The 57,816-nt window shown below is 29.9% G+C and overlaps 2 protein-coding genes across 6 annotated transcripts; one reads left to right on the top strand and one right to left on the bottom strand.

Annotated features, from left to right (window-relative positions):
- Window positions 1–5,176: 5,176 nt before the first annotated feature.
- On the bottom strand, window positions 5,177–5,905 carry LOC129613881 (uncharacterized). The gene is made up of 2 exons (XM_055528191.1): window positions 5,351–5,905; window positions 5,177–5,263 (listed from the first exon to the last, which is right to left on the bottom strand). Exons 1-2 carry the CDS (start codon window positions 5,903–5,905, stop codon window positions 5,177–5,179), a joined length of 642 nt encoding a protein of 213 aa, XP_055384166.1.
- Window positions 5,906–21,037: 15,132 nt separating this feature from the next.
- LOC129613875 (transcription initiation factor TFIID subunit 4) lies at window positions 21,038–32,227 on the top strand. 5 transcript variants are annotated; one of them, XM_055528182.1, is made up of 12 exons: window positions 21,038–21,246; window positions 22,531–23,076; window positions 23,850–24,017; window positions 24,080–24,334; window positions 25,078–25,515; window positions 25,576–25,791; window positions 26,131–26,253; window positions 26,318–26,602; window positions 26,660–27,490; window positions 27,573–27,746; window positions 31,205–31,333; window positions 31,393–32,227. In XM_055528182.1, the coding sequence occupies exons 2-12, from the start codon at window positions 22,633–22,635 to the stop codon at window positions 31,546–31,548; spliced, it is 3,219 nt and encodes a 1,072-aa protein (XP_055384157.1). In that variant the 5' UTR covers window positions 21,038–21,246; window positions 22,531–22,632; the 3' UTR covers window positions 31,549–32,227. The 5 variants fall into 5 exon arrangements, with proteins under 5 accessions (XP_055384157.1, XP_055384156.1, XP_055384155.1 ...); XM_055528181.1 differs by having other exon boundaries at window positions 21,038–21,707; XM_055528180.1 differs by having other exon boundaries at window positions 21,038–22,117.
- Window positions 32,228–57,816: the final 25,589 nt, after the last annotated feature.

Genomic DNA, 57,816 nt, shown 5'->3' with positions numbered 1-57,816 from the left:
AAATGTGCAAGGTATTTATAATATTTATAATATAATAGAAAATCTCACCATTGATGCAGTGGTTATGGCACCGGTCCTTTAACCGAAGGGTCTCGGGTTCAAACCCCGGTCAGGTCACTATAAAAATTATATTCAATATTATTATAACTTAATATACAATACTAATAAATATTATACAAGTAATTTTCAAATATTCGTAATATTCCATATTAAAAAAAACTAAGAAAAATAAACAGTAAATATTAATAACCTCAAATAATTAATATAAATAAAACTACGGCAGGTTAGTCACCTACCTAGTTAAACTCTATGACGCTATGAAACTAGTGCATGAGAAATCATGCACTAGCCCTATGCTCCTTCTAGGAGTGAATAAGGAAAAAAAAAAAAAAAAAAATAATATAATAGAAAAAGGAGAGAAAAAAAAATAATGTTTATAATTTATCTCTCTGTTTTATTAAAATTTAAGTTAAAATTTATTTTACAACCTATTAAAAACTTATTTTTTTTTTTAAAAAACTAATATTCAAAATTTACTAAAAGAAAATATTCTTTTTTAAAATTGATAATATAAATTATTTTCTTTGTTAAAATTGCTATTTATATTAAATAGTTATTAATTGTTTACTTAATTTTTAGAGAAAAAACAAAGAATACTTATTATTTATTTGTTCAATTTTAGAGAAAAAAAAAACTCAATTCTTTCTTTATTTACTTTTTTTTTTTGCAAATTTTTTTTTTAAACAAAAAGAATCTGTATTTTAGCAAATATAACGTACTGTGAAGTCTTTCTTTTACTTTCCTGTTCTTAATTTTTTTTTGCGTGTTGGACAATGCCGGCGGCGAACACCTTTCTGTTGGTAGTGATGATGACGATCTTTTATTATGAGATGATTTTTATGATGAGTTGTAGCTTATATAAACCTCCTTATTTAACTTGATGTTTTTTTTGTATTTATTTTTTTTTATACAACATACATATGTACGAGTATACTCGTAGTTATTTTTTATACCACATATGAGCGATGGTACAATTACCATATAATATGTTATGTGCAAGATATATTTTGTATTATATATTCGAAAAATATTTATTTTTTTATGAACATATGAGGAGTCAAAAATAATTTTGTAAATTATGCATGATAGGTACTAGGGTATATTTAATATTAGACTAGATTTAAGCATTTTAATTTGTAATCATGTACACGTGTATATAATTATTTGTGTTGTTTTAGGTTAATTATATTTTTATGTCGTTTATTGTAAATAAAAATTAATTTTTAGTTTTATTATTTTTTGTTTTTAATTTTTTATATTTGTTATTCTTTTTTTTTTATTTGTGCTTGAATTTTAACTTAAGATTTTTTTTTTATTTTTAAGCTTATTAAAAATGTTCCATATACATGTATATGCACTTAATGTATCATATGTGTACATGAATGCACATTAGCGTGATGTATTTAAAAAGGCACGTGTAATTTTTAATCCAAATTTATATTTTATTTAAGAGATCATTTTTTGTTTTTAACTTTTTTAAATTTACGTAAATTCTTAAGTAATTTACGTACTAAATGATTTTAAATTTTGCTATACGAATTTTAAAGTCGTGATCACTAATGTAGTCGTCGTCGGCACCTATTATTTTATTTTATTGAAACACTTTATTTGATTTTTTATTTTACTTCCTTTTTGTTTTATTTTAATTCTTTTATTATATCATTATCACTTTTATTATATTTAATTATTTTTCGTTTATTATTATAACAATTATTATTTATTACATTTATATGATTTATTTATTTGAGAAAATTACAACCCAAATTACAAAAATTACTTTTAAATTACAACCTTGCTACCTTGTCTGTTCAAAAACTAATAATGACGAAATTCTCTTGGAAATACAAGAAGAATTTCTTGTTATACAATACAGATTATTGAGAATCAATTCTCGAATAACTGCACTTCATATTAAATTAAAATGTAGTTGTTAAGTGACGAACGTATGTATGTACATGCATGCATACCATAATACAAATAAATGTAGCATAACTTTAGAGACCAATAATTACATACAGAGTGTTTCACCTGCTTAATATTTTTCTTCGCGACGATACACTCTCAGTCAAAGTTTATACTTACATTTCCTACCCATTTCATAGCTCCTAAGTTTTCTGAAAATAATTGGTAACGAGCCAAGTGAAAATATTTTATTGTGTTCCTTACCATCATATATATACAAAACTGTAATTTCCTGTTTTTTAATTTCTAATTGCTGTAAATCTTTTAACATTTCTTAAAATAAGATATATTTATGTAGGTACGAGGTATTCAGTATTTTATAATTAAAAATTAGATGGCCAATCATTTTTATAGTATGTATATTCATTTGAAGTATAAATGAGCAAGTTTTCTTGACTTTGATCGATCGCCAAAAACATAATGAACTCGTAAAAATTAAAAGAAGAAAGTGCATCAATTTTCATTTCAGTGATATAATGAAAACAATTAACGTAGTTAAAAACAAAAATATTTTTATTTAGATATTAACGTTAATAGTTAATAAATTTTAAAAAGAAAATGCTTTCATAAATAAAATAAATTTCCCGTATTAATGACGTACGTAGTTATGTACATATATAGATTATCAAAATACTTTAAAATTTCGAAAAAAAGTTTAAAATGTTTACTTAAGAAACTTGAAAATATTTTGCTAGTTGCTAATACTAGTGACTTGTGAATCTTGCTAATCTTGAGTGTGCCGAAAAACTTTCGTCTATATCAGCATCGTCATCATCATTAGCATTGTCTACCATTAATTTTATTACGAAGCTGAATTTGCTCATACTCGTATCTGTAATTCTTTTTGTTCTATAAAATACAAAGACAACAATTATTATCAATATAAAACTAGTAAAGTAAAATTTTTACGGTAAAAAAATTAAATAATTTTTGTAACTACTAACTTCGCCGTTTTTTTCTATTTTATTTATTAGAAAACATAATATACTAGGGGCCCCTGTGGTTTGCTTATAAGCAGCAAATAATGGAAATATTTTTAATTTAATAAATTTTAAGATGTAATATGTGTCACTGTTAATTACATAGATATGATTAAAATTCAATTTAAGAATTAGTTAACTATTAAGAACGAAAAATTTCCTTATAAACAACGTTATCTGTTAAAATATTTCCATCATTTGTTTGTTATCCATTTTTTAAAAAGAAAAGAATTCGCAATTGAAAATAGTACCTTTCACGTTAAACTTTAAAACCAAAGTGAATGTGAATTAATAAAAAATCAATGCCTCTTTTCTTTATACAGACCTGGCTTGGCTACTTACTCAATTGAAATTTCGCAAGCACACGAAGAATAATTGCCTTAGTACGTAACGTAACGTTATTCGTGTTCTTATATCTCTCACAATTTTTAGTTTTATTTTTTTTAATTCCATTCCATGTTAAATACAACAACAAAAAATTATTTTACTCTTACTTAACTCATTTAAAATATTTCGCTTCCTTTTGCTTTTTATTTTTGTTTATGGTAGTAAAGCAAAAAAACAAAAAAAATATTACTACTCTTTTTTTATTCTCTTTCGCTTTTCGCTTTTCGCTTTTAATTTTTTGTTTTTGTTTTACAGTATGTATAATCAATTGAGTATTCTCTTTTGCTATTTTCATTTTTTTGTTTTTGTTATTTATTAGATTATATGTATACCTGTTCATGAACTGGAAAAATCTTGTAAAATATAATATAGAATAACAAATATTAATCCATTTCCATTTTATTAAGGAAAACCCTGACGCGATGGTCCATCGAGTTCAAGTATTGAGGTGATACAAGAATGACTATCACGTCGTATGAAAAGTTTTACAGAAAAAGCAAACGTGATGATTTTTACACCTGCTATCACGTGAAGTTTGGTACCACTTTTAATTATCATGTCTACGAATACTAGAACAATACATAATTGTGATAGTATTACTTCATGTAATATTTGCATGCAATACGACTACCAGAATATGGGTGATTATAAAAATTTGAAATTGAAGCTAAGAATATACAACGCTAATTGATTATGAAAAGCAATTTTGAGTTCACAACATTAAAATTATGTTAATTAACTATTAATTGCTATTAACATTAATAGTTAATAAACTTTAAAAAGGAAATGCTTTTATAACTAAAATAACTTTCCAAAATTTTTAAAGTATGTAAGTAGTTGTACACATATACTTACATTTGTCTTTCAAATCTACTTTTTTAAACAAAATTTTTGAAAACTTATTATTTAAGTACATATACGTATTTAACTTTGCTAGTACTATCTAAATTCAAAGCTACGCTGGAAATTTTATGAATCTATGTCACTGATAATAATTTTTCAAAGCATTCAAAATCTCATGAATAAACCAAATTAAAAACTTGTATTGTTTTAGTTAATTATATTCAGTTAAAAACGAAAATATTTTTGATGTTTAGACTTTTTTACAATTCAATTTTGTAATTAAAAGATTGATTAATGTAAAAGATCAAACTGTGCTTTGTATTTAAATTACTTAAAGCTTATTGTGCGTTTTACAAATTATATTAAAAAATATTACTTAATGTATTAAAAATAGTAAAATTTTAGGCAGAAGTACTAAAACTTTTTAAGTTAACGTATTTGAAATTATGTATATGCTATATATAAGTATATATATTATTATAATATATTGTTGAGTAAAAATTTAATATATGTATGAAAGTAGTAGCAAGTAGATACTCAAAACTTTTTTCTTAGTTTTAAAACATTGAATTGTAATTAATTTATCGACCATGTTTTGTGCTTTTTATATTGTTCTATTAACAAGCACTACTCGTTACTATATTAACCATTTGTTGAAAAAACATATGAACTAGAAAGTTTGTGTGTTTTCGAAAATTTAATATTTGTTTTTATATGTTTTAATTATTTCCTTTTTTAATGATTTGATTTATAAATATTTGCAAGTACGAAAAATTTTTTTTATGTAATCAAGAAACCTAATTCTTTTAAACAATAACCAATTTTTTCATGTTGTATTTTTTTCCATTGCAAGTAATAATTTTTACATTTCTATTTTATTTAATGCGTTATTGTTTTTTTTTGTAGAATTTCCTTAATTTTCATAAAAAAAAATTTTCTCTTTTCTATTTGTTGGGATCTTTTGGAGCATCTTCGGGTGAAGCATTTAAGCTATTTTCTTCTTCATTATCAAGTTGTTCTAAGGAAGATTGCTGTTGATGTCTTTTTTTTAATTGTTGTTTTTCTCTTTTTTTATTTAAATGAAATGAGAGTGAAGAATGTAAATTTAATTTTTTTACTTTAAAATTTTTAACCGATCTGTTTGATTCAGATTGTGTCTTAGGAAATTCGTATTTGCTGTCAATTGCATAGGAAGATGCATGTTTAGATATATAGCCATCATAATCTTCTTTCTCAACATCACTATCTTGGTTTTTGCATTGTTGTTCGGATTTTAACATATTTAATTCATCAATATTACTTAAAGTTGATATTCCAGAATTTTTTTTTGAGTTTTGTGCTTTAATTGAATCAATGCTATCGCTTTGCATAGCATCATTAAAGTTAAAAGTTTTACTACAAGTTTCTAAAGTTGTGGCTGATTGTAACTCATATTGTTGCTGAAGTTTTTTATTTTCTTTGATTGGCTCAGAAAATTTCCTCGAACGAGAATTACGCCTTTGTTGGTACTGTTGTTGTTCTGCCCATTCCTCTTCGCTTGGCAATGATAAAGATGGAACACGATGGTAATGACGATGTGGATAAAATCCTAAACCAAAATCATCTAAATATGAGCGGGTTGTTAAATTGTCTAGTTCATCTGCAAGACTCATTAACAACGGGAAAGTTGACATTTTTGTGTTAAACTTTTTAAACTCTTTTTTAATAAAATAAAAAATCCTTTTTTTTCAAGTTTTCCAAATAAATTATTCAATATAGAACCACAAAATGAATAAGATAAGCGCATGCACCAAAAATATTCTTTACTGTTATATGTTTTTATGCAAAAGCTATTTTTTTTGATAATATATTAAAACAAAAAATAAACTAAAGCTTTTCATAACATAGATGGTTAAGCGTCCTGTCTTTGAAATTGAAATTTTGATACATAAATACATTTGTATTTTATGATGTAATAGCAATAAAAACTTGAGGAGGAATCGTTAGTTTCATCGTTGTTTATTTAACATTATCACTGGAATTTTTTCGGTTCAGAAACTTTTTGTTTTTACTAGTTACCTAACATAGCGTAACGTAACGTAAGCAAAACTACAATGAATTTACAGCTGCTTATCAGTAAAGGGATTGTTTTTTCTGCAAATTTCCAAAAAATGTAAAATGAAATCCGTATGCATAAAAAAGAAAATAATTTTAAATGATTGGGTATACCATGACAAAACTGAAGAACAAAAATAAAGAAAAACCAAAACAAATTTTAAAATTCGTATAGACTATTTACACATATTAAATCACAATTATATAAATTTAAAGTTTTAAATAGAAAACTTACACTAATTAAACAAGTTCTAATATCTTGCAAACCACAACTCCTACTGGCTTCTTCCGAAAAACGTACTTCTCGATCCTATAAAACAAGCTGAAAGAGCCGAAGAGTCCCTAAATGTAGCATGGTTTTTTGGGAACTCAGAAAAACTTTTGTCTAAATTAGATATTTCTTTAAACAAAACAGATACAAACTAAATGCGAAATCACACTTTATAGCTAATTTTCACATAAATATATTACCTACTCCTTTATTTTTATTTTGAATATAATCTAAAACAGCTTTAGAAATATATTAGTTCTGTTAGTAGAACCGTTTATGAAAACAATAAATAGAATAAAAAAAATTGTGCATGGGATACAATAATTTTGCATATATTTTGTAACCATTTTAGTATTTTTAGAATATTTATTCAAAATTAAAATAAAAACTAAGAACTATATCCGAAATCAAAACAACAATGTAGCTAATTTTGAAATAAATATGTTTCCTAGAACTTTATTTTTATTTTGAATATCATTCAAAGTAGAAATATGTTTTCAAATTGGTTGTACTTTTGAACAGTTAATGAAAATAATAAAAAATATTTCTGAATAGGGTACAATAATATCGTTATTATCTAATAGGTTATTATAATGTCGTAATATCTCAAAAATTTACACTTTATTTCATATTTTAATATTACTTTATATAAATTCTCACATTGATATTACTTTATATTATTAATGTGACATATATTGAAGCATAAAAAGGAATATGTATATGGATAGCTCTTTGCAATATTTATAGTTATATTTATATTTCAGCTGCTTTTCAAGTCGGCGGGTTCGGCCGGTATAGTGTCGGTGGAATTGCAAAATTCGGCCGAAGTCATCCTGCCCTGGCTAAAAATCATCTACGAATTTCATAGAGATCTAACTTTCATTCCAACATCAAGTAATGTTGCAAGGGTGGTTTTTTTGTGGTTGATTTGGCTCCTCCCGTGCTTTCATTCAACTTTGGGGCTGCGAGAAACTGCAAGGCGGATGAACTTGCGTTACATGGAACAACCCTCTAAGCACCCACAGGCTGCTGCTACGCAATGCAGCGCTGGAACGTAAAAAACTCAGATGGGTGAATGGAACAACATGTAACGCGAGAAGGAAGTTGTGGCAAAAGTTGGTCTTGCGTCGCACAAGGGATCTGATATCTTTCCGGCGGGAGGACATTAACCGGGTGATAGGGGTTTTAACTGGACACTGTCTGATTGGCGGTCATACCTCCCTGCTATGCTCGTGACGGGTGTTGGCGAACTCCAGGCAGATATTTCTTGTATCCTACTTTTTTCGAACTACGGAGTGTAAATGCTAGGGACCTTGGCCGGTTTCTGAGGAACTTCGGCTGATTATGAAGGAAGAAGAGAGATCCAGTGACACCATAACGGGTCTAGGTGGTCTAAGTGTACAGTTCGGGGGGCCGTACAACTTAACGTAACCTAACCTATGTTCCTTTTAAGTTTATTTTATCAATATAATTAAAATAATTTTAGTACGATCTACTTCAGCTCCGCTTATGAAAAATAAATTAGAACCAATTGCAACAACAATTATGTTTTCTAATTTTAATGAGAAGAAAGAACAAAAGGTGAGAGAATGGAAAAATGATCAAGCAAAACAAATTTTAATAATTTTTTTGTGTGAAAATGGCTTTATTTTAGAAAATGGTCGAGCTTTGGAATATTGAATGATGTTATATTTTCAATATTTCTTGAATAAAATGTTGATTTTCAACTATTGCTATGGAAATTATGATTAAATTGTGTGCAATAATCGTTGTATTTGAACAATATTTTTGGAAAAAAGCTAATATTTCTGGAAATTTTTCTATCAACTTATCGACCAAACACAGACTAAGTGTCCATGACTCATATATTGCTATACACATCATTAGTTAGATCGCATTTTGAATACGAATAGGACAACTATTTTGATACCTTACTATAAAAACCACATTGACAGAGTCGAATTCGTTTAAAAAAATATGATTAGATTTTGTCTCCGTAATTTTGATTGGCAAATCAACGTTACCAATTATGCATCTAAATGTCAACTTATCGATATCTCAACATTGAAAGTAGAAGGAGTTTTGCGGTTAAAATAAATTGTCCTGAAATCATTTAAATTTTAACATATATGCCTCGGTGCGAAATATTCGTACTAGAAGATATCTATATCTTGATGCACACAGAATAAATTAAGGTTTTCCGAATCACTAGTAAGGTCTCAAAAATTATTTAATATGTGCTTCTCTGAAGTTGACTGTAATCATACAAGGGATTATATTGAAAGGAAACTCATCATATTTTTGAAAAATTGCAATTATTTCCAATTTTTAATATAATTTTTTCTTTTTAATAACCTTTTTTAAATTCTCATAGCATTAAAATTAATCGTTGAAATTATTTTAGTATTACAAATAAATTATTAAGTGTTTCATTTTAAAATGTAAATAGGAAAGTTTTGCACATGCACACATATGTACTTGCGTGTATTTGTGTAATACAATATCTTATTTATGTATGTAGGTACTATTCTGTTATCTTTTATTTTTTTTCTTTACCATTTTGCTGAATTTTTATTTTGCATAATGCTTAGGTTTAAGTTAATATCTGTAAGGGTTTATCCCGGTAGATAAAAATTAAATGAACGGATTATTCTACGGAGTCGAATAAAAATTTGCAACGAATTACTGACAGAATTGAAATATAGTGTGACGTACCTAAACATTCAAAGCTTACGTGATAAACTATATGAGGATAAGCTCTTAGCAATTCATATGACTGTGTGCTTATTTTATTATTCTAACAGAAATATGATTAAGTAAAAATGAAAATAAAGACTATAATTTTTCAGCATATATATTTTATTTTTCTAATAGGACAACATATTACGGGGGTGTTGCAATTTTTGTAAAGGAATGTATTAGTAGTAATTTTGCATTTGAAGAAGAATATAGTTTTTCAAATGTTTTGCTGGTTCGGGCAATAAAACATAATTTAAATAGTATTGATGCTTATAGATCTCACCAAATTAGTATAGATGATTTCATTAGTAAGCATCAAAGATAATGGTACGCTCAGGTTTAGGCATTCAAATATACGAGTACTAGGTGATTTTATTATGAGTCTTTTATATATAATCATATTAGGAATTATCACAGTATTCCCGCAAATAATGGCTATTTCATTTATTATAAAGGTTATTTAATTTATATCTAACGAATTTGTGACTAGGGTGCGTTTCAACACTATTGTAGATGAATTCATATTCGATATAAGTAAATAAAAATATTTCACGTACTTGATACATTATTCGGAATACACTCTTTCGGAATATGTTACAAAAAATATGACTGTACTACATTACAAGGGGCTGTCGGATGATGATTTTCGCGTAGGCTTAGATCAATATGGGTTGCTGAATTCTCCGACTAATGCGACAGGCTGTTTAATACGGAGGCATACCAGGACTTAAACTATCATTTTTCGACCTGGTCCGCTTAAAAGTACCATTACGGATTTGAGCGGCAGTTTAATACTTAATGAGGCATGTTTGGCACTTACTGATCATATTGCCAAAAGCACGGATGGTGGTACACATGTTACCTTTTCATTAATTTGAAAAAGACGTTTGATAGTGTAGATTTTCAGACTCTTTTGGGAAAGTTGGTTAGTTTTAATTTTTCACAGGGTCTAATATAATTTTTTAGATCATATATTAACCAATAGGAAGCAGCTTGTTAGAATTGAGGACACTGTGGGGGATTGGCTTGAGGTCAGAAAGAGTTTCCACAAAGTTCTATTTTGGGGCTTGATTTGTTTAAATATATTAACAGTTTTTACCAGGTTTCCTTAAAAGTTTCCGTGCAACTATATTTGAATTACATTTATTTTACTTTTTCGTAATAAAAAAAATAAAACACAACAAACAAATTTAAATTTTGAAATTTATTATTGTTCCCTTACTTTATTCTTCGGAATAACAGCAGGACTTAACTTAACTATTCTAAGACAGACTTAATAATAATTCATATTGATTAAAAGTTTTTTCTTTTTAAATCGTTTAGCCAGCAGTAATTATTTTAAGTGGATTACTTTTTATAAAGAAATTTGATACTTTAAATTTTATGTGAAAATAATTTAACATGAGAATAATTTTTGTTGGTTATGAGCTTTTTTTTTACATATTAGCTCTTAAGATAGTAAATAATAGAATAAAACACAATTTCGTTTTCTGCAGAGATACGGAAATACATGGCCATAGTACTCGAAACAAGGGTATATTAACTTTGGTATAGAGTTTGTACCCACTTGAACGAGTCGTCTCTGGTATGGATATGTATGTATATTCCTGCGCAGCGTAAAATTTTGCGTCAATTTGGATGTGTCCGTCCGTCCGTCCAATCGTACGATAACTCAAAAACGAATAAGGCAAATATGACAAACCTTTCACAACTCGCTTCTTTTGTGCTAAGGACGAACTCTATTGTATTGGACCAGTTCGGTCAATGAGTTCAGGTAGCTGTCATTCAACTTTAAGAGTTTATTTTAGATATTTGAAGAACTAATAAAGTTATAAATACGAAATTTTGTATACGTGTGTCCAATTATATTTTACAAGTGCTCTAAAAATTTCAATGAAAAATAAAAAAGTTGGGTTGGTGAGATTGGGCAGTCATGTGTCCATTGTTAGCCTATATATATTCTCCAAGTTCTTATGGAATGGCTTTACACGTTGGGGCAGCTACCATATAAATCCAAAGCCTAATTTTATATATTTGGAAAAATTATAAAGCTTCGCAGTCGTATGTCCAATTATGGGTCTGAAATATCGTCGAAGTTTTTATACAATGGCTTGACAGGTGCTGGTAGCTGCCATATAACTGCAAAAGTTAATTTTAAATATTCGAAATAATAAGGTTAGATTCATGAGACTTGACTATCATTGGTCCAGTTATAGGTCAGTCAGGTTCAAATAACTGTCATACAACCGTAAAAGTTAACACGTTGGCGGACGCGAATGCTATAGCATTAATTTTCATAGTGATGCATAATGACGTGAATGCCATAGCATTAAAATTTTAAAGCCAATTTTTATTTTTTTAATGTTATACAAGCTTGTTTTTGTAATTTATACATTTCAAAATAATGACCAACTAATTCATTAGGTATTTTCATATTATTTTATTTTTTCTCCATATATATACATGGAGAAAAAAATAATTGTGTAATTTCAAAAATAATTGCCTGTATATTTTTGCAGCTACCTGAAATTTTTAGCGTCCACGAACGTGTAAATTCTAAATATTTCAAAAACAAGTCTTCATACTTAGATTTTCAAGGTGTAGGGTATAATTCAGTCGATTTAGACCGACTGACACGTTTTTACTTGTTTTTATCTTTCACTCTTAAAAACAGATTTGCAAAGAAACAATGTTTATATTTGTTATATTTTTGGAAAATTGCTCAATTTCCAAAAATGAAAAACCTGATGTGATTAGCACAAAAAAACCAAATACATTTTCAAATACAAAAAAAAACCTGATGTGATTAGCATATAAATGACCACAATGTATATTGCCTAGTTTAGTGAAAGTGTTGCAGAAAATTATGAAAATGCATTTTAAACACTTCCTTTCAATTTTAAGGAAGTTAGCAAACTTTTAGCTAACATTCCTAGAAAAGTGTAAACTTGGCTCTTCATTTTGTGCCACCCGAAATCTCTGAAAAGTTTAGAGAAAAATAGTTTTGGTAACAAACAGAACTCAAATATAAAATTTCAGCTAAAAAATGTAAAATAGGCCCTCAGTTTGGTTTCCGAGCCCCGAACTTTTCAAAAAATTTATAAATTCATTGTCTTAGCACCCCAAATTTAAATAATAAATTTCAAGGAAATCACTTGATTATTTCACTTTATACACACAAAAATGTCATATTGTGAGTGCAGTTCTCGAGGTCTGATATATCCCAAAACTTGATCAATCCGTGCCATAGCCGAAAATAAGCTCATAAATAAAATTTCGTCAAAATCGGCTCAGCCGAACTTGAGATACAAGCGGCTGCGCACAGACCGACAGTCCTACAGATCGACATTTCTCCAAAAATAGTCTATTTACATTTCCTCGCTATGGAGAACTGCGTTAATACCGAAAACTCGACGCCCAAAATGTGGTGCCACATTACCTACCTTATTGTATACAATGCGGTCGCTAGAAAAGAATAATTTCAAACCTCAAAAGTAGATATATATGCATATAATATTGTATATATGTATGTACATACATATATCATAATATATGTATATGTATAATGTAAAATAGGATGGTTTTTGAAGAGTTATACGAAATATGAATAAAATAAAGAATTAGAAAAATATAAATTGGAGGTATTGTATAGCTAATGGGTAGCGTGGTATTCTGATAACCGAAACGTTGTTAGATCGATGCTGGCCGGAATTTTATCGTATCTTTCCTTTTTTTATTTTAATTTAATTTGGATTATTTCTAAATTTTTTTAATTTTATTTTGTTTACATTTTTTGTTTTATTTTTTTTATTATATAACAGATATATTGCTATAAAAGTTTAAGAAAAATTTCCAAAAAAATATTGTTAATAGTTTGAAAAAATTCCCAAAAATTTTAAACACATATGTATGTATATACATAAGCATGTATGTATATTTCTTTAAAGCTTCCTATATGAATTGAATAATATTCAAAACCAACGAATTAGAAATACTAAAGGAAGAAGCATCTTTGTTTCTATTTCGCTTACACTCCCTAAAAAATCGTATTTTGAAAAAAAAACATAGTAAAGCCAAAAACTTCAGATAAGTCTCTTTCTTCGAGTATTGCCAAACTGAAATTAACATTAAATACCAAATGTTATTGTTTTTTTTTCTTAGAAAACTACGCGCCGCTTAATAAAAAGTAAGCAAAGAACATTTTGTCATATTGTTTATAAAATTAGAGCATGTTTGTAGATAAAAAACTATAAAATATTTAATAACAAGTGTTAAAAAAAGAATACTATTTTATAAAAGCTTCTAAAAATATATAACAAGTGAAAAAAAGAAAAAAATCTGTTGAAAAGAAAAAGGTACATAGTTCTAAATTGTTATTCCCATTTGTAAAAACAAATAGTGTTTTTACACCATATACATGTGAATATTATTTATTTCAATAATTGAAAGAAATATTTATTCAACAGTGCTTTGATTAATTCATATTTGTAATTTTATTACAATTAATTAATTTGTAATTTTATTAGGTTTCTAATTTTGCAAAGAAAACATCTGTTTTTGTTTTGTTTTAAATTAAAATTACTTCGAAGTGACATAGTTTCACCAGGACCGAATTTTTTTCTAAGGAAAATTAGTTTATGTTTGACAAAATATAGCATATAAACAATATTTTAATTTGGTCTTTTTTTATATAATTACTGTTTTCCTAGAAGTAATGAAATGAAAAGAAAGTGGATTGGAACTATTAATAAAGAAGTTTGCATTTCAAATTTTACCAAAATTTATAATTTTGTAATTCATAAAATAAATTTATTCAAAGAAGAAAAAAAATATTGAGCTTGATATTAGAAAATAATTGTTTAAATTTGATTTTTTTTTTACAGATATTTGATAATGAAAAATATTTTGAAATATTTTTTAGTTTTTACTTTTAAAAAATTTAACTTATTCCTCTTGCAAAGTACACATATTTAATAGTAGAGATAAGAAAAGATAAGAAAATAAAATAAATACGCTCCTGTTACGACTTTGACAATGCTCGGAGCAAAGAAAGAGACAACTAGAAAAACTTTAGCTTCATTGCCTTTTCAGGATGTTCCTTCCTTTAGTATTTCTAATTCGTTGGTGTTAACCTTATTATTTTCAGTAGGTTTTCTGATATCTTGTGGTACCAACTTTTTGGATATGCTTTGAATGAAAGCAGTCGCCGATCGTATTCATTCGCTTATTCGTATTCATTCAAAGCGTGGACATTCGCTTCGTCGATCATAATAAGAGTAATAATATTCAGAACAATAACAAATGAAGCATTAGTATTCAGATGCCACAAAACATCTGATGTCTTTGAAAAAAGCTGAACTTGGCCGTTCAACTAACCTAAACGCTTTAAAATTATTAGCCGATATTAAGTGATTTAAAAATTTTGAAGCAAAAAAAAAATATGCTTCATTATGGAGCTGTTTAACGTTGACATTTAGATGTCGTATATGTTTACGTAAGACTCTAAAAATATAGTTAACATTTTTACAAATACAGTTTATTTAAATTATAACTTGTATTATCATAAAATTATAAATATTATTTATATAAATTATTATTAAAAGTACTTTTTATTACTTACCATTATCATTAATCATTATCCATTCTCTTTGTCTTTCTAAAAATTCAAAACTAAAGAAATATAAAACTTACAGCCGTCATTCATACCAACTGTCATATATTTTTAAAGCAAAAATAAAGTGTGCAAACCGTTCAGTGGAGCCCTGCAGCAATTAGCTAATAATCAATTAAGCTATTAATTAAAAGATTCAGTTATTAATTTTCAAATCATTCTTAACATTTCAAATCAAGTAAGCAAAATTTTTTTGTTGACTCAAGTGAAGCCGGCTGCAAGTCAAGTAACGTTGATGTAGACATAAAATAGACTCATAGTATGTACGCCTCAAGCAGGCATATGTATAAATTGGGTATTCACACAGCCATATACTGTTTATCTACTGTTATAAGCCAAAGTGTATCTGCCCAAGAGGCAGTTCAACTCTCCATTTACATCACACTTAGCAATCACTCACCAATATTTGTATACAAAAAATTCCCTTAGCTAAAAGAGTTAAGCAGTATACCTTCTTATTTAAGTAAAGTGGAAGAATGCATCAATTGTACCATGGCAAATAAAAAACTTAACTTTAAGCTTAACGAAAATCTTGAAACTGTGAGCAAACTTTTTCCAGTTTATCTTAATAAACTTAATGCTATCAAAAAGAAAATAGATTATTAGCAATTACAGCAACCGAGTGTGAATAAATATATGACTGCTGTTTCTAAAAGAAACGAATCCAACAACAACTTAACTAATGTCATAATGAAAGAACAACGTCCAACTTCAAGTCAACTTAAAGCTGATCATCAACCTTAACTAATCTCAACGAGAAGCAATCAAATATCACAGTAGGAAAAAAAGGAAATGGCAAAAATTGAGAAAATACCTTTCGAAAATATGGAACAAACGAGAGTTAATCATAATAAACTTGGGTCAAACCAATGGTTAGTATTGTAGCACTTTTCCTTTCAACAAGTGAAAATACTGCTTTTAAATACAGTCTTTGTATACTTACCACACTATTAAAACTATTTTCATTCATACGCAAAATTATTTCTAGGATTGCATATATTTAGGATGAACGATTTATGCAGTCTTTGATATAAAGCAAAAATTAATATAAAGTGGGGTTAACATAATGCTCGATTTTAAGGGTTAATTGTGTGAGTTAAGAAAAATAATTATATTTTTTAATTATATGGAATTTACCGTTAGCTTTCTGTGTTTATAGAAAATGAAAAAGCTTAAGCTTGCGGTTTCAGATATATAAGGTGTCAAAAATTCAAATTTTACAAATTTCAAGAGACGATAACTTGAGAAGGGGTGGAAATGGAAAAAAATTTCTTCTAACGAAATGAACTATTTGTTAATGTCTAAAAGCCCCTAATTTCAAGCTTCTACAGGCTTGGGTTTAAAAGAAAAAAACGAAATCAAAAATTTGGAAAAAAAGGACTTTAGATAACGGTAAATTTAAACGGCTATTTTGTTTTTCTAAAGGTTAACTATAGTATACTGCGCTAGGGGAAGCAACGCACTCCCTTTCTGCGTTTGAAAAATTTCAAAAATGCTTATAGTTTCATTGCAACAAATAGTTAAAAAAGGCCGTTTTTAAGGTTTTGGGGGGGTATAACTTTTAGAGGGGGGGGGATAAGTAATTTGTAAACAGACACACGGACAGACAGACGGACGGACGGACAGAGTGAAACTAATAAGCACCTTTTCAAAATTTTTCTGGAAAAGTGCTAAAAAATAATAATAAAAATAATACCGAAAAGAAGACCACCATCAATTCCAATAAAAGTAGTTCTATTGAAAATAATAATAAAACTAATAATAATAAAAATATTAACAATATTAATAACAATAATAGAATAATGATAATAATAATGATCAGAATCATGATAAAAATAATAATAAAAATAATAATAATGCCAATGAAGATTTTAATAACAATAATAATGGTGATAACAATAACAATAATAATAATAATAATAATAATAATAATAATAATAATAATAGCAATAATAATAATAGCAATAATAGTAACAACAATAATAATGATAGAAATTACAATAACTGGGTTAAAGGAGAAATATCAAATCCATATGTAGATGTCGAAAAATTCAACGAAAAACCAAGTACGAAGTGTTTTGATCCAATGTCTCCACCAATTGTAAAATTAACAAAAAGAACAACTGAAAATGATGATAGTATGTATGTACTCTCACGGCTTAGAGACCATAGGATATATAACAACGTTCGAATATTCCTTGCATATTTCCATGATCAAGACGATATTTGTTATGATGGTATGACACAAACCAGCATCAAAGTACTTATCGATCAAGAAGGCTTACCATTGACCCGCAGGACCTGTGTAAAATATATTATAAATATCATGAGACAGTAGGAGTCAAAGAGGAAAAAGTCATACAAGATCTGAAAATGTATAGACGCCACATCGATAATAAATACAGAGACTACCTCCAGAAAGTACGAGTGAATTGGCAAAACTATATGATAAGTATTTCATAATGTTGACACCTAAAAATGTGAATCAAACAGGCAACCTTAATATTCTATACTTAAATATATGTAGTATTAGACAGAAAATCCTGAAACTTGAGGCGTTAATACAAAGTTATGCAAATGTAGATATTGTTATCCTAACAGAAGTTTGGATATTTGAAAACGAAATGAACACCTATAATATCCAAAATTTTTACGCATAGAAAACATTTTTATAAACAGAAAACATAGCATACGGCAAACAGTATCCAACACATTAATTGATCATATTATGTCAAATATACTCGTAAATGAGCAGCATCAAATTACATATAAGATTGAAGGTAATAACATATCCGACCATGAAACAGCTCTTGTAAGTTTAGAATTAAAAAAGCAGGAACTAAAGCCTTACAAAAGGCTCTCATATATTAGAACGAACTATGTTAAAATGTGTGAAATAGTGCGTATTGGGCTGGCAGCTAAAAGTATCATGGAAGTTGAATTTAATTGCTATTATACAAAAGGCGAAAGAAAATAGTGCTACAACACATATAATGAGATCAAGAAGCAATAGATGGATTACTCCAGCAATCATCAAACAGTGAAAGATTAGACGCTCTTTATACACAGAACATAAAAAAGACTCCAGCAATTCAATAAAAAGGATAGTATGTGAAAATCAAGAAGAAAGTGAGTAAACTCATTGTTGAAGCAAAGAAAAATCATATAAACAATTGCATTGAAAAAACTGGGAATGACAGCAGCAAACTATGGAAGGTTATAAATTAGACAATAAAAAATAACAGTGATGAAAAAAACGGCAGCATTTGTAACTTAATTAAGCCAAATGGTGATGTAACTAATTCCGACATAGAAACTGCAACCCTTTTAAACAAATATTTCAATGAAATTGGTGAAATGATTATAAATAATAACAGCACTAATAATGCTCCAGATACTGTACGTAATACAATAAATCAAAAGTCTGTATTTTTAGTACCAGTAACAGAAAATGAAATTGTTACAATTTTAAATAGTCATGCTGAACCAGGGTCGGATGGAATAAAGGTTAATAATATCCAGTAACTAATACATATTATTAAGAAACCACTAATGGAACTTATCCTAAAGGTTTGAAAAAGACTGTAATTGTACCTATACACAAAGGTGGACAAAAGTCGGACTGTGGAAACTATAGACCAATATCAATACTAAATGCAATAAGTAAAGTATATGAAAAAGCAATCAATACGCGAATCCGAAATTTTGTAGAAACGACAATTGGCTTTGATGAAAATTAATATGGTTTCATAGAAAGAAGTGGTACTGATTCTGCTGTTTCGGTAACATTAGATCATGTTTACGATGCTTTAGATGAAGATATTTATGTGGCAGGATATGGTATTTAAAAAACCGAAAAAAAAATACCACGTTATTACAATAAAAGCTGGAGATGTTGCAATTCAAAGAGTGAAGTATATAAAATACCTTGGCACCTCTATAGATGAACATTTGAAGTGGAATAAGCATGTGAAACAATTAAAAAAAAAGTATTATTCCAATCACTATGGCTATAAAAAGGGCAGGTGGTGTCCCTGTTAAAGCAGCTTAATTAATATATAACGGTCAAAAATACGCTATAACATATGCAGCTGGAGTCATTGTACCAAATTTCATGTCAGTCAAATGCGTACTGTTATGCACAGAACTTTAAAAACATTATATAATTTTAACCCAATACTAAGGAATTATACATGAGAACAAATGAGCTAGATATAAATCAACTCATATACCTAGAGAAGTGCAAATATGTATACAAGATCATGAACAAGCAAATCAAATCAACATTATCAATCCCAACATGACTATAACACTAGAAATAGAGGGCATCTAATAGTTCCTAAAGCGACGTCAACTATGAAATTAAATGGATTGAAATGCAGTGCAATAAGGATGTACAACACCTTGCCAGATGAAATAAAAAATTGTAAAAAATTAAATGAATTTAAAAATAAGCTTAAAAAGCATTTAAAAAATTTTAGAAATTAATGTACATATGTATATCCAACAAAATATAATAATAGAATATAAAAATATAATGTAATAAATTTAACACTATGCATATTAAATTAAAAAAGATTTTGGATTAGTATAAAAATTAGTGTAAGATTAGTTTGTAGTTTTTAATTTCTTATATACAAGTTTTATAAATTGTCTGAAATTAATTGATAAATAAATAAATAAATAAATAAATTTTCATTTTTATACACATAAGAATTTTTGGGAGAAGGGAAAATTGCGCAACTGATATCTACCTGTTTTTTTATAATGTATTTTTAAAAGCGGGAGTTATTTATTTTTTCGTATATAAAGTGTAGGAAAAAATATTAAGAATTTTAAAAGCGGGAATTTTATTTCTGTAACTTATTCCAGTACAAGATGGCAGAAATTCTGTATCCATATTAAAGAGAAGCGATAAAAAACAAAATTTGACTATTAAAATAAAAAAAAATTATAATATACGTATTATATGTATATAATTTGAAAAAGACAAATAATATTAACAAAAAACTTAAAATTTGTAATTAGTAATTGTCATTACATTTATTGTAATATAAATTATGAATTTTTTATTTTTATATCAATTTTGTTTTAAAAATGTACATACACATACAAATTTTGTTTGTTTAGTACAAATAAGCGACTTGAGTGAAGCCGGCTTCAGATCAAGTAACATTAATATAGACAATAATAAGCTTGAAGCAGCCATATAAACGGGCTACATACATATTACTACATCATATCTACCTTGAATAGGTATGTACCTATAACAAAGTATGAAATTTTAAATTTATAACTATGACTTTCATACATTCGAATGTTTTAACTTTTATTAATTAAGATATCAAAATAAAAATAATAAAATTTTTACCTAACTTAATTTAATTTTATTTCAGCTCAATGTTTTTGATACACTCGTTTGTTTACAATATTTTTTTTCTTTCTTGCCTCATACAACTCTTATTACCATGTATTTCTAAAGAAAAATGGAATACTAAGATTTTGGAAGTGGCAAGCAAACAAAAAATAACGGAATGGAACGAGTCGAGCTACTTATTAATAGATATACTTTGCTTATAAATTAGATATACTTTGGTTTCAATAAATAAATATCCTGTCAATGTTGGACTGAGTTTACGAGAGGAAAGTGAAAAATCCCAATCACTAATTCGAGTCCAGTTTGGTCCAGTAAAATTTGTTTATAATTTTTGCTCTTGTTCAAAATATTCTAAGAAAATCGTTTTATTATTATTTCGCACATTTATACATCCCTATATAAAAAAGTAGTGATTATTCTATTCTTATAGAGATTTTCCGTTTAATACTTTTTGCGTTTTCTTTTTTCCTTCCTGTTTATTTAATATGTAGGACTTAAATAAAAAAAATGGAGCGTACTTTATATAATTAATCTAGTACAACAATATTATACCAAAAAGGAAATAGTGGCTTGTCAATTTACAGTATGCTATTAGTTTTTTTAGACCAATCACTGACAACCAACGCTAACTCACATTTTGATTTAAAGTTTTTTTAAAGGTCTGAAGACATGAATTTTTAAATTGGGAATAAATTTAATAAAGTGTAGTTATTGCAGTAAATATTAAAGAAATTGTTTTGTTTTTTGTAAACAAAAAATGCCAAGCCATTTCCATAAACTTAAGCCGTGATTTTACACCTAAAGTGCCTATTTAATGTAGAAGCATTAAAATTTTAAAATATTGTTAATCGGTATAGCAGCGGTGTGTTATTTTATTTCTATTATGTATAGTAAGAAAAGGAAATATCAAAAATATGTATAAGTGGAAAGTAGCCATTTATTGAAAACATGCCATTCCCTTTGTGTATTAATAAAATAAAATGGTCTACTCAAAATTAGATATTAATAAGTGAAGTGGAATAGAGATAAGATTTAAAAAAAATAAAAATCAGAAAGTATATAAATAAAATTTTTTCTAAATTGATTTTCAAAAAAGTTGAATTAAATATTTCAAATATCTGCACTTATACTATACGTCAAAATGTCATTTAAAATCTATTACAGAAATTAGTGACATAAAATTTAGTATACCATATTTTTCTCTTTACTATAATATGTATGATAATGAAGAAAGTGAATTTTAATATTTCGTTCATATAGCAAGTTGATTATTTGTATTAAAAAAAATGGCTACTTTGACATTAAAGCCAAACTCAAATAGTTGTAAGTAAAATATTGTTACACAAAGAAATATTCCAATTGAAAAAGTAAATTAATGGGTAAAAGTTACTGTGTCAAAAACTTATATTTAAATTGGTATTATTACATCAAAAGTGCTCAAGTGCTTCAACGTCAGATATTATATTCTATAAGTATGATACTTATACTTAGATATACAAATGTGCGAGAACAAAATTGTTCTTTGATTTGTTTAAAACATTGATCTGAAGGGTTCAAATTTATAAGAGATATCGAAAACATTCAAAATACGCAAACTAATACACTACATCAAAAAAACTGCCTGCAAAATAAATTGAGAAAAATCATTAAATATATTGAAATATGATAAATTGAGAAAGTAAATGAATCCATATTTGCAACAGGTATTTTCAAAGAAAACCAAACTTGGAACTGTAAGCTAAAATTGTTTTTGATTTTGTTTGTTATTCTCTAATACTTTTCAAATAAGACCATACTTCTTGTTTTAATATCCAGTTTTTCTTAATGAATTGGTCAGTCTGTCAGAAATGATTTTAAAAACAATAGAATAAATGTAGTAAACAAACAACCATACAAAATTATTCGAAAAATATAACTTTCAACCGTAACAATTTGTACTTTATTTTAGCCCAGTTAAAATTGTTAATTTATCAAATATTGTACTGTGAAAAATTTAAATAAATACTGTGGAACATTCAATCTATATAAATTAATTTTGGCTGAGTAAAATTCTATGGAGAAAAGATTTTATTTGTGAAATATTTCTAATATTTTGTTTTAACTATTTGTAATTTAAAAGGTCTCATTGAGTTTTTTTTTATTTAAGGTTTACCACTAAATATTTGAAAATTATATTTTTAAAAAAAGAAATTCTACAAAAAAAAAAATCTATAAGAATTCTAATAAATATTTTTGCAAAACAAAAGATATGCGAAAGGGCAATGAGCCTATTAAAATAGTGTATCCAGCGGCGAGTAGTAATTCAAACGTTTCCGAAACACCAGCAACAATCCATTCGAATAATCAACTTCAACATTTAAATGCTACAATGAACAATCAAACAAGTACAACTAATCGTGTAGCTTTCACAAATCAATCATTGCCAAATGGTACTATAAGTATAACAACACAACCTACTCAATTAGGGCACCACTCGATAATGCACCCTGCTTCTTCTGCTAGTGTTATTCCAACATCGACAACTATTAAAACTATATCAACTAGTGGTGCCGGCCAAAATCAAAATCACCCACATAGTATGGGCGGATCTACACAAACTTTGGTAATTAAAAATCAAACAGTTTCACTTCCAGCTGGACTTGTCTCTAGTGCACCAGGTGGATTAGTTACTATGACAAAAGCTATTAATCAGGTATTTTAGGAAAATTTAAAGATTTCTTTAATTTTATTCAAAGTAGTTAAAATTATTGTTTGTTTTAAACAAAACTGTAGTTGATTCTAATCATGTTTGTATTTTGTTGATATTTACTTAAAACTTAATTTAAACTTTTTTTTGTCTAAACGTAATTGCCGGTATAAAGAAGCATTTTTAAAGTTATCACCTTGTTATTTTCCAAGTAGTTCGACAGTTTATTATTGATAATTTGATTTTTAGCTATACCAAACGTTAAATACTTCTTCATATATTTTACGTATTTTATTTTGTTTCAGTAGATATAAAATATTAATCTTTCTAATCTCAAGTATATTTAAATATTTTTTGTAATTATTTTATGGGAAATATGCTGTCATTGAACAATTAAAAATGTTTTTAGCGTATTTTACTCAAAGATTTTTATTTGAAACAATGAATTAATTTACTAAGAGTATAGCTAATGAATTTGACTTGCATTTTTGTAATATGTAGGTGGGGTACGAATTTTTTTTGAGTTACTGCCTTATTTTTAATTTTAGCGACATTTGTTTTGTTGATTTTATTTATTTTTTGAAATATCAATATATTTGTAGAGAATTCAAAGAAAGTACATTATTTGCTGTCTTCTGTGCACTTTTGACAATATTTGAAAGTTTCTGTTATTTGCCTAAAAAACTATGCATGTAACGTAATTTAGTGTATTAAAAATTTTTCAACTTCATTTTGTACTATGATTTTATAAATCCGGTAAATTTTTTGGTAAATTGTAGGGTAATCAAGCTAGTATCGTAAGCAATATGCTGCCAGCCGGTGTTGTAATGGGTGTGAGAGCTAATACTCCAAACACAAACCCACAAAAAAGCGTGAACAGCAATCCTTTACCGCGTGTTGTAATAGGAAACACTCATATGGTTGGAGCTCGCCCGAATAATCCAGCGGTACTTTGAAAATTTTTTAAAAAATATAAAAACAACAAAAAAATTGGACTATTTTGTTGCAGATTACATTAAGTACTATTCAACAGAGTGGGCCAGCTTTAATCGTTAAAACTGAGAATGGATACCAATTGCTTCGTGTTAGTCCGGCTACTCCTACCAATCAACCAACAACAAATATTGGCCAGCAAATGTCAACAAGTACTGGAAATCAAACAATACGTTTGCAAACTGTACCGGCTGTAAGTAGATTTAGTGGATCATCTTTAGCTCTACGCAAAACGATTGTTACTCAACATCAGGTGAAACAGAAACAAAATGTAATTTTCTGTAAAATTTTTGAAAAGCAAATTTTTGAAATATTATTTCTCGTTGTAACCTGGTTTTTGGATTATTTCTGTATAAAAATGTAGATTGTTGACACATGTTTATTATTTTATTTTGCATGTTTATGATCAACGTATTTTATAAAAAAAATTGTTGTACTTTTTGCTTTCAAATTGTGGCGATCCAACGAAAATTTCACTTAAATTCCAAATTACAGCTTTGAAATCATTTAATAGTATAAAACGTATACTTAATAAGGAATTCAATTTTGTTCTCTACAACTTCCTTAAATCGAATAAGGGAAATGCTTATATGATTTTCCAAATATAAAATAATATTTAAATAATTCAGTATTAAATAAATTTTTCTTATAACAAAGTAATATAATTGAAGTATAAAAATAACTTTTTCTTAAAAGGTGGCTTAAATTTTTAAATTTATTTTAATTATTTTGCATTTTACCATTTTTAATGGAAAATATATGGCGCGACTTTATAAGGTTATATAATTTGCTTAATTATAAAAAGCTGTGCATGTTTTGTTTGAATAATTAAATTGAAATATATTTTAATTTTAATTACATTTTGATTTACTGTTTCTATAATTTTTCTCATATTTCTCATTTTTCGTTACTGCGTTAAAATTATATAAGTCAATTTTTATGGAAAATAAGTTTAAACCTATTTCATCATTTTATTAACAAAAATGCTTTTCATTATCTTATTTACAAAATTAGTCCATGTCCGTATCAGCCCCTTCAAATATAGTTGTAAATTCAGCAGGGACTTCGAATTCTAATCAAATTTTAGCAAATCAAGTTAATAGTACCGCTTCACATCATCAGCCCACTGTAGCTCCTGTGGTACCTGTGACTTCAGTTTTGCAAACTCAACAATTTAATCAGCCAGCATCCCACCAAACTCAGCATCAGCAGCAACCGCAAACTCAAGCACAATCATCTCAGTCGTCGCAAATACAATTGCACCAACCCATTTCTTCACAGCAAGTGCAACAGCAACCACAACCGCAGTTGCTGCATCAACAGTCTTCACACCAACAGCCACATGTTCAAACATCGAATCAGTCACAAACACTTCAAGTTCAACAAACCCAACAAAATGCTTTGGCGGCTGGAAGCGGAATCAATCAGCAGATAAATACATCATCTGTTCAAGTAAAAAACATATTATAATACGTTCCAAATGTTTTATATTATAGCTATCGTAAATTTTAGCAAAAAAGCCTTCAAGGAAATACCAAAGAAAAGTGTCGAAAATTTTTAGCAAATTTGATAGAATTGTCGACGAGAGAACCGAAACCAGTTGAAAGAAGTGTTAGAACCTTAATTCAGGAATTAATTGACTCGATTGTGGAACCCGAAGACTTTTGTGATAGATTAGAACGTTTACTTAATGCAAGTCCGCAGCCATGCTTAATAGGTTTTTTGAAAGTAAGTTAAATATTTTGGCTATTCGAAATATTTATTTTGCAAGATAAAACTATAAACCTTTGATTTTTATGCAAGCTAAACATAAATATTTCAGAAGTTTGTAATTTTTTTCTTTTTTTGTTTAGTCTCTTATTAGGGGCTAGTGCCGAATGCGAAACTAGCTATTCAAAAATATAATAAGTCTGATAATAAAAATTAGTAATAATTTATACAATATTTTTTTTTCTTGTATTGAAATTCGTCAAAGAGAAATTAAGGGTCAAAACTTAATAACTTAAAAATTTATCAAAAATCAAACATTTGTATTTTGTCAATGTATCTTCACTTTTTTTATTTTAGAAAAGTTTACCTCTTCTTAGACAATCCCTTTTTACGAGAGAATTAGTGATTGATGGTATTAAACCTCCTCCGCAGCATGTTGTTTCAATAACATCAGGAAGTGCATTGCAACAACAATTTCCGGTACTTCCTTATTTATATATTTATAATTACATACTAATTATTGTATGAACATTTTATTTAAAAGCGAATACAAGCTCAAATTCGCCCAATTGGGCAGGCAACAACAATAGGGCAAACACAAGTACGAATGGTTACTCAAACTGCACCCAGGCCTATAGGTCAAACAACAATAACAAAGCAAACTATCAGTTCAGGAGTTAAAATTCAGTCTCCCCTATCAACACCACTAAGTGGACCACGATTAAATAATACACAAATTAGATCAATTGGTGCTATTGAAGCACATGCCGTACAGCAACCACCTGCATTACAACCTGTTAATAGAAATCAAGTTTTTCAGGCGCCTCAGGTATATATTTGCCTTAAAATAAAAGGTATAATTTTAAAAGTGAAATCATATTTTTAGAACATTGTGACGGTAAAGGGATCACAAAGCGGAATTCGCGTTCCAGGAAATGTTCAAATTAGACCTGCAACTTCAGTTCGTGCAAAAACTTCAACTAACACGTCAACTACGATGGGGTTGAATCAAATAACAATGCCTCAAGTTAAAGTAGGACAGACACAAATTAAGCAACTTACTCCAATTCAAAATAATAACAGCTCAATTTGCTCGACAATACCTGCACCTCCGGCGTCCCTGCCTGTTGTATCAGCTCCAATTCTAGTTTCGCCTGCTCCTGTTAGTTTTCCATCTGCGGCTACAACACCTTCGGTGAATAATACAAACAGTAGTACTGTTCTCAACACTACTACTGCTATAACGACGAGTATAACAACACCAACTAGTACGCCAAAAATTATAACTGTGAAAGCACAAAACTCCTCACAAGTAATTGCTAGAACGACTTCTAAGAAGAAACAATTATTGGAAGAAAAATCTGTATCTGCAACATCATTCTTCCAACAACCCTCTATGTCAACGGCGTCTTCGATGTACGGTGACGATGATATTAATGATGTTGCAGCTATGGGAGGTGTGAATTTAGCAGAGGAATCACAAAAAATTCTAGGGTCAACTGAAAATATCGGAACTCAAATAAGATCTTGTAAGGATGAAGTTTTTTTGCATTTACCTGCCTTACAAAGCAAGATAAAAAATTTAGTCACTGAAAAAGGCTTGGAAGATCCAAGTCAGGAAGTATCTGTTTTAATATCACATGCATGTCAAGAAAGATTGAAAAATATTGTCGAAAAGCTTGCTGTGATTGCGGAGCATAGAATTGATATATTAAAAGTAGGGAACTTTGATTTTTTATACTATCTGTATTCTATTCTATGGTTTTTAATGGGTACCTACGTGTTATTTAACTTTACAGATTGATTCTAGATACGAAGTTACGAAAGATATTAGAGGTCAAATAAAATTCTTGGAAGAGCTTGATAAAGCGGAGCAAAAGCGACATGAGGAGCAGGAAAGGGAAATGTTATTTCGAGCTGCAAAATCTAGATCTAAAATAGAAGATCCAGAGCAAGCTAAACTTAAAGCTAAGGTATTTAGAAAATTACGAATTTCTCCCAAAATAAAGTTAAATTTATTATAAAAAGACAAAGAGTAATTGTAACCGCAGGTTATATTAGTGTCATGTACATCAAGAAAAGTTTCTGTTGAAGCATTCATAATCATCAGTAGCCCTACAGCCCCGTACAAACTTTTTTTTTATTGGTATGAAAAGAAAACTTCCTTTTATTCGAAATAAAGAATATTTTTTTTTATTTTTTTTTTGCTTTGATAAAGTGCGCTACATACGCACTTTATCAAAGCTAATTTTCTTCTTTTCGGATAAAAAAGATTCGGTATGAACCTTAGCTTGATTCACAATTCTCCTCCACCCCTCCCGGTTCGTTGTGCCGCTAACTTGTTATATTCATTTTACGCAAGTCCTTTTTAACGTCGGCTTTTCATCCCAATCTTGATCTTGCAATGCTTCTTTGAAAAAGTGATCTTGCTTCGGAAATTCTTTTTTCTTTGAATTCATGATTCATCCATTCGATTGAAATGTCCTAGCCATCTTAATCTTTGAGATTTTGTGAATGTTACTATATTCTCATTTTTTACAAGGCCCATTAGTTCTTGATTTGACGTTATCTCATAACATTATATGTGTTCAATCTTGGTCCAAAAATTTTGCGCAATGTCTTTCTTCAAAGGTTCTCAGAATATTTATATCATATTTTGTCAAAGACCACGTTTAAGCACTATAACTTAAAATAGGGCTTAGTGTTGCTTTATATAGTTGTATTTTGCACGATAGTGATTTAATTTTGGATTTAAATAAATGTGGCTTGGAGTAGTAAGCCCCGTTAGTTGTTAAAATCTTTTGTTTTATGCCTTTATGTATTGAATGTCATTTCTAGCACTTATCATCGCACCATGGTATGTAAAATTTTTAGCTATTTCAAAGTTGTATTCCATTATTCTTATACTTTGGACACTTCTTCGTAGTTGGGATCCTGACAATAACATATATTTGGTTTTTTCTTCGTTAATCTTCAAACCCACAATTGCAACGTCCTCTACAAGTTCTGCGAAAACTTCAATTAGAGATCTCTTTTATTTCTAGACATCACAACTATATAATCTGCGTAGGCATATATTTTAGAGGAACATGTAAATACAAGGCCACCATTATTTAATTGTTTTATTGAAGGATGCAACATCAGATTATTGAAGAAGTTTCATGCTCTTGTTTAACTCCCAACTTAATTTCAAAGGCGTCTGTACTTTATAACTTTCGCTGTTTCTATTGATTGAGTCAAACGCTTGTTTGAAATCTATAAAAACCATGTGTAGATTGATGTTGTATTCTGCACATTTTTCAATATTTTGTCTTACGTAAGAGGTTTGGTGAATAGTTGATTTTTGTTCTCTAAAACCACATTTATAGCCTTATTATGATCGGCGAAGCGAATCGCTAGGCGTGTCGAATGGATTAGGCGAATTGAATGATATTTTAAATTATGATCAGCGAATGCTTTCATTCGCCAGATTCAAAATGTGGCTATTTCAAGACATCAGAAAACCTACCAGAAATAATAAGGTCAACACTACACATATGTACATTGTTTTTGCTTCTTTGCAAAAGCAATTGAATATTTCTATTCTTTAAAAATTACGGGGTTGTTGTCTATTAATTTATTTAAATGCTCGAATTGTTTTTGGCTCATTTTTACGCTTAAATTAATATTAAACAATCAATATTTTTTGCAATAATTTGTAGAATTTCATAAAATTACTTTACAGATAGTTTAAATTTTTACATTATATCACTATAAATGCTATAATATCCCATAAAAAAAACATTCATGTATTCATTTGATTTTTGGTTTCATTTGCCAAGCTTGTCACACAGAATTTTCATTCGACAAATTTGACAGCTCATTCGCTAATCATAATACCAAAAAGTTCATATTCGCCAAAAATTTCATTCGCTTCGCCGATCATAATAAGGACCTGACAATTGGTTAAGATTCTTTTTGAGTAAACTTTTAGTCTTCTAGCAGTTATAGTAGCTAGTTTTGTCAGTCCAATTTACTACCCTTTTTGTGCATGGGTATAATTATACCATTTCGCTATTCTTCTGGCATTTGGTTACGTTGGCAAATTTTTACAATGAGGCAGTGAATTTTTAAAAAGAAATTTTCACCTCCTGCTTTGATCATTTCTTGCCGCTATTGTATCTACTCCACTTGCTTTGTATTCTTTTAGTTTTAAAATTGCACTTACTGTTTCGCCATTCAGGTATTTAAACTTCTGCTTCTTCTAAACTTCTTTTAAACATCTAAAAATTTCTAACCCTACTAAATATATTGATCATTATCGATATTATACAACTCCCTAAAATATTTTTTCCACTCACTTACTATTTCTTGCTCCTCTGTACGAGGGGTTCCATTTTTATCTTTTACATTTGTTATTGTAGGTTGTATTTAAACTTCTGCTTCTTCTAAACTTCTTTTAAACTTCTAAAAATTTCTAACCCTACTAAATATATTGATCATTATCGATATTATACAACTCCCTAAAATATTTTTTCCACTCACTTACTATTTCTTGCTCCTCTGTACGAGGGGTTCCATTTTTATCTTTTACATTTGTTATTGTAGGTTGGAGCTCTTTTTTCTTTTACGTATTTGATTTGTTATCTTTCTTTTTTGCTTGTACTTATCATGTGCCAATCTCGTTTTTCTTTTATTTTAATCTCGTTCTTTTCTTTTATTGCATCTTCACATTCTTAATCAAACCTCTTTCGCCCAGCGTGAACCCTTTAAACTCCCAAACATTCTTCAGCCCAAATTAAATCATTCTTAGAAACATTTCTTCAAAACTCACTTCTCCGGATACGTCTTCTATAGAGGGGTTTTTAAATTTCCTTTTGTTTTCTTTTGGGTTCATTTTTCAATTTTTCCACATCCCACCTTTTTCTTCTATCGCTGCCGATTTTTCTATTTTACCAATTTCATATTTCATTTTTATGGCAGTAATATGGTGATCACTATCACAGTTTGGTGTTCGATATACTCTAACATCTTGCAAACAACTCATTCTTCTTCTTTTGTTTATCAATATGTGATAAATTTCATACATTCTATCAGTAACTGGTATTAAACAGAAAATTTTAGGTTCAAAATAATGCTCCATAAGAAGTATTTATTCAATCTCCGAACTTTACGCTTCATTCGATTTTTTAATATATGAACTTCCTTTCATATAAATTCAGTTTTTTTTTCAACGTTTAACTTAAAATAAGATACATATAATTAAAATAATAATAATGAATTTTTTTTCTTAAACATCTAAAATTACACTGGAAAAAGGCTTTGCAGGAGAGCTTGACTGTCAGTGAAATTTTAGTATGACAGTTTTTCCAAATTTTTCTCAAATCTATGCACATAGTTGATTTGTTTGTGTTATGTTTTATAAATCAAATAAAACTTCTTTTTTCTCTAGGCAAAAGAGATGCAGAGAGCTGAAATGGAAGAGATTCGTCATCAAGAATCAAATAAAACTGCATTGCAGGCTATTGGGCCACCTCGAAAAAAAACCAAATTTGACGGAGATGTTGCGTCGTCAGGATCTGTATTAAAATAGTTTTTTTTTTTTGCTTTTATGATAAATGATTTTTATTCATATTTCAGCAATCAACTTCCTATGGCGCTGGAGCAAGTGGAATATCTTCAGCTGTATTTAGACCAAGAATTAAACGTGTTAATTTGAGGGATATGTTATTTTTTATGGAACAAGAACGTGAAACTTGTAGAAGTTTAACATTGTATAAGTCATATCTTAAGTGATTGCAAATTAAATGGGAAAGGATGCATAAACTGCTTATATATTTTCCCGATTACAATACTTTTTCAAAAGAAACATATGTATATTCTATTTGAAGTTATGCAGTAATGAAACATGATCATTTAATTATTTTTTTTTTTTGTAAACAAGACCTAAACAAATTGGTTCCCTACAAAAGTTGCTATACGTTTTTTTTATTTTAAGGTTAAATTTTAAATCCAGTATGGTTTACAAAAGCAGATTTTTTCAAGAAGGCAAAAACAGCTGAACTTACAAAATTTGATAACCTTAATATATATAGAGCTCATGGCTCTTAGATAAAAGCATTTTTTGTCAATAGAAATACGTTTAAATCGTTTTATAAAATCCCCGCGTTCAGGTACTGATATATGTAAATGGTTATTTAAAATACCAAATATTAATATATTTTAAAAACCGTCGTTGTAATTAGAACGAACTGTATCTAGTTTTAATTTCTAAGTTTTGTCAAAAAAAAAATTTTACTAGTTAGTATTTGTTTTAGTTTAAAAGAAAACTACAAGTAAATCATGAATTTCATTACCAAACAAATTCGCTGTCGAATTCAAAAATATAAATAGAAAATTAATTTTTTTTTATTTAAACGTTTTAAATGACTAAAATCAAACATTTTTTTTCATTTTAATCAACCCAATAAATTGTTTTGTATGATAACACAATTCAATTATTTTTTGTAAGATATGTTGGTATTTAATTTTTTACTTTATCTAAACATACATATATGTATATATATACATATGTATATATGGGAAACTACAATTATGTAATAAAAGTTAAAATTTTAAAAATTAAAAAAAATCTAGCTATTATTATTTTATTTAATTCAGCAAAAAATTAGGCAGATTGTGGTTTGTTAATGTAATTTTATGTTATAAATCAAAGAACTTAAAAATCGAAATTCAATTCGTTTCGAAAAATGTAAGATGAAATGTTTTTATTTATCAATATAAAACATAAGTTTACTTTTAAAAAAAACGAGAGGCAACAAAAAAAATACAGTTATCGTTTTCTATATTTAAGCAATTAAAATCTGTTTAAATTTAGATTTATCCTGAATAGGAAAGTTAGTGAGGTACAATAATCAAATTAATATTCGAGTTAAGAAGCTAGTAATATTGAGTAAATATTGAAAACTATTCTAAACTCATCGCATACTAAAGTCAGTGCATAAACATTGTAATAGGTACATGGTTTTCTTTACAAATTTTCATTTGAATTTTTAGGTGTTTTAGAACTCATTAAAATTGTAATTAATAAAATAGAACTTTTAGGCTCGTTAAATAAATGAATACTTTTAATTTAGGCTACTGTCATAATTAACAACAAGATAATTAATTTTAATTAATAGTTGAATATTGTATATATGCATAGTTATTAATAAGATAAATTAAGTAATTTAGTTTAACAATATGGCATTAACAATTAAGTATCTACGATGTTTGTATATAAATATGTTCCTGCATGTTATATAACATGTATGCAAGTTATACAGTGATGCATATTTATACATCAACGTTGTTTAAATGTAAAAATGGCAGATATGTAAGATGTTTTTTATTAAAAAAATAAATCAGCATAAACAAATAAATAGAATAATTTTAAATTATTTCAAAATTGTAATTTATAAAATTTTGTTAGTAGAAAGAATAATAAATAATATTAATAAAAAAAACTACGTAATAATATATCAGTGATATTAGCAATACATGATATAGATTTCCTTATCATTCAGCGCACATTTTGATATTTCAGTAGAACCCAATCAAGAAGCCTATTCAGCCCTATCATGAACTACATTCGTAGAATCCTTTGAATTACGAACTTAGATGCGACGTAAACTTTTGAGTGATCACAAATTCCTTTCGTAGGGGTTATGAATCAGCAATGGCAGCATCATTTTTCGGAGTTTTAAAATCAATATTTTATATCAACTGCCAAATGTTTATATATATTTCTTTTGTTGCTATTTGAGTAAACAACCTTCATACAAAAGGATATTTTTTTAAAAACGGAGTTTTGCAGTTTTTTTAGTTTTGAATACTTTTGGAAAGTGAAAAAGTTTTTTAGCAGACAATGAATTCATTTAATTTCATGCTACTCGTAGCTGTATTGGAGGAGCTCAAACTCAAACAAAAAATTTGAAAATTTAAAACAACCACTCTCTTTAATTTACTTCTATGTGTGATTATTTCATTTTTTGGCTTTTGAGGGTTTTTTTTTATATAAGTATATCAGACGATTGCTTAGTGCAAGCACTTATAGATGGAAAGGCAAGTGAAAGTGAAACTACTTAGAAATTTTAATTTCAATGATCACCAGCCTAAAAATGAAAAATCAAACAGAAATTTTCCTTGTTTATCAAATTATTTACTTGTTATTTGCTATAACAATGATTTTTTTGAAAAACCTTATTAAATATTAATGACTAAACATGTGTAAGTGCGGTAATGCATAAGTATGCATTTCTACTCTGGTTTCGCACAGGAATTATTGAAAAAAATATCAGAATATTTCAAAAAGAAAACAACAATAACTTCTAACGTAATTGTTACAGTTAATAATTTGATATGGTTTGTGTTTACAAGCTCTGCAGATGTATGTGTTCGATCTAATTTTAATCTTGGATACAGCACACTTCACGTGAAATTTCTTACGACATTTGTTGCTTTTTATTCCTAACAAATTTATTTTACAACCGAATATAAAACAATATCCACTTGTATTCAAAAGAGTCATCCATGAAATCTTTATTATGGTTGAACGAAGATTCTTTTTTAATAGTAGATTTCCTTTTATTACTAAATCAGATTGTAGTTTAAGAAAAACATTATAGGTACAACTTGTTCCCGGGTTTGATACCCTTAAAAGTATTTGATCTTGGATGTTGAAAAAACTTTTACTGCGTCTTAAATATTTTCAAATCCCCTTGTGGGAGCCCTTATTGGATCGAATAATCCAGGTTATTTTAAATTTATAAAGAAGGGATTGAAATAAAAATTAAAAAATCCATAATATGGCAAATAATTTCAGGGATAATCCCTTGATCAATTTCCAGCAAAAATTGTATGGGATGGGTGGGTTTGGAGCTTGTCTCACAGGCAATTGATTGTTCTTTACTTTTTGCCTCGTAATTAATTCGATCTTTTTCTTTTTTTAATCCAGGTGTGAAAAATTTTTGAAAGACAAAGATAGGCGAACCCAACCTGTCATAAGCTGGCCTTCTATGTAGTGTAGTGTTACTTTCGCTAAACGATTCTCGCATTTTAAATTTTGACAACATGTAAATCGAATATCGCAAATTTGCGTATGCGAAAGTAGCAAAAGTGGTACTACAGAATGCCACTTTCGCATATTTTCCATTCACCTGACATTTTGTTTACGAATCTTATTGCGAAAATCTTAGTTTTTGAAAAAATAAAACAAAACAATGTAAGCGTTATATTTATTTTGCTTTATTAAATTAAAAAAAAACTTGCATTTCAAATTTACTGCAATTAACTAAATTTTTGTAATTAATAATTATAATTATAGGTCAAAATAAAATACAAAACCATTCCGGTTTAAGAAAATAGCAAAAAAGCACTAATTTTGTGCTAACTATATTGTAAATTGTAGATTTCAAGGGAACCGAGTGGGGCAGGAGTAACCCCCCAAGCCACCGCAGCCATTCTTGACTTATTGTAGTCTCCCCACGCTCCCACCTATAATATCCCCGTCCCAACCACAAAGCCGGAGTTATTCCTAAGGTAGTTGGACAACAGTTCTCGAACACATAGGGACCCATGCCTAAGATGATTGTGGCGCCGAACAGCCAGTGCCGGACAGTTGCAGAGAATGTGCACAGCGGTCTCATCGCCACCCCCACAAAATCTGCACAGTGGGGAGCCCGACTTCCCCAGCCTATGCAGCCCGGGCAGTGCCCCGTGAAGAAATTCGCAATAGTGCGAACCTGGTTCCTGTTCATCCCCAGCAACTCTGCGGTGAATCCGCTGGAGTACGCCGAAAGAAACACCTTTACATGACGGCACCCTTTCGTGTCCCGCCAGTGACGGTCGTATTCCGCCGCGAGCAGGCAGGCAAGCCTGGCATCCACGGCGGAAGAAGGCAGACCGCAGAAAGGCGGCGGTTATTCTTAGAATCGGATGGCTCTCAATGAAGTCTCTGTGAGTCCGGTAGCCCTACCCCGTCCTCGCCAGATAGAAGTCGGTAAGTCACTAGCCGAGCTTCCTTCAATATATGGAGGTGCAGTGGCGGTAACCCGATCATCACCTCCAATGCAGCGGTAGGAGCTATCCGCATCGCCCGGGTCACTCCCAGGCAGGCCATCCTCTGTAGATTTTCCAGCTTGGCCCGCACTCCCGCCTGCTGAGCCTTGCGGCACCATATAATCGACGCGTAGGTGACGATGGGCCTAGCAAGGGCCGTATATAGCCACACTGCTACCCTGGGACTGATTCCCAGGTCCCCTCGATGAAGCTCCTACACGTCCACAAGGCCGCCGTAGCCCTCTCGGTAACTCTATCTATATGGGTATTCCAGGAGAGAGGATCATCCAGGGTTACCCCCAGATACTTCACCTCCCTAGAGTAGCTAATACGTTCACCAAACAGAATTGGGCCCATTAATCTGTCCCTGCTTCTGCGTCTGGTGAAGGCGACCAAAGTGCTCTTGCTTGGATTTATATTTAATCCAACGCCTTCGCACTACCTCTCTAAAACACGTAAATTTTGCTGTAGAAGATCAGAAATAGTGCTTTCAAATTTTCCCCGTACGACGAAAGCCACATCGTCGCCGTATCCCCTGACACGTGCCCCGGAGCCCCTGAGAGCAGCGATTAGATCATCCTCTACAATGGATCACAGGAGGGGCGAAAGAACCCCGCCCTACGGACACCCTTTTGCAGCGGAGATGAAGAGTGTATCGTCAGCTATGGTGGACTTAATAATCCTATCCTGTAGCATCCGATTAACCCATCTGCTCGTCGTCGCATCAATCCCTCGTTTGTGCAACGACTCACAGATGACATGATATGGGATGTTGTCAAAAGCTCCCTCTATATCAAGGAAGCAGCCAACTGCCACCTCCCGCACTTCCAGTTAGTTTTCAAGGACCGCCACCATACTCTGCAGAGCGAGTACAGTAGACCTTCCCGACTGATAGGCGTACTGAGACTCATGCAAGGGATTGCTTCCCAGTGCATCGTCCCGTATAAATCTATCAATCACTTTTTCCATTGCTTTCAATAGAAAAGAAGTAAGGCTGCTTGGACCGAAAGACCTTGGGTGGTTGCTTGGTCGCTTACCCGCCTTCGGAATGTACGTCACTTTAGCCACCCTCCATGCCTGAGGGATGTAACCCCACGCATAGCTGGCACGAAAAATTTCCAACAGTGCTCTAGCGATATGTTGGAAACCTCTCTGCAAAAATGCAGGATATATCCCATCATCATCTGGAGATTTCAAGGGCCTGAAAGAGAAAACAGCCCATATAATCCTGCCCATCGTGAAGACCAGACGGGATCGTTACCAGTCATCCCTCCTGGGCCAGGATGCCTTCGGTTCGATGAGCGCATTTGAGTGATTCCGAAGAATCTCCGAGTCAGGAAAGTGCGTTGACGCCATAAGCTCCACCGTCTGCTTTCCGTTCTCAGTCATGGAGCCATCAGACCTTTCCATTAGGAACGCTAGCCTACTTTTCGGAAAACCCGCTAGCATACTTTTCAGAAAACAACCTGTGAAGACGCGCACTGCTGGAGAGTTCATCAATGGCCTTGCAAAACGCCCTATACGAAATTATCTTCGCTTTCCTAATTTCTTTACTGTATTTCGTGACTGAGCAATAGATGCCCTAGCACGCTGTACATTAATTTGATTTGAATTTCCTATTTTCTACTATCGGCATCAGCCTTGTCACCAACGCTGTAGATTAATTTGGATGCACCTCACAGCGATATCATTTCCTCCGGCTCTTGTCTATGGGCTTGGGTCTTTTAGACAAAGGCTTTACATGAGCCTTTCTTCTTATTGCAGCCTTTTTACGCATCTTGGTGGGTGCCTGCCTTGCCACAGCCTCTTTTACCGTCCTAGGTGACACGCTAGCCCCTCCAATAGCAAATATCGAAGCAGTTCTGGGCATCCCAATGGGCTTGGGCCCTTTTGGTTCACCCGGGACGCTTGTATTTGGCGCGCTAGTCGATGGTCCTTCCTTTTCCCTTGCCACCGTTTTCGGAGCGACTTCAGACTTTCCAATGAGTTTGGCTCTTTTGGTTGTTTGGAAGTGCTCGTTGTTGTCGCGGTGGGCGTTGGTTTTTTATTTTGTCCTGCCCTGCCGCCAGCACCTTGAGATGATTTACTTCCTTTAACCCGAACGGTAACACGGAAGAAGTTCAGGAAAAGTCGGAACTCCGCTTTCTGTAGATCTTCCAATCCGGAATCATCCACGGAAAAAGTAATGGAACAGCCCCGTCCTTTTCCTTATCCATCCTCAGCACCCTCCAGGAACTCATCTTGAGGCTGGGATTTTGCTTCCCTATCCTGCTTAGGAATTTGTCCGTGGAGAGACTGACGGTTGTCTCGTCCTTTGGCACGTAGGTGAAGCAGACATGCTGTTTGGGCATGTCGTCGCCACGACATTGCAACCGTGCCAAGGCTTTATCTTCCTGCAGACACTGGTTATCCCTTATCCATGATAATCCACAACCTTATCCATTTCATCTTTACTCCTATTTTTATGAGACTGAACTTTTCATCTATAGGTTTGGTCTATCATTTTCATTTATACAAACTTCGGTTATAATAAGTAAAATGGTTTGCTGAGCAAGAACAATACTTAAATCTTAACCTGCATAAAAATCCATTGTTTTCTATATTTGTTTAAAAAATTAACAACAATCGCCTCCTTATTCCTTAACAATATACATACATTTAAATGTATGGTTTTTTTAAAATAATTCAAATTCTTACTTTGAAAAAACTGTCAGAAATGTCAAAAATAAAAAATTTTACAAAATGCTGCCAGTTTAAATTTTTTACGATGCGATTTTGTTACATAGTATCAAATCAACTTACGCAAATTTGCGACTTTCGTATTTTTACATGGCAGGCCACCATGCCTATCAACAGTAGAGGACTTTAACCCAACCTAAAATGCACCTGGATGGTCATAAACTCCTAAAACTAGTCAAACCGAATAACCATTAGTTTTGTTCTATCGCATTTTTGTTTCTATATTCCCTGAAGGAAGGCACGGAAGTTGCGTCACAGCACTTTAGGCTAATTCGGGAAGTCTTGTTCGCTTCAGTCCTTTCCAAACTCCGCACTTTGGAAGGGTTTGGAACCCTCCACCCTATAAGTCATAATGTTCCATGGAAAAGTTCCTTATCTCATCTTTTAGTTGGGGAACACCCATATCCCTATGAATATCACTATTGCGCACATACCACGCACCTACCATATTATGAAGGACCTTGTTCTGGAAAGTTTGTATGTGTTCGATATGCGTTTGCTTGGGGTTACGATAACTGCAAGTTATCCAAGTAACATACGTCCAAAAGCCTTTATCATTTTGTTATATACCAACACCTTATTGTATGTTGACAATCTAGACAATGTGTGTTTTGGATCTATACTTTAGCGCCATTCAAACTTAATTGTGGTGGGTTCACTAAATTTTTGTTTGTGAAATTCACACATACAGATTTACTTTCATTTAGCCTTATTTAAATGTATTTGTCCATTTACTTATATTACTCATATTACTTACTTCCTATAACTTTTTTATCGATTCTTCAACACTTAATTCTTTTATATCAAGAAATTCTTAAGTTTAAATAATAATAAGTCAATATTTGTTATTCTGTGTACTTGGTCAATTGTTGCATGGTTTGTTCTAAAACAAAACTGATGGTTTGTAATCAATTTCCTATTTTCTACTATCGGCATCAGCCTTGTTAACAACAATTTTTCAAGAAGTTTTGATATCATTGGTATTAGAGTAATCGGTCTATATAACCTGCATCTTTAAAAGATTTTCTCGGTTTTCCTATCATAGTAACTTCCGCTACTTTCCAAGCACTAGGAACATACCTCTGATTAACTGCTGCATTTATTAATTTTTTCAAAAATGTTATTACGTTTCTCGGCAACTCTCTTAATATCTCAGCAGTAATGAGATAAAAACCTGGGGTTGTTTTCGGTTTCAGCGACTTTATCGCTTGGCTGATTTCCTTTTAATTAAATAAAGCCGTAATGTTTAATTTATTATTATTATTATTGTTATTATTATTATTTTTATTATTATTAATATTATTATTAAATTACTCGGAAATCATATTAACTTGTGTTCTTTACAAGCCTCTAAACCAAGTAGGACAAGGAAATTAAAGCCTTGGATGACGGATCAGCTTTTATCAAAAATAAGATTCAAAAATAAGGTAGGCTTAAGATATAAAAATGATCCAAAAAATGTAGGCTTAAAAGATTAATTTAAAAAATTATGTGAAGAAATTAACTCTGAGATATCGGTATTGCGTGAAAGGTATTATTGTTCAGAACTTGATAAACACAGTGGTAACCCTAAAATGGAATGGCAATTAGTTAATAATATACTGAACTCTTATTCTGCTCATATTGAAATAAATGAAATTGAAGTGGGCAATAAAAAAATTCATGAAAAAGCTCAAATCGCGAACGAATTTAATAAATTTTTTGTTGAGTCAGCAGATATTTCAATTAATAATTTTAACCAACGATGTAACTGTGTGCAAAATAATTTCAGTTTTTTGCACAAAAATATGCAATCTAACACTTTTGGTTATTTGGAAATTACTAAAGAAGAAGTGAATGAAATGATTTTAAAGTTAAACAATAAAAAATCTTGCATTGAAGATAAAGTTAGTAATGTTCTATTAAAAGATATTGCACCTTATGTTAGTCAAATACTAAGTTACATATTTAATAAATGTGTTTTAAAAGGTGTATTTCCATCAGCTCTCAAAAGTGCTGAAGTTGTACCTCTTCATAAAAAAGGCTCGAAAATAATGCTTTCAAACTACAGACCTATTTCATTATTACCTTCCATTAGTAAATTATTTGAGAAATTAATCAAAAAAAGAATGATTGGTTTCCTTTCATAATTTTTAACTTTTTTCATAATAACCAGTTTGGCTTTACTGAGGGTAAATCCATTGAAGATGCGATTTTAAAACTTTGTTCAGAATTATATTCCAGTTTAAATACTCGTAATAGCAATAACACTGCAGCTCTATTTATTGATATAAAAAAGGCTTTTGACACCATTAACCATGAAATTCTTTTAGATATATTAGAAGCTGCTGGTTTTAGAGGAAATATTTTAAAATTCTTGGGCTCTTACCTGGAGGATAGAGTACAAAGAGTGAAAGTAGATAAATTTTGCAGAGATCGAGCTTATTTAAATATAGGGGTGCCTCAAGGCTTCGTTTTGGGACCGCTACTTTTTTTAATTTACATTAACTCACTATTTTTTCAGTCCTTCAGGGAGAAAATCACGGGATTCGCGGATGATTGTTCTATTTCTTATAGTGAAAACACTATATTATCCTTAAAGGAAAGTATAGATTATGATTTAAAATTACTTAAAAGGTGGTTTTTCATTCATAAACTTATAATAAGTAGTAAAACTAAACTTATGATATTCCAACTGAGGCATTCCCGTAATGAGAAACTAAATTTTCAGTTTCACGCTGCTAATTGCCAGGATTCCATATGCGAGAAATGTGATCTTACATCTATGTCATCAATTAACGATTGTTCGAGGAATTGCTTTGGTATTGAAATAGTAAATAATTATAAATATTTAGGAATAACTATAGACAACAATTTGAACTGGAAACTTCACATAAATAATATTCATAAATATTTGTTATTATGCATCCGTAAATTCTATGTACTTAGGAACTTTTGTTCTAAAAGTTTATTAAATAAATATTACTATGTGGTGGTCCAATCCAAACTGCAATATGGGATTTTAGGTTGGGGAGGAACATATTTTAACGCAATAGAACCCATTGTAATTGCTCAAAAATTCATTATGAAAATTATCTACCATAAAACTAGAACATAATATAGTAGTTGGTCATTATTCCAGAAATCGTTTGTACTCCCGCTGAGACATCTCTATGCTTATAAGTGTTTTAAAAAAATTTTTAAATCTGGAACTTCATTACGTATACGTAGTTGCAAATATTACAATCTTAGAACAAACAAACTTAATCTAGTTAGTATTCCATTTGGATCTAAAACTCATTATAAAAAATTCTTTGAAATTCGAGCGCCAATTTGTTTTAATAATCTTCCTCTTCACATTAGAAATGAAACTGTTTCTCATAAATATTTAAAATTATGCAAAGCTTGGCTATTATCAATTAATTATAACGACTTTGAAAAACTTAATTAATTGTGGAATTTACTTGTTGTTGGTAATGGAAATTTTCCTATAGTCTTCTGTAAATAAAATCATTCCGTGAACGTTTCCTTCTCACTCTTTGTATTTCTTCTCTTATACTTTTCAATTAAGTTATGTTGAGTTGAAAATACTCAGGAGAGGGAAAGTCCTCGGGTCACTTCATTAATTTGACATGACCTATGAGATAATTTAAATAAAGATTTAAAATTCTGATTTTTAATAATTTTAGATGCGTCTAATATAACACCTACAAATTGCTTGGGGGATGTCGCAGGGGGTTTACAACAAAAATTTTATCAAATCAATTAGTATTCATGGCAGATCTGTTGTTGATATAAGACCCGACATTGATAAAGATAGGGTTCTTACCTTCTGCACAGCACTTTTTCGAACAAAATCCTGCTGTCAGTTGGAAAACATATTATTATATCCTGATAATCTTCAATTGTCTTTGCTTAAACCTGTGGACATTCCTTCTCAAACTTCCTCAAAAAAAATTATAATGCAGTATCATTTGACTATAAAGAAGAATCCAGCTTTTCAGAGATAAATGATTTTAAATGGATTGTCTTGTTAGAAAACTATGATAGAATTAGTCCTGCTATGCTCAAAATTCCATATTTCGTTATTAAAATGCATGTGAAAAGAATTAGTGATAAAGAAAATATTACCCTTTTTAAAGAACGTATTGCTAAGAAGTACCTTAACTGCGATTATCAAACTTTGTGTAATAAAGAAATTAAGCAAATGATATTAAATTACTTATGTTGTTCTTTCTACCCAATGTGTAACTGCATGTTTAAAAAATAGTAGCTGATTTGTTATACAAGATAGATATAAGAATTGATATAAATATAAAATAAAATTTGTCTTAAACCCCACATTTACTATTTACTATTTATATATAAGTTGTATTAAGATACAGCTATGCAACACTAGTGAATTTCTCACTACTGCATAGTTTATATTTTTGTTTTCTATTTTAGTTTTAATTTTCATTCAGATTTTAATATTTTTTTGTAACAATATAATATTGTGTAATTTTAAATTTTGTATTAATTAAGTTTTTGAAATAATTATAAGTTAATAATAAATTGTTATATTATATATTATATCATACTTTTATTAGACCTTAAATATTATAATCTTGAATATTGTAAATTTGAATAAAATAAAATAAATAAAAAAAAAATATTACTATTATTTTTATTATTATTATTTATTATTATTATTATTAATATTATTATTATTGTTAAGGGGGGATTCGCTTTATCGGCTTCCTAGTACTCTTCGTTGCTTTCCAAAACGAATAATTCGTTTCTTTAGTTGCCGATAAGCCCTTTATATAATTTTCGTATGATTAATTTAAAATTTTCTATTTTGATAAATATCTATAAAATTATAAAACTTGAAATCTAATACATAATTACTAACTAAAATTTGAACTTTTAACATAGTAAACCTTTTATTAAATTCGTGTATTCTAAACTAAATTTTTTTTATTCAGTGTATTATTCATATTTTTTGCTCTTAATTATCTCTAATAAGGTTCAAAAAAAAAAAATGCGGAAATCTCGACAATGGATTTAATAAATCAAATTATACTCGTATGTAGTTAAAATTTTGAGTTGAAATTTAAGATTTGATATGTTTGATATGATTGTTAGTTAGGTTTTTTCATAGAAAATTTGAAATAAAAATTGGCAAAAAGCATACTTTTTTTTTCAAAAAAAGGGAAAAAAAGGATTCACAATTTTGCTAATAATACATTCGCATTTTTAACACATAAGTATATCCAGAAAAACAAGGGTCCAAGCCTTGATATTTTTGTTATGTCAAGATACCATTGCATCTGATGCCGTTTAATTCAGTCGTCGTTTAAACCCCGGGATTCACACAAACGAATTAGAAATACTAAGGGAAAGAGCATCTTAAAAAAACATGAAAGGTTCTTCTGAAAACGCAACATGCGTACGAATTTCTAACCTTAATCTAAAAACAACTTTTTTGTTCATCTTCATACATCTATACTGAAAGAAAAGTTTTGGCAATATTTTTCATTTTTGCTGAGCCATAGACGCCATAACACACTCTTTTTTCTTTTTTTTTCACTGAAACTCTTTTCATTAACCTTATTTGAATTAGGAGTTTTATTTGGCTGAGTCCCAATATCTTTCGTTTTGTTAATCGGGAAAGTTATAAATATTTCTTAATTTTTACGAAAACTAAAAAAAAAAACTTACTCTAGTAAATTTTTTAATTATTAAAATAGAACATTTTCTAATTATTAAAATAAACCCTTTGCAATCTGCGCTTTTAGAAAAACCAGAAGCCAAATGCTTTCTAGGTGTTTCTTTATTCCAAACATTGTCAAATTCGTAAAAGGAGTGCATTTTTTTTATTTTTTTATTTGGATTGTACTATAAAATGTGTGTAATTTAAAGAAAAATAAGTTACAAATTTTTAAAATAATTGATATTGTATACAAAGTATATCTATTAATAAGTAATTCGACTTGTTCCACTCCGTTAGTTTTCGTTTGCATCTTGCTTCCAAATTCTTAAAATATTCCATTTTTTTTTAGAAATAGATGGTAATAGGAGTTGTGTAGGCAAGAAAGAAACAAAAAATTGTAAACAAACGAGTGTATCAAAAACATTGAACTGAAATAAAATTAAATTAAGTTAGATAAAAATTTTGTTATTTTTATTTTGATAATAACAAAATTTATTTTTTATTTTTCATTTTATTAATGGTATGTAAAAAATTCGAATGTATGAAAGCAAAAGATATATAAGTTTGAATTTTAATGTATGAATGTATACATTCATCTCAATTTATTAAGATTGAAATAAAAATAAAAAAAATTTAAGGATAATTTATTTTTTTTATTTATTAATAATTATCAATTACAATCAACCAAACACTTCAAATAATGTTTACCCATTTTTGTAAAAAAAATAATTTTTTCACAACTATTTAAATTTTTTTTAATATTATACGTCTTTTCAAAATTTATTTTTATTATTTTTCAAAATTTATATTATATTAATTATAATAATTTTTTTAAACACTTTTTTTCTTCTTCGCTTTTATAATATAATACACATTTTTTGCTACCTTGTACTGGAATAAAATACAAAAATAAAACTCCCGCCTTTAAAATTCTTAATATTTTTTCCTAAACTTAATATACGAAAAAATAAATAACTCCCGCTTTTAAAAATACATTATAAAAAAACAGGTAGACATCTATTGCGTACTTTTTCCCTCTCCCAAAAATTCTTATGTGTATAAAAATGAAAATAAGACGGTATACTTCTTAACTCTTTTAACTAAGGGAATTTTTTATATACAAAATTGGTGAGTGGTTGCATTAGTGTGATGTAAACGGAGAGTCGAATTACTTATTATTAGATATACTTTGATATTATAGTTGATATTTTCTACTGCCTTCGGCGCTACTTGCAATGTACTTGTTGTTGACGACGATGGTATTAGCAAAACATTTTTCAATGTGAGATGTTGTCGCAGTGTCGTTTTACTCATTTTTTGAATTTCGGATACAAAATGATTCTAAAATTACATACATATGTATATATTTTTTAACAAATTTTAATTAATATTCTAGGTGTTACTCACTAAAATAGATTGTATGTTACCGTATACTTCCCCATTAATTAATTCAGCTGTACATACTTATTTATTCTAAAGAAATATTTTAGAATATAAATAATCCATGCGTCTTCATTTATTTCTTTTTTAATGTCTTTATATCTAACAAGTCCCAATACTTAATTTTTTTTACGAAATATTACGAATTTTGGCATTCGTTGCTGTTTTTTAAACCCTTACATATAATTTCTTTTCATATTTTAAAACAAAATGTTATGAGTACACAGTATTACGAGTATTTGATAAAATATTTCAAATGAAAACTTCTTCACTTCACTTTCTTTACATTTAATTCTACAATCCAATTTCTTTTCATTTCATTATTTCTAGGAAAACTATAAATATACATATAAAAACAATTGCATGTTTTTGGTACATTCCATAAAGTATGGTACATTTATTAAACACAAAAACTTAGCTTAGAAAAAAGGTTTCCCCTGGCAAAGTAATGTCATCCGAAGTAATTTGAGTTTGAAACAAAAAAAATATATATGTATACTATCTTTCTGAAATTTAAAACTTAGTAAATTGTAAAATAAAACGAGAAAAAAATAGAGTTGACCTTGTCAACTCTGTGATACCCGTACGAATTCGTTATCCTATGTGCGAATAATGATGCCATAACTGACTATGGAGTTGCCGTATATTAATTTACGAAAAATTTCAGTACAATGTGTTTTTCAAAATACTGTGTGTGCCAAACTACTGTTGAATTTGTATGGCAGCTACCAGAAAGAGCCAAGAAATTTTAACGAATTTTATCAAGCACATCGGCTCTACTAATATATTCGTTTGTGTGAAATTTCAATACCATAGCTTTTATAGTTTCTGAGATATAGCCAAATAACTTTTGAAGTTGTATGGCAGGTACCAGAAGGAGCCAAGTAATTTCAACGACTTTTGTGGGACACATTGGCCCTATTAATATATTCGTTTGTGTGAAATTTCAATACCATAGCTTTTATAGTTTCTGAGATATAGCCAAATAACTTTTGAAGTTGTATGGCAGGTACCAGAAGAAGCCAAGTAATTTCAGCGACTTTTATGAGACACATTGGCCCTATTAATATATTCGTTTGTGTGAAATTTCAATACCATAGCTTTTATAGTTTCTGAGATATAGCCAAATAACTTTTGAAGTTGTATGGCAGGTACCAGAAGGAGCCAAGTAATTTCAACGACTTTTGTGGGACACATTGGCCCCATTAATATATTCGTTTGTGTGAAATTTCAATACCATAGCTTTTATAGTTTCTGAGATATAGCCAAATAAATTTTGAAGTTGTATGGCAGCTACCCGAACCGGTACCCCCGATCATGTCCAATTTAAATAGGGTTCTGGCACTTAGTACAATAAATCATTTGTGAAAATTTGGTGAACTTAGCTTAATTAGTTTTTGAGTTATCGTTGGGACGGACGGACGGACGGACGGACAGACAAAGCTAAATCAACTCAGAATTTGACGCTGATCAAAAACATACACTTGAGTCTATATCTAAGACCGTTATTTCTTAGCGTTACAAACGGTAAGGCAAATTTAGTATACCCTTCGAACATACGTTCGTACGGGTATAAATTAACACTGTTGAATAAATATTTTTTGAATTGAAATAACTAATACTCACATACGTATGGTGGAAAACATTGTTTTATTTTTTGAAATGGGAATAAAAAAAAAAAGTAAATTTGAAACTATGCACGCTTTTTATACCCGTACGAACGTATGTTCGAAGGGTATACTAAATTTGCCTTACCGTTTGTAACGCTAAGAAATAACGGTGTTAGATATAGACTCAAGTGTATGTTTTTGATCAGCGTCAAATTCTGAGTTGATTTAGCTTTGTCTGTCCGTCCGTCCGTCCGTCCGTCCGTCCGTCCGTCCGAACGATAACTCAAAAACTAATTGAGCTAAGTTCACCAAATTTTCACAAATGATTTATTGTAGTAAGTGCCAGAACCCTATTTAAATTGGACATGATCGGGGTACCGGTTCGGGTAGCTGCCATACAACTTCAAAATTTATTTGGCTATATCTCAGAAACTATAAAAGTTATGGTATTGAAATTTCACACAAACGAATATATTAGTAGGGCCAATATGTCCCATAAAAGTCGTTGAAATTACTTGGCTCCTTCTGGTGCCTGCCATACAACTTCAAAAGTTATTTGACTATATTTCAGAAACTATTAAAGCTATGGTATTGAAATTTCACACAAACGAATATATTAGTAGGGCCAATGTGTCTCATAAAAGTCGTTGAAATTACTTGGCTCCTTCTGGTACCTGCCATACAACTTCAAAAGTTATTTGACTATATCTCAGAAACTATAAAAGCTGTGATATTGAGATTTCGCACAAGTGAGTATATTAGTAGGGCCGATGTGCTTAATAAAATTCGCTAAAATTTCTTGGCTCTTTCTGGTATAGCTGCCATACAACATCAATAGTAGTTTGGCACAACCAGTATTTTGAATAACACATAGTACTGAAATTTTGCATAAATTAATATGGTAATACGGCAACTTAAAGTCATACTCGTAGTCTGCCCCATAGTTAGTTATGGCACATTAGTTATTTCGCACATAGGATAACAAATTCGTACGGGTATCACAGAGTTGACAAGGTCAACTCTATTTTTTTTCTCGTTTTTTCTTAAAAATTTAGTTATATGTGCCATTTCATATTTTCAATAATTGTCCTTTTTCATAATTTTTTTTTTGTATTTTATAACTATATTTATTTTTTATATTCTTCATTCATAAACTATACATTAATTTAAAAAAAATCACAAAATCTTTGTTCACTATTTATACCAGCGCCGCTAATTTGAAGAAAAAAATCTATGATCAGCACATAACCGACCGCAATATGTATTGTTTAGTTAAGCGAAAGTGTTACAGAATATTATGAAAATGTCTGTTAAATACTTCTTTCTAATTTTTAGGACATCAGTAAGCTTATAGTTTACTTACCTAGAAAAATGAAAACTTGGCTCTTAGTAGAGTTTCGTTTTGTGCTACCCGTATTCCCTGAAATGCTCGCCAGTTAGTTTCGGTAACAACTAGAACTCAAATACCAAATTTCAAGAAATTCCATTAATTCGTTCCGTAGATATGGTGACAAATGTAAAATCGGTCCGCAGACCAGTTTTCGAGCCCTGATCTTTCCAAAAATCCCTGATCTTTTTTATATGTTCATTGTTTCAACACAAAGAATTTAAATATTAAATTTCAATGAAATCGGTTGATTATTTCTCTTTTTAAACTTGAATATTTGGCCCGTAGTAAACGTTCAGTTGCTGACACCTGATTTCTTCCAAAAGTTAGGAGGTTTCGCGGACGGTCGAGCGAAGCTTATATATGAAATTTCAAGTAAATCGGTTGAATATTTTCTTCAAAATGTTCAAAAAGGCAGTTCCCGAGACTTGATATATTCCAAAAGTTGATCAATCCGTGCCATGGTCGAAATTAACTTACATATAAAACTTCATCAAAATCGGTTCAGCCGAACTTGAGATACACGCGTGCACACACAGACCGACAGACCGACAGGTTGCTAAAAATGTTACATATATTAAAAATTTATTTACACTTCCCTACCATGGAGAACTGCATTCCCACCGAAAACTCAATATTCAAAATTTGTTGCCATCACATAACCTACCTATTGTATACACAATACGGTCGGTAAAAAGAACAGGTAAAATCGGTAATAAGATATTGAGCTCTCAGCTTTTATTTGCTATATCAAAATGTGAAACTACTCTCATCCTGCACTCTAGATACGTTGGTATACTTGGGTGCTGAAAAGCGTGGTTGTGAACTGAAAAAGGAACGCTAATATTACTTAAAAAAAAGTGTTGATGGCATTATTTTTTAAAAAAACTATTAGTTACGTTTAATTTAGGTGTTCAAATTTTTTATGAGTATACGACTTTTGTTCTTTTATTTATTTACGTTAAATAAAAAACACAAGAAAGTTTACTGTCACTTGTTATTTTTAAAATAGGTATAAGAATTATTAAACAAAACACTAGAAATCAAATTTAATTTTGTTTAAATTACGTTTTATTTTATTATTTTCTTTTTTATTTATTTTAAAAACTTAATCTAGTATTATTACAATTTTTATTTAAAAATTTTCACTTTCCAATTTTTCTAACAAAATAACTTCGCACTTTAGAATCTTAACTTGGACTACTATTCTTGAAGAAAGGAAAAATTAACCAACGCTAATAATTTTTCCTTTCTTTTACAAAAAAATAAAAAAACATTAGTGTCAACTTTCTTTTTTCTCTTTTTTATTAGGAAATCAATTTGCTTATTTTTAGGTTTTTTATTAGAATTCATATGAAATAATCAGTTACGCAACAAAACAAAATTTATTACGGTATAAGTGTTGCGCAACAAGATAAGTAAAAAAAAAAATTATTTTAATATAGAAACTTTATACCCAAACAAAAAATATTATTTTATGTTTGATAATATTAGATTCTGTTTTTTTTAGGGTTTTCTTCTTTTTATTTTATTACTTAAGTAATCTGCTTTTTTGAAGTACGACTGGCTTAAGCCAACATTTGTGATTTAGAATAATAAAAAGAATAACACGAAAAACAAAATAGAAGGTATATTTTTAAATTATATTTTTAAAAGAGGATATTGCATAATTAAAAAGAAAACGAAAGTATTATTTTGAATTACATATTATGTTGAATTTTTGGGTTATATTGGAAGAGGATATATAACTTACGTGATTTCTAAATATGAATGCCAAAATTTCGGTATTTGAGTAAACCATAGTCCTAAGTTTTTAATTTTCAACCTTATATAAGATATTTTCAATAAGACTTCAATAAGAGTAATTACTTACTCTTATTGAAAAAATCTGGCAACGTACTTAATATTTTAGTTAAAAGTTTAAATAAAACAAAAAGCTATCAAATTGTTGTCACAAAATTCTCAAAAGAAATTCTAATTTGAATTGCAAAGTGAACCATTTTTTTTATGCAGAGTTCAAATGCAAATTCTAAAAAAATATACTTCAAATACCATAATAAAACGGCAAAATAATTCATAAAGCACAAAATCTCCTGCAAAGCAAAAATACCTTTTCCATTCCACCAACCAGAAGAAGAATTCTTAACATGCGTCAGGCGTGCACCCACCTCACCCACCTCGAGGACTAATACCTTCTGGAAGGCAGTTTACCATATAATCAACGACTAATCTGTTGAAAGTCGTATATGTAAAGCCTTTTTTGTTTTTTTTTTCGTATTTTAATACAGCTGTTAAAACTCATCGAAAGACAAAAGTAGAGGGACCAAAGATGAACTCCCAAAACTAGCCAATTTGGTTTAGCATTAACTTTGCTCTATCGTGTATTTGTGCCTACATTCTGTGAAGTAAAGGCACGTCACAAGTGTAATGCCTTTAATATTGTTCTAAAACATTTCAATATTATCTCTTAAAAACTTCTTAATAACATTTTAACCTTCACATATAATTTATTTAATTTCAAGAACATCTTCAATTTCTAATTACATTATACAAACCTAAATAAACCGTTATAAATTTAAATCCAATAATAATCGATGCAACAGCATTTCCATAACCCAAAATAGTTTGACATAAATATATCAAATATCATAACCCAAAATATATGGTTATAGACATATTACTTTATTGACCTAAAACTAGCTAACAAACAGAGAGAAAGTAAATGTAAAGTAAATGTAATAAGAATCTTATGTAAGTACTAACTTAGATATAAGTTCAAAATGTAACAAAGAAGAATGGTAAAAATGTATTTATAAATAGTATTAAATAAAAGAAGGTCAGTACAGTTGTGGGAGTCGATTTAAGTAAATAACACTGGTTGTTTTATTTAAAAATTAATACGGATGTTATAAAAAACCGTATACATTTATACGGTTATAAATAAGAAAATAACATTCATAAACATTATACTATCTCTATAAAATATAAAAAAGATATATAATTATATTGGAATTGCTAGCAGAGCCCTACAATTCTATTTCAAAAGTCCAAATTGGTGATAAAACTAAACTTCTTTCTTTCTTTTTGCATTTAATATGGTTTAACCAGTTGAGCCTTCTATCAAGATGAAGACCGAGATATTTTACAGATGATGTTGTAGGTAAGGCATTTCCCTCAATATAAACAGGTGTGCAATCATCTTTTTTAAGTGTAAAAGTTATGTGACTTGATTTTGGTAAGCTATATTTTATTCTCCACATCTTCAACCAATATTTTTTTCAGTTGATTTTGCAGCTTTTTAGATGCCAAATTTTTATCTCTGTCGCTAGCAAGACATGCAGTATCATCGGCGTAAGTGGATATTTCGACACCTTCTGTTGTGGGCAAATTTGATGTATATATTGAGTATAAGATTGGACCTATGACAGATCCCTGAGGTACTGAGGCTCTGACATCGCGAGATCTTGAGAGTTTCTCACGGTTTTTCACTTGAAAGGTTCTATTCTCTATGTATGATTTTAAAGCCATATAGTATGAATTTGGTAATAGGACTTTCAGTTATTTCATATCATACCCTTATAATAGTTATTTCATATCATACCCTTATGCCACACCTTTTCAAAAGCCTGTTGCATGTTTTTCCAACGACTGTCTGATTTTTTGTACAACTCGATGTGTTTGTTCTACGGTCAAATGAAGTGAGCGGAAACCAAATTGATGATCAGGGATGATTTTACTTGACTTTATAATAGGTTGCAATATTTTCAAGAATATCTTTTCAAATACTTTTGAAATTATCGGAACAAGACTTATAGGTCTATATGACTGTACTTGTGTTTGCGGTTTACCTAGTTTGGCTATCATGCATATTTGAGATGTTTTCCATATTATCGGGAAGTAGTGAATACATTGTATGGAATTGAAAAGTATAGTTAAGAATACTGTAGCTTTCTTTGGTATTTTTTTTAACGCTTTAGCTGTTGTAAGGTCAAATCCTGGAGCATTTTTATTCTCCAGATCACGAATCGTTCTACTGATCTCTCTTGTTGTGGTTTTTTCTATTGGGAGTGACAGCTGCTGATCGCTATTTATTATTCTGTCAATTTTTTTTTCAAATTCATCCATATCTAATTCATTAGGTTGAAATACTCGGTAAAGATGTTCTGCAAATACTTCTGCCTTTTCGGTAGGACTTTTGGCCCATCCATCAGCTGGAGTTCTTAATGGTGGTATTGTTTGCTGCGGTTGTTTAATATTCTTACTTGCTTTCCACAATGGGTAGTTATTTGTTTGAGTTGCTGACAAACTAGATAATTTTTCTGAGATCAAATTTTTCAGCTGCTATGTAGTTTTATCCGTTGTGAGTTTGCTCAATTGCCAGCGACTTCTGAGTCTACTTTTTTCTGATATTTTATTTCATATTTCAATCGGAATTATTACATTTTTTTTTTTCTGGGTATAGATTAGGTATGGAGCGCCATCTAGCTTCTTGAATCATATTTTTTGATGTATATGGCTGCATCATCGATATCTGAATTTGTTCTTAGAGATACGTTTAGATCTACGCGTTCATTGAAATATTCTCTAAAACAATTCCAGTCTGTCTTATGATTGTATATCCTCATTTGCGGTTATTTGAATATTATTGTTGAACTAAACATACCGATTACTGGTGTGTTATATAAACTACTGTCGAAACAGGATTCAATATGACTGAAAGGATAAGGGTTTCCTTTATGAACAAAGAAATTCAATAAGTCTGGCGTTTTTTTCTGATCCGATGGCCAATAAATTGGCTCTCCAGTTGACAGGGTTTATATTTGTCAATACACTTTTTTAGCTCACGACCTTTCGTAGTTGTTAATCTTGAGCCTCAAGACACATGTTTGCTGTTCCAATCGCCGCAACATATAAATCTATTACCCAGGGTGTTAAAGTAACTGGTAAATTTATCTTTACCAACCGTATATCGGGGTGGCAAGTATACCGCACTTACATTAACTGAACTATACTTGTGGACAATTGTTATTGTAGTCGGTTGTAGATACTCCTCCTTGACTTTGCTATGGGGGTAATGTTCAATATTTTTTTTAATTATTGTTCTAAACGCGCCCTATTTTTTATGGCACAGTTTCTTATTTCCTAACTTACTTAAGGGACACCCAGATCTCTAACAATTTCACTACTTTGCACATACCAAGGAGTACCCACCATATTACGAAAGACCTTATTGTTTCATGCGTGTTTATTTGGCACAACCCCAAGTCATACTTCCATCTAGGCTTTACCATTTTATAGAGCTTATCTATCAACACCTTGTTTTAATAGTTCTTTTTTAATTTCATTTTTTTAATTTCATTTTTTTCCTTACATGTTCTTTCCATCTAGGCTTGATATCCAAAGTAATACCTAGGTATTTTGCTGTATTTTAGATGTATTTATTTTTCGCTGTATTTATGATACTTTAACACCATTCAAATGTAATTGAGATAGGTTTGAAGCACACCGTTCCTAGTTTTCCTAAACGTAGAGTACAGCAAAGCTCTCAGCGACTCCTCTCTGAATCCTTCCTTAATTCCCAACGATTTGTATGGCTTTGTCCGAAGAACACGTGCGTTTATTCCTCTCCTCGCCAGCGCATCAGCTGCCTCATTTCCTTCCACGCCCACAAGGTCCGGCACCAAGCGCGAAGTGACCCAATTGTGCCTGCTCAATTGAGCTTCTCAAGACAGCCCCATACTGCTGCTGAGGATACCGAAAACGAGTTCCGGTGGGAGCCCGGCAATCCAACATAATCATTATCTCTTGTCCCCGATACCCCCTTCCAGTCTGAACCGAACGGATTGCCGCACCCATCCCTATTCTGATTTTCGACCCATCAGCGTACCATCTGATTATATGTGTTGCCACTGGGTAACCTGAAAAGTCACGCTCCCAGTTCGTCATGTTGCTCAGCAACGAGGCAACAGTTTTCTCGAAGGTGTACCTCTCTACCATGTCCTTTGCTTACCTTCTTTTAATATCGAAAGGAACGGAACCTCCCGGATAAAACAGTCCCGATCCCTCGCTCTGATCACTTCCACTCCATTCCTTCCCAATTTAAAAATGGCAGCCTTTGCTGCCATCTCGACAACTAGGTGTAAAGGGGTTAGTCCTAAAATCATCCTCATTGCCGCATTTGACAAATCCACACGCTCAAATATGAGAATCTCTGCAATTGTTTCAGCTCCTTCCTAGCAGTATCAAGAGCCACCCTTCTTGCCCACGCCACTGCTCTTCAAGTCAGGAGCGGCACGAGCTCCTCGACTTGCAAAGGTACCAATTTCTTAAAATTATTAAAACGGGCCACGTTCATGTCAAACATATTTGCTTTTTTTTTAACGTATTTTTCACAATATTTTTTATTCTGTGTACGTGGTCAATTGTTGCATACTTTGTTTTAAAACTAAACAGATCAATTTAAATTTAGTTTATATTATCGACATTAGGTTTTGTGGGAATAGAGCCATAGTGCTTTCATTCATTAAAAAATCGTCTTCTAAACAAATATTAAAATTAAATACTTTTGGTTAAAAAATCTCTTTAAAGTGATCAGCAAATAACTCACTTTTATCCATATTGCTTTGTGCCCATGATCCTACTGTTTTTTTCAGTGGGGGAATTCGCTTTATCGGTTTCTTAGTATCCTTTGTTGCTTTCAACAACGAATAATTTTTTTCTTTAATGCCAAAAAAAACCCTTTATATAGTTCTGGTATAATACTGATTTAAAATTTTCTATTTTTCTTTTGATGGTTTAAGACAATCTTTTCAATATCATTTTATTGTGTGAGTGACGCGACTCTTGCCATTTACGCCTGGCCCTTCTTTCTTATCTTTTCGTCTCTATTTTAGATTAATCATTATGGTTCATGCTTTATGATTTCCTAAATTAAAATAGAACTACTCCTCTTGAATAATTACCAGCGTGAATTGACCATAACTTAGCACATTCCTATCCTTCTCCATGTATGCATCTGACAAAAAACATTCATGCTTTCTACTGAGAACGCCAGTAGCGTTCCTCGTACCCATTCGTATTTTGTTGGTTGATATGTTGCAGAAATCGCTTCGGATATACGTTAGTATATTTATTCACAATAGTATTTAATCTCACTGAAATTTCGCTAATTTTTTATAGCATGTCTTACATCATTTACATTATACTACCGTCAATTTCTTTAGGTTTTTGCATTTTATTATTCTCAATTTCATTAGTTTTCATTCTTTTTTTATGTTTTTATCTATATAATCTTCTTAATTTTGGAAGTTATTTGTGAGTATGTAATACCATTTTTTACCTTATTTAGCCGATTTCTTTTCATTCCTCTTTCTTGTAATTCCTTAGCCTCGGTATCTAGCAGGGTGCACCTCTTTACAGTTTCCATACCTGGAAAATTTTGTTTTTTAATACATTCTGCTGCCATATGATTGCTTCTAAGAGGCCCAACTTTTACTCTCATTGAAGATGTAACGCTGAAGATATTCTATTTTATATATTTTATTTGTCTTTGGTATAATTTAACATGAAAAGTGGAAAAGTTTCTAATAGTATTCATGTCATTGTCTTATTTACTTTTTTAATTTAATTGATGACATCTTTGCATTTGAATTTTCTTTGGATAAGTTCAGACTTAATATCCTGAGGATCACATGATACGTGTAAGTTTCTGACCATTTCAATTTGGCTTTATTAACAGCTTTAGTTAAGTGTCTATATAAATTTTCATTTTCAACATTTATTTTTAGTTGATTATTGTTCATAATGTTTACATTCATGTCAATTCTTTCCTCTTTGACGATCCTTATTACCTGCGCGTAATTATAGTAATATTGCTCACTATGACCGGTGGAGGTTTATGTTTTTTAAATTGAGCATTTTTGCTTGGGCTAATCATTTCTAGTGCCGGCTCCATTTCTGATGAACTCTTACCTTTTCTCTTCTTTGAGTTTCTTTTAGTTTTAAGCATCAAATCAGTTTCCCTAGGCAACTCTTCCTCATCTGTTTCGTACACAATCACACCTTTTTTGTTCTCCTCGATGCAATTTGAAACCGCATTCTGCTGTCCCAAATCTTAGAGATTCCGCCTTGAGTTTGCTTATTTCTTCTTTTAGTTTTTTACACAGGTTTTCCCAATCGCTAGTAGGCGAATCGATCATTGGTCCACTTTGCTGATGTAACGACCTTTTTGTTCAGAATTTATGTATTTGTTGTATTCTTTAGACTTTTTTTCCTTATAATCTTCTATGGTTCAAATTGTTAAATTTTAACTTAAAGTCTGGCGTAATTGCAGCCTGATATTTAAACATGCTGCAGACTTCATCGTAGATTTTCTCTTGAATTTTGTCGTATATATTTTTAAGAAGTACCTTAATGCAAGATGTTCATATATGTGTAAATGTGTTTGTACAAAACGAGAGCAGAGTTAAGTTGAAAACAAATGCCAGGTTACAGCCGAAAATTTAACAGCCAGCCATAAAATATTCAAATTTCTATTTTACCACTGTTAATTTTTATTTTGACATTATCTATTCTTTTCTTAGCGTGAGGTTATATGCAAAATACTGTGCAGTTGATTTTAAATTAGATGAAATTTACTGTTTTAAAAATTTTATGTATCAAATTTATTTATATAGAAAGCGGTACCTTACCAGCACCATAAAACATAACTTGTAGAAGATGTCAGATTTGTACAGTATTGGTAAATTCTTAAACGTCAAATTTTACAAAATCTGAGTTGTCTGAGTTTACGAATATTCTATTTATTCAGTCAAAGTTTAAATTCTTAAAAGTTTAAAAAAAATCAATTAAGCGTCAAAATTGTAGATTTTTTTTTCAGTAAATAAATTTGATGTATTAAGTGACTATCATTACGTTGAAAATAATCTAAAAAAATTTTTTTTTGTTCATTTTTAATATGTAAGTATAAAATTATTTTAAATCTAACAAAAATTTTTTTTTTGTTTTGACGTTTACGGATGATCAAAATTCAAAGTCAATTACGGGTAAAAAGTTTTCTACATTTCTGTCCGTAAAAGTTTTATACGTCAGACAGCTTGCAGACAAAAAACAAAATT

Source organism: Condylostylus longicornis, unplaced genomic scaffold, assembly GCF_029603195.1.
Source record: "Condylostylus longicornis isolate FDR11 unplaced genomic scaffold, ASM2960319v2 ptg000094l, whole genome shotgun sequence".
NCBI lineage: Eukaryota > Metazoa > Arthropoda > Insecta > Diptera > Dolichopodidae > Condylostylus > Condylostylus longicornis.
This window is presented reverse-complemented; position numbering and strand designations above follow the sequence as displayed.

What these genes read in the sequence shown, in the direction of transcription:
- LOC129613881 (XM_055528191.1), bottom strand. Translation starts at nt 5,905, where the DNA reads ATGTCAACTTTCCCGTTGTTAATGAGTCTTGCAGATGAACTAGACAAT. An exon ending in GATCGGTTAAAAATTTTAAA is followed by an intron (nt 5,264 to 5,350) that starts GTAAAAAAATTA and finishes AGACATCAACAG; the next exon opens with CAATCTTCCTTAGAACAACT.
- LOC129613875 (XM_055528182.1), top strand. Translation starts at nt 22,633, where the DNA reads ATGCGAAAGGGCAATGAGCCTATTAAAATAGTGTATCCAGCGGCGAGT. An exon ending in AGGTGAAACAGAAACAAAAT is followed by an intron (nt 24,335 to 25,077) that starts GTAATTTTCTGT and finishes TTACAAAATTAG; the next exon opens with TCCATGTCCGTATCAGCCCC. An exon ending in AAGCTAAACTTAAAGCTAAG is followed by an intron (nt 27,747 to 31,204) that starts GTATTTAGAAAA and finishes TTTTTTCTCTAG; the next exon opens with GCAAAAGAGATGCAGAGAGC.